The 72,089-nt window shown below is 36.0% G+C and overlaps 3 protein-coding genes, 1 non-coding gene and 1 pseudogene across 5 annotated transcripts; 2 read left to right on the forward strand and 3 right to left on the reverse strand.

Annotated features, from left to right (window-relative positions):
- The first annotated feature begins 18,511 nt into the window (after positions 1 to 18,511).
- Positions 18,512 to 20,458, forward strand: LOC142179003 (xyloglucan O-acetyltransferase 4-like; annotated as a pseudogene).
- Positions 20,459 to 22,402: 1,944 nt separating this feature from the next.
- LOC107813859 (xyloglucan O-acetyltransferase 3-like) lies at positions 22,403 to 26,695 on the forward strand. Its single transcript, XM_016639168.2, has 4 exons — positions 22,403 to 22,822; positions 23,388 to 23,683; positions 25,486 to 25,876; positions 26,073 to 26,695. Exons 1-4 carry the CDS (start codon positions 22,576 to 22,578, stop codon positions 26,447 to 26,449), a joined length of 1,311 nt encoding a protein of 436 aa, XP_016494654.1. The 5' UTR covers positions 22,403 to 22,575; the 3' UTR covers positions 26,450 to 26,695.
- Positions 26,696 to 27,219: 524 nt separating this feature from the next.
- LOC107813858 (alpha-dioxygenase PIOX-like) lies at positions 27,220 to 38,137 on the reverse strand. Of its 2 annotated transcripts, none has more exons than XM_016639167.2 (10): positions 37,886 to 38,137; positions 37,233 to 37,496; positions 31,810 to 31,959; positions 30,719 to 30,852; positions 30,428 to 30,641; positions 29,710 to 29,855; positions 29,385 to 29,612; positions 28,650 to 28,852; positions 28,256 to 28,499; positions 27,220 to 27,707 (listed from the first exon to the last, which is right to left on the reverse strand). In XM_016639167.2, exons 1-10 carry the CDS (start codon positions 38,003 to 38,005, stop codon positions 27,479 to 27,481), a joined length of 1,932 nt encoding a protein of 643 aa, XP_016494653.2. In that variant the 5' UTR covers positions 38,006 to 38,137; the 3' UTR covers positions 27,220 to 27,478. The 2 variants fall into 2 exon arrangements, with proteins under 2 accessions (XP_016494653.2, XP_075106618.1); XM_075250517.1 differs by lacking the exon at positions 27,220 to 27,707 and adding an exon at positions 27,855 to 28,044.
- Positions 38,138 to 63,101: 24,964 nt separating this feature from the next.
- LOC107806116 (alpha-dioxygenase PIOX-like) lies at positions 63,102 to 69,972 on the reverse strand. Its single transcript, XM_016630225.2, has 10 exons — positions 69,714 to 69,972; positions 68,851 to 69,114; positions 67,600 to 67,749; positions 67,067 to 67,200; positions 66,731 to 66,944; positions 65,732 to 65,877; positions 65,420 to 65,647; positions 64,741 to 64,943; positions 64,236 to 64,479; positions 63,102 to 63,495 (listed from the first exon to the last, which is right to left on the reverse strand). Exons 1-10 carry the CDS (start codon positions 69,819 to 69,821, stop codon positions 63,267 to 63,269), a joined length of 1,920 nt encoding a protein of 639 aa, XP_016485711.1. The 5' UTR covers positions 69,822 to 69,972; the 3' UTR covers positions 63,102 to 63,266.
- LOC142179727 (U5 spliceosomal RNA) lies at positions 65,975 to 66,089 on the reverse strand. The gene has a single exon (XR_012708266.1). It is a non-coding gene; the product is annotated as a U5 spliceosomal RNA (small nuclear RNA).
- Positions 69,973 to 72,089: the final 2,117 nt, after the last annotated feature.

Raw genomic sequence — 72,089 nt, forward strand, 5'->3', positions numbered from 1 at the left:
TACCACATTGGCCAGCCACTCGGGATATCGAGTGACCCGAATGACCTTCGATTGCAACTGCTTGATCACTTCTTCTTTGATTTTTACACTCATTTCTGTTTTAAATTTCCTTAGTTTTTGCTTGACCGGAGGGTATGCCGGGTCAGTGGGTAGTTTGTGAACCACTAAATTGGTGCTCAATCCAGGCATATCATCATATGACCATGCAAAAACATCTTTGAATTCCCTGAGAGTTTCGATCAATTCTGCTTTGACATTCGGCTCAATGTGGATGCTAATTTTGGTCTCTTGGATGTTATCAGCGTCTCCTAGGTTCACAGCCTCAGTGTCATTTAGGTTAGGCTTGGGTTTCTCTTCAAATTGGCACAGTTCTCGGTTTATTTCTTCGAAAGCTTCCCCTTCGTCACATTCGGATTCATTATCACAAACGACCTCTTGTATCATTGAGTCAGATTCAGATTGATTTATTAGACTAGGTTGAAGATCCGCTGTGCATGCCATGTCATTAGGACCAGTAAAAAGAGAACTGTTCAGAAAGAAAAAGAACAAAACAAGAAATTAAAATGGGACAAAAGAAAAGAACTTTATTAAATTTGCAGGATAAAAAGGGTTCACACTTTTACAAAACGAAAGTAAAATTGGGATTACACCCTTGAATAATCCGATCAAACAAATAAACAAACAAACAAAACATTAATCAAAGCCTACTACCAAGACTCCCCTCGGACAGGAAGAGGAGTAACCATCCAATTGTTGGTCTTGGCCTCAGGCCCCACAAATTGTATCCCTGCTCTGCTGGAATCCTCTCCAGCTTCCACCATACTGACATCCGCGAATAGTCTCTCAAAACTCTGATTCAGGTCTTCACTTATGCCGATCAAAGGTCCTCGAATCTTTGTGATTGCTGACCCCTTGGCACTAGCTTTAACAAAAGACCTTGAGAGGCGTGGCACTGGTTTAGGCAGAGACCAGACTCTCTTCTTCATTTTTCGCGCTTGCTTCCTGTCTGCTGCGGTTGGTTTGAACCCCAACCCGAAAGTTTCCAGATTCTTAGGAAGGGAGACAGGTTGGACTATCCCTTGAAGTTCAACTCCCAGGCCTTTTCCTGGCACAAACCCATTACCCAGCATTTCTGATACCATCATGACTGTTGCGGCAGTCACCCTAGGGTGCGGGATGATTTCTCCTTCAGAAATTTTGTTGGCCGACCCTGTATCGAGAATCTGGTAGACCCAGGGACCCTTGTCATCAGTGGTCTCTATGAAAGGCACAATGGTTCCGCCCATGGTGCATGTTGTATCCTCGCCGTGCAACACGACCTCTTGTCTTTCCCACTCGAACTTCACTGTCTGATGTAGGGTGGAAGGCACCGCTTTAGCTGCATGAATCCAAGGTCGTCCTAACAGCAAGTTGTAAGATACCGTGGCGTCCAATACCTGGAATTCCATGGTAAACAGGACCGGGCCAATGGTCAGTTCAAGTACAACATCCCCCACAGTGGCTGTTCCATTTCCGTCAAACCCCCGGACACAGATGCTATTCTCCCGGATTCTTCCACGGTCAATCTTTAACTGGTCCAGGGTGGATAATGGACAAATATTGGCGCTTGAGCCGTTATCCACCAATACTCGAGTTACCACCGAGTCTTCACATTTGACAGCTAGGTATAGAGCTTTGTTATGCTCCGTACCTTCCACCGGCAGGTCATCATCTGAGAATGTTACCCTGTTCACCTCGAAAATCTTGCTGGCAATGGTTTCCAGGTGGTTTACAGAAATCTCACTGGGTACATGGGCCTCGTTCAATATCTTTAACAGGGCCCGGCGATGTTCCTCGGAATGGAGGAGTAATGACAATAGTGAGATCTGGGCAGGTGTTTTTCTCAGCTGCTCAACCACAGAATAGTCTTGCACTTTCATCTTCCTCAGGAATTCTTCAGCCTCTTCTTCTGACACTGGCTTCTTGGTTGCCACTGGGTTGGTTTTTCTTAACTCCACCGGAGCAAAACATCGACCTGATCGAGTCAGCCCTTGCGCTTCACAACTGGCTTCTTCCACCTGTTTTCCTTGGTACGTCACCACTGCCTTTTCATATTTCCAAGGCACAGCCCTGCTGTCAATCATCGGCAGTTGGACCACCGGCTTTATGGTCACCCGTTCTCTACATATCCCTTTCAACATGACTGCCGGTGTGGGCAGGCTCCCTGTTATTACCAACTTGCTTGGCTCGGGTTTGCTTGCTATGACGGACGGGCTCTTCCCCAATATTACTACCGGCTTGACGCCTTCTCCCTGCGACTGTACATTTGTTCCTCCACTGGTTAAGACTTCTTTTGGGGCAGCTTGGATCATCATCACTGTTTGTGAGGGTTTTCTTAATTCTCCTCCCTCACACACCAACTCAATCATGTGAGTTTCGTGGTGCGCTGGCAGTGGGTTTTGGTTGATGTTAGGAGCCTCCGGTGTCTGGACCTCGATCTTATTGGTGTCAATAAGATCCTGTATGGCATGCCTTAACTTCCAGCACTTCTCGGTATCGTGCCCGAGCATCCCTGAACAGTATTCACAACTGATTGAACGATCCAAATTCTGAGGCGGGGGATTTGGTTCCCGAGTATGGACAGGACTAACCAAACCCAATTGCCGCAGCTTGTGGAACACAGCGGTGTAGGTTTCTCCCAGTTCGGTGAAGGTTCTTTGCTTCCGCAACCTGTCATTTCTGGCATCTGGATTTCCCCGGAAACCTACCCCTGAAGGATTTCTATATGCCCTTGGTGGAGGGTAAGTGTTTTGTGGTGGTGCATATATGTTCTGGGGAGCCGGTGCGCGCCATTGTGGGCGAACCGGAGGCTGAGTGTATACCTGGGCTTGGTGTACGGAACAATGTGGTTCTCGAGGTGGATAGAAATTTTGTGGTGGGTTGTATGGGTAGTTTGACCTGTGAGGCCTGGGTTGGTTGTAGTGCGGCCTGCCAGCCCTGGACCAACTGCTTGCCTCGATCGTGGCAACCTCTTCTTTCTTTCTTCTTAGCGCACCTCCCGTGCCGCTTTGAATAGCCTGGGTTGTGGCCTTAAGTGCCGAATAGTTTAAGATCTTGTCCGACCTCAAACCTTCTTCTATCATGACCCCTATTTTGACCACCTCGTTGAAAGATTTTCCAACCATTGTCACCAAGTGACCAAAGTAGGTTGGATCCAATGTCTGCAAAAAGTAGTCTACCATCTCTCCCTCTCTCATGGGAGGATCGACCCTAGCTGCTTGTTCTCTCCAGCGGAACCCGAACTCGCGAAAACTTTCCCCGGGTTTCTTCCCAGTTCTCAATAACGTGAGACGGTCAGGGACTATCTCCAGGTTGTACTGGAAATGACCTGCAAAAGCCTGCGCCAGATCATCCCACGTGTACCACCTGCTGAAATCTTGCCTGGTATACCATTCCAGTGCAGATCCACTCAGACTTTGGCCGAAATAAGCTATCAAAAGCTCATCCTTGCCTCCTGCCCCTCTCATTTTGCTACAGAATCCCCGCAAATGTGCCATGGGATCACCGTGCCCTTCATATAAATCAAACTTGGGCATCTTGAACCCAGCCGGGAGTTGGACATCTGGGAAAGGGCACAGATCTTTGTATGCCACGCTGACTTGATTGCCCAGCCCGTGCAAGTTCCTGAAGGATTGCTCCAGGCTTTTGAACTTTCTTAACACTTCATCCTGTTCAGGGGCCTTAACCGGCTTCTCAATCTCTGCCGGTACTTCCAAATGGGGATTGTAAGCCTGTGGTTCGGGTGCATGGAATGTAGGCTCAGGGGGATAGTATTGTGTATCGTGAGCCTGAAACAATGGCTCACTGGTCGTTTGCTGCAAAGGGGCTGATGCAGGTCCCACAAAAATGGGAATATTGGGTGTTGGGAGAGGTTGATGGGGTGGTGGATCTTGGGAATCATGAGGGCTTCTTTCTTGATGATAGAGGGGATTTGGGCGGCTTGTGGAAGGGCCAGAGTGAGGGTACTCCGGCATGTGTCCCAGTGTCTCAGGGCTCTTTTGCGTTTTGGCCAGGGCTAGCTGCATTGCATGCATCTCTAGTCCCATCCTTTCAATCTTTTCCATTGCCTCTTTTAGCAACTGGCTCATCGGCCTTTCTTCCTCATTACTATTCTCTGAAGTAGTCATGCTTGTTGCTACCGGTCCTTTGGATCTGGTTTGGTATGAATGTGTTGCCAGAATTCTTTAACAACTAACTGTCTGGTATCAGACAACAACAAACTTTGTTAGTGTTAGAGCTTAACAGATTTGATCGTAACACATAGAGGATGCAATGCACCTAGGCAGTTAACCGTTTCTACATGCTTTGCTTCAAACCACATGCGTCATCCCGGCTTGTTCATTCGTCTCTTTTAAAGTATTTTGCGAAACTCTGCGTTTTATTTACATTTTATTTTATTTATTTATTAAAAGCGGTCGAATCTTATGGGGATTGCCTACGTATCACGTCCCCGCGTGAATCAGACCAGGCGTAGTTCTGCCTTAAAGTAAAGACACATAGAAATTCTTCCGGAGTCACTTAATTTCATTATCAAAATTTGCTATTACACATTACTTCAAACAAAATAGCAACAGTACAGACTCCAGGGTTTTAAACTTGGTTTGAGGAAAAGAAAACAACATTGGGGAAACAACAAACAAAACAACCAGGACTCGATCAACAACTAATTTTCCAACTTAGGGACCCACGAGGCATCTTTCGGCCCTTTCGCGGCCCTAGGTGTAAGGTCTCTTTGCAAGCCCTTCAACTCGTTCATAATCTGATGGACGCAGCCCATGATGGAAGCAATGAGGTTTTCCCGAGGTGTCTGCTCGCATGCCAAACATTTTAGGTAGATGTAATGCCCGACTTCGTCAATTCTTGCCCGAATGTTGTCCCTTTCTGCGAACAATTGCCTTATCTGTCGGCTCTTTAATCCTAGCGTTTGTGCATTGGCGGCGAGCTGATCCTGGAATATACCCATTTGCCTTTCCATCCTTGTCATTGCATTGTAATAGCGTCTCCGGTCGGCCTGGGCATCTTGTGTTTGCTTGAAGATCCGCTCTTGCAAAGCGGAATTTGTTTCCTTTGCTGCTTTGGCGCTCAGTTCACAATTCCTCATGACTTGCTGTAGGCGCTTTCTCCGGGCCATTGTACCTTCTGCCCATTTGACCCTCATCCTTGCTATGCAAGCCTCTGATAGGTCTAATTCTACCTGGCTCTGGATGACCTGATTTCTCAAACTGGCTATCAATCTTTCGTCGGAGCAACGCCTCTGTCGGTCGATGTTATTCTTACTGGCTTGGCGAAGCCGGGCCCTCAGGGTTTGGTTTTCTTGGGCTAACTTGTCTTTTTCAGCCTGCTCTTGGGCGACTTGTACGTTGTTTTCGAATACCATCCTTTCAATTTGTCGCTTCAGCTTCCTAATTTCAACCAGGTAACCTTCCTCTTTTGCGGGCCAGTCCCATTGTTCTTGCGATGACTCAACAAAATTTCGGAGGTGAGGCCGTTTGGTTGGCCGTTTTACGATGTTCTTCTTGTTCTGCCAAGTGATATAGGCCGGCGAGACTTCACCCCTAGACACATCATTTACTCGGGTATTCGCCGTTAAGTACTGGCATTCACTCCATATGCAACGAACTGTCTTTTCAGGAAATTGGCCGTCACTGCTGACCTCGACTGCATAAGTGCTGAGATCTTCGTCCGGGTGTAGTACTTGACATCTTCCCAACTGCCTCATTACCCTGTAAGGGGCATAAGGTTGAATACCCCTGAGTCCCATCAAGAGGAAGTGAGGACCAGTGGCGGGCATGTATATGATTTCTTCCACAGAAAGCCAACCCAAAGTCCAGTTTATTTGGTCTGCGGTGATGATCCGGAGATAGGATATCCATTCTTCAAACCCTCCCGGTGATCGGAAACCTGAAACCCTTAGGCTATAACCCTCGATGCAGCCCCCATTTGTAGACATGTAGCGCATATACTGAGGGTGGTGACACAAGTGTTCGATCATCCACATCTGTAACAACAAGTTGCACCCTTCGAAGAAGTCTGCTCCAGCCTTACAAGCCGTGAGGGCTCGGTATATTTCTGACATTATCATGGGAGCAAGGATGCTTTTATCGTTGGTAATCAGGATTTTGACGATTCCAGCCACCTTTAGGTCGATATTTCTATCTTTTCGGGGAAACACCACAAGGCCCAAAAATGCCACCATAAAAGCGAACCGCCTATGCTCATTCCATTTTACCAGATTTTCCCTGCTGCAAACACCACTTTCTGGATCATTGAACACGTTGTGGGTCGGATCCCAGAATGTAACCAAAGCCTTTATGATGTCGCACCGAGGCCTGACTTTCAACAAATCAACCAAACCCCCCAGGTGCTATTTGACCTTGTCTTGCTCTGGCTTTTCCAAATCCTCCCACCATAATCGCACTTCCAGGGGGATTTTGCTTCTAACTGTTATCGGCAAACTTGGACTCATGCTCATTCTGCATGTTTATTGGGGTGAATAAGCGAAGATCCAGACTCATTAGACTCAAATACACAAATCGAAACACTATTTTCTAGAAAAACGAAATTTTGGTTGTTTCTGAAAAGTACGATGTTACCTTAAAACTTTCGTTATTTGGTTTGTACCTCTATTTTGAAAGAACAAGTTGAGCCCGATGGGGGTTGCCTACGTATCCCGCACCATGCGAGAATCAAACTGACGTAGTTCGGGCATAAATCGAATTTTGGGGACACCCTATTTTTCTCTTAAAAATGAATCAAAGACTCCTTTTTTCTTTTTTAAAACAAATTAATAAGACACACATTTTTTTTTCAAAATTCTGGCAGAGCTTTGACCATTTTTGTGACTTTTCAAGAATAAATAAGTAACCCCTTAACCGTTACTCCTCTTCCTTTTCCAAACATTCCCGATATTCAGAAACCGGTCAGCATGCAAGCCTTGAAACAAGTAAATGCATAAAGCAAACAGGATGTAGCAGGATGGTCTTTATTCTCAGGTTCCCTGTCCTAGACGGACCCAGCCCCTGTGCTGAGTCCCCTAAGTCAAATGCACATGATGCAAATAAGCGTTCCTACTAGGGATCCGGCATGAAGTTATGTTATGCTAAGCTGTAAAACCTAGGTGTTTGTTCTAGACCTGGCTTACCCAAGCGGACAACTCGAGCCGAGGATGGGAGCTGTGTACCGGTAACCAAAAGGCCATCCGATTTTGCAACTCCTCCGAATCCTCGTTCTATTTTGGCATATAACACTAACAGAAAGAAGCCACGACCAGCGTGCGCTCCTCAAGAGAGAAGAGAAGGGTTTCGGCACAGTTTATATATACAGTCCAAATAATATCAAGGCGGTAAAAGCAACACTTAGCACATTAGGCTCAAAACATGTAATAAAATCAGATAATAAATAAAACCAAATAGTAACAATTATTCTAAGCTCGAATTCTTAACCCTGAACCAGTGGTTCTGGGTTCCAATCCCCAGCAGAGTCGCCAGAGCTGTCACACCTCCTTTTCCGCACCCACGAGGGTACAAGGGAGTTTTTTCCAATTAAAGGACAATCGAAACGGGATTGGTTTATTTATTTCAGAGTCGCCACTTGGGAGATTTAGGGTGTCCCAAGTCACCAATTTTAATCCCGAATCGAGGAAAATAATGACTCTATATTATAGTCTGCGTACCAGAAATCCGGATAAGGAATTCTGTTAGCCCGGGAGAAGGTGTTAGGCATTCCCGAGTTCCGTGGTTCTAGCACGGTCGCTCAATTGTTATATTCGGCTTGATTATCTGACTTTATACAAGTATGAACTTATGTGCCAATTTTATCTTTTAAACCGCTTTTATCATTCACTGTTATTTTTATAGGACTTGCAACGTCGTGAAAACATATCTCGAACCACGTTACATCAATGCACCCGTGATTATTGACATACCTTGACTCGGTTGAGATTTGGATTTGGGTCACATAAATGTGCACCCGAATTAAGAAAAATAAATTATTTAAGACGCGCCTAAAACAACTAACGTATGGTTGTTTTGGGGAAGGCCGTAAAATTTGCTAAACGGCATGTCCCGAATTCTAAGTGTTGTAATGTATATACAGTTAGAGGGCCCCGCAGCTGAGTCTATTTTATTTGACGAGGCTCGTCTCGTTCTACTTTTAAAAGGAATTTGCGACGTCATGGATATGCCTCTCGGATCACATCACAATCAATGTACCCGTGATTAGAAATACATTTCGAATCCGTCGAGATTTGGATTTGGGTCACATAAATGTGCACCCGAGTTTAAGAAGGTAAGGTTTATTAAAGCGTATCCTAAAAAGACTAACGTGCTGTTATTTTAGGAGGGTTGTGAGATTTGCTAAGCAACCCGTCCTGGAAACTAAATGCTTCAATAATATACATTTAACGAGGGCCCCGCACCTGCGCGTTTTGTTTATTTTCATCGAGGCTCGTCTCGTCCTTATTTTAAAAGGATATCCTATAGCAACTACGTTTCTTGTGGTGTTTGTCTCTACTAACTGAAAGCAGTAAATAGCCCTAATCGATTACATGATTGCGAGCTTACTTATAACAGGATTTAAAATGCTTTTACAGAATAATAAAACGTGACTGCGATTATGGACAACTAGTCGAAAATTATGGGCCCAAACCTAGCCCATGCGAGATGGCCAGACTTGGGCCCCTGTTTTTCGATATGGGCCTAACTGATTTGTTTCGATTTGGGCTTGGCCTTCATGAGATTGAGGCCTAGAACTGATTCTTTGTTCTGTGAAATGAGTTTATCAATTTATATGGGACAATCTGGCAAAAGGAGAAAGAACTTTAACTAAAGTGGATAGTTTTCCTATTTGGCCTACATTAGAGAATATATTACACCCTCAGACTAAGTCTAAAAATACAACTTATTACACTGGGAATGTTTTTCACCTAACAGCACACATACATGACTAGCATTCATTAACCTACATTGATACACTAAGCATGTAGGCTACTTCTATTATCCAAACGAAAATGTAACTACTATATACTACATGACATTTAACACAACAATCCACGTGTATATAAAAACAATCTGCAGGTCCTCTCTTTTGCATTCATGTTCAAACTCTCAGTTACATTAGTGGTATCGATTGTGTACCTGGTAAGGAGGACAAAGAAGAAAGGAATGATCAGCTAGGCAATATGCAGTGAATACAGCAGCGGCAGACACACAGCAACAACACAGCAATCAACCAACTAAACCAAGTGTTTTCCACAGTCCACGAACAACCAACAATAGTTCCCATAACCAAAAGAAACCAGCAAATAGTCGAATGCCAAACCAGTAATTCCATACGAAGAGTAATGAACACCAGAAGTAAAAGAAGTTCGATGCAGCAAATAACAACAGTTCAGCAACCAACAAACAGCTCAGTCAGTGCAGATGACAGAACTTGGCCAAGGCAGCTTGACCAATATGAATTCTTATTCAACTTTCAGATGGTGTTTGGTTATAATCTATTTGGAAACTAACTTATGTTTTTCAGCTTTCTTTAAACTCAGTAAACCTTCCTTCAGACTAAAAGTTTCAGCTTTTAAACTAAAAATTCCAGCCTTTTGTTTTATCTTTTTCTGAAGACTAAAAGTCCAGCCCCTTTTAAGTTATCAAATGGCCTATTTATAAGCCAAATGACCAAGGGCAGCTAAGCTGCCTCCCTCCTACTTGCAGACTGCCCATACCCCTTAACTCCCCATGCCTAAAGGCATCTTTCTTGGAATCCTTAATCAGCCCTCATGTCCTGTCTTTATTACTCTAATCAAGGGTTATGGGTTTAGTTAAGTATTCAATTAATTCCCATACTCTTAGGTCTGGTCCCCCATTAGCATTAATTTAATCCTATTTTAATTACCACTTGACACATTCTGAAATTATCACCTAATCAGACCATGTCTTATGCCAAGATTACCCTTATACCTTGCATATTACTATATTACCCTAACTCTTAATAGTTAGTATATAGACCTCTCTAATTTCAGCCAATACCTGACTACTAGCTAATTAAACTCAAACTGCTTTCAGGCTGATTTGTTAGATTTCTAAAGCTAATTGCCAATTCTCTGCCTAAGTTCAGGCAATGATTCAAACTTTAAGCAAACAAGGGTGTCAATTAAAGGGTGCAAGTTGGTCATGCCGATACAAGTAACACCAACAAGAAACAGGCATAGTAATCAATACTGAAATGTAGACTCGTTTAGATGACTACACAAGCTATAACATCTTTCAAGTGAATTCAGTTGACGACACTTATTTAGATGACTATCCAAGCTATAATACACAGCAAACAACCAATAAAACCAACAACCAACTCATTATTAACTTAAAACGTACACACATGGACAGACGAGTCGCGGAACAAGACAAACCAGAACACGAATGACAGATAGATTTTAGGAGGACAAAATAAAAAGAAAAAATACCTCAGAAAAATGAAACTAAGACCGATTCAAGTTCGAACTCGGGCCAGGTGATTTTGGGGTCTAATGGACTTTAACCGGAGCGTTCTCAACTGAGAACACTTCGGTAAAAGTCTGCTAGGCCCTGATCCTGCCACTGATTCGGACAAACCCATAGATCTGAATCCTAGGGCTCTTGAGGTTCGATTTGGGAACCGTTCAATCCCTGTCAGATTCGAACGGAACCAAAGCCACTCCGGGGGTGAGGGAGGTCAGGAGGGGTTGTGGTGTGAGTTTGGGGTCAATTGGTGTAGATCTAGTTTTTGCTCGAATCTTCGTTTGAAGATTCGAGAAGATTCGGAGTGATTCGAGGTGAACGGTTGACAGATTCATGTTCGGGGTGGTTGGGTGCATCGGGGATGTTATTTTGGTGGTCATCGGAACCATGGTTACCGGGCTCACGGGGGAAAAACCTAGGCTGCTAGGGGTTTGAGAGGAAAGGGGTCCTGGGGAAGATGGTGAACAGTGGCTGAAGGGGGGGTGTGGCTTGGGGCGTGGGGTAAGGGGTCAGGTTTATATACGGGGAGGGTGACTGAATCCTGGCCGTTGGATTGATCACAATTGATGGTCAGGATTGGGGAGGCTTATCAATACGGCGCCGTTTTGGTTAAGTAGGGGGTCGGTTAAAATGGGAGTGGGTCGGGTCATGAGGGCTAATAAGGGCCATCGGATCACTGGAAATGAACGACTCAGATTAATCATCCCTGAAACGACGTAGTTTTGGTGTTGAACTACGTCGTTTTGATGGCCTGGGGAATGGGTCGCTTGGGCTGCTGATTTGGGCTGCTTTTGGGCTTAGAATATTCAAAACAAATAGGCCCAAGTCCGGTTAATCTTGCACTCTTTTCTTTTTTTTCCTTTTCCTAATTTTAAAATTAAATAAATAGAAATAATAAAAATGACATTAAAACCATCATTAATTTAAACACAGTTATCACTCGCATATTGAAATATTCAAGTAGGTTTAAATCACCACCTAGATGCATTTCATATTTTTTTGTGGATTTTCTTTTAACGACCGAATTATGATTTTAATTACCCTGACATACATGCTTTGTATTTTGATCGGTAAGACTAAATGCAGAATGGACAGACCCATAAATGACTAACAACACATGTCACGGAAAACTCGAAAAATTGTACCGCGAAATCATTTGTCACTATTTTTATTTTCTTTTGGAGCGATTGCTCGTAAAGCAAAAATCACGTGCTTACATAAGCGATGTTCACATTTTGTAAAAATAATAATAATAAAGCGGTTAAAAGTCAAAATTTGCACATAAGTTCATACTTGTATAAAATCAGATAATCAAGCCAAATATAACAGTTGAGCGACCGTGCTAGAACCACGGAACTCGGGAATGCCTAACACCTTCTCCCGGGTTAACAGAATTCCTTATCTAGATTTCTGGTACGCAGACTGTAATATAGAGTCATTATTTTCCTCGATTCGGGATTAAAATTGGTGACTTGGGACACCCTAAATCTCCCAAGTGGCGACTCTGAAATAAATAAACCAATCCCGTTTCGATTGTCCTTTAATTGGAAAAAACTCCCCCCTGCGTCCCCCGGGCGCGGAAAAAGGAGGTGTGACACTTACCATTGACGAAAAACCTTATGAATAAGGAACTTAGTCAATTTTTGCCAAACTGATTCAATAACGCCATTTTTTACGTTATTTCTTCTATTTTTATTATTAAACAGTTTTAATTAATAATCAGGCTTAAATATATTTCCTAGCAATCTGGTTAAGGCGTTTTTTAATGTCGCTATAATATGTTTAGTTATGCCAAATGACAGTGATTTACAGAATAATAATACATGAATAACCTAAATACAATACAAAAAAAAATTAAACGAAATTAAAAATTTAACACTCCATTCTTCATTTCAGCTTACAAAATGCCAAAATTACAGTTGTGTACCTGATATTGTCAATATAAGAAGAAGAAAGTCAGCAACGTAATACGTAACACAACAACAACGACAATAACCAGCAATAACCAGTCAACGAAAATCCCAGTGACAGATTTGAAAAATTCAAAATAAAATCCAGGAATGCCGAAAATAACGGACAGAAACCATGGGAAATTTCCAGATTTTTGAAAGGCTAGTTAATCTTCAACCCTTAATTTCTACACCTGTCTACCAGAATATTTATCAGGTGTGTACTACTTTCTTTTCTAATTTTCAATTCTTTTTTTTATTTTTCTTTGTATGTTTTTTCTTTTCTTGAGAGTTTCAATGTTTTTTCGGAATAAATGTTCAGCTTTTTTTTTTTTCAAATCTCTCTTTTTTCTCTGTCTGTGTCCCTTCTATCTGATTTCAAGACTTCTCTTTTATAACCCATCCCATAAACCTTTCAATTAATTAAAATCCATACTTTTTCTCTACCCAACCCATTATCTTTCCACTCATCCCCATTACATTAAATAAACATATCACACCACCCCATTTCATTTTGTCCCCCATGCTTCATTTAAAATAATGCAAGATTCCCTTTAAATTAAATCTTGTCCCCCCTTTATATTAAATAATCATATCACAACCCACCCCATTTCATTTTGTCCCCCATGCTTCAAATAAACAATTACAAAATGTACAATTCCTAAACTACCCCTTCCGACCTTACTGAAATTACCAAACTACCCCTGAACGTATTACAAATTTACCAAACTACCCATCAGCTATAACACATCAATTAATCAAACTTAACCAAAATATAGACAATATGATCAATTTCTAACAATGTTCAAACAACAATATGAACACGGATGAACATCATAACAACAATATCGCATGAACACGATTTTAACAACATTTCAACAACAAATCAACATGAACACAAATTGAACAACCAAGAACAACTAAAATTTGATTGAACAATATTTTTAGCAACAACAAACCTATTTTTCGGATTTAAACAACAACAACAATCAAACAAGTATATTTAGATTCTTAAATTCAATAATATTGAACTTAAAATCAACTCTAACAACATTACAACAAACAATTCTTATATTAAACTTTAAACAAGATTATGAGACCAATTCAAGAAATAATCACAAATGGTAAACAAGAAATCAAACTATACACATTTCGGATTCAAAATCAAACAAACATAATATGAACATGAATTAAATCTAAAAATAAAAACGACGGATTCAAATGACTAAAACCAACATACTTCCCTTATTACAACTAAATTCTTTTAGGCAAATGACAAAACAAAAACTAAGAAGAAACAATTATGAATTTAAACTTGAACTTTAACAATATTAACAATTTCCGGAAAATACATCAAATACATGAAACAAATTGAAGAAACAATTAATTAAATTTCAATTTGAATCTAACAAATATTAAACTAACAAATATTCACTTAAACAACAATACAAACATGAAATAAACATGAAAAATAACTAATTAATCCTTCATTTGAAATCTGAAAAATTAATCTAACAAACAACACATGAACATGAACTAAAAATTAATTCAAACGATAAACAAAACAAACATTTGCCGATTTTAGATTCGAAAATATCAAAACAAAAATGCGGACAAAATAAAACTCAAAAATCCACTAACCGGATCGACATGAAATATGTATGGACTGACTCGACGAACCTCGGCCAAAGCTCGACCAAACGGCAACGAACACGAACCTACGAAGCCAACTGAAGCCGCGCCGAAGCAGCAGCAACAGTTGTCGCGGCAGAAGTGCAGGAACAAGGCAGCTGGGGTTCATTTGGTTACGTGAAGGAGATGGAGTGAAGCAGAAGCAGCAGCTCGGAGGAAGATGAAGCGAGGCAGAACAGGAGTAGCCATGAGGTCGACGACGGGGAGCAGCCATGGCGGACAGCAGTAACTCGGAGGTGACGCAAAAACTGTACATGCGTGTGGACTGCCGGACTAGTTTGGGTGGTGTCGAAACAACGACAGCTACCATGTGAGAGCATCGAAGCTCAGCCATGGTTGGACATGGCAAAAGCTCGAACGGGGACGATGAAGTGGATGACGGGGAAGATGTGCTCGTGTGAATGTGTTGACGCAGCTGTGTGTGCGTCGATGAGGAGCTTGGAGGTGGAGGATGATGAAGCTTGGTGAGGGAAGCAGCCATGGACGTTGGGTTTTTTGAGAGTTTGGGGAAGATGAAGATGAAGGGGGCGGGTAGGCTAGTTTAGGTTTTTAGGGTTTTTTTGTTTGTGTTTTGTTGTGTTAGGATAAAAATGAAGAGTGGGTCTTGGGTTAATGGGTTAATGGGGTGGACCAGGTCGACCCGGTCTGAAGTGGACTGGGTCGTGGAGAAGATTGGGCCATTTTTTTGGGCCTGTGGCTTGAAATTGAAGAAGAGGCTCAATTCCGACTTTCTTTATATTTTCGCTTTCTTTTCTTCTTTTATTTTTCTAAAACTAAATTATAAAAATACTTAAACCATTATTAAGAACTAAATTAAGTTATAAAAGTGCAAATTAACTCCCAATAACAATTAACGCACAATTAAGTATTAATTAAGCATAAAATTGTATATTTGGACATTAAATGCTAAAAATGCAAACGATGCCTATTTTTGTAATTTTTTAATTTTTGTAAAACAAATTTAATTACTAACAATTGTAGAATTAAATCCTATATGCAAAATGCGACATATTTTTGTATTTTTTATTAATTTAGCAAATAAACACGCACAGACAAATACAAATACTTATTCAAAATATCACAAAATTGCACACCAAAGAAAAATCATTTTATTTTTTTGGATTTTTTTGGGAGTAATTCTCATTTTGGGCAAAAATCACGTGCTTACATAACTTAGCCGAAAATCTCTCATTTTTCACACTCTTTCAAAACCAAAACACTCTTGGACGATTTTTGAAAGACAACTCTTCTTCCAAATTGATTGTAAGTCAATTTTAACTCATTTCCTTCAATCATTAATATCTTTTCACATGATTTCAACTCAAAATCAATGATTTTCATGGAGGAAATTGGGTGTTTTGGGTAGAACCTAGGTTTTTCAAAAATTGGGGATTTGGACCTCGGTTTGAGGTCCGATTTCAAAACAAATTATATATTTGGGTTCGTGAGGAAATGGGTAATCGGGTTTTGGTTCGAACCTCGGGTTTTGACCATGTGGGCCCGGGGGCGATTTTTGACTTTTTGGGTAAAACTTTGGAAAACTCATTTCCATGCATTAGAATTGATTCATTTAACATTTATTGATGTAATTAAGTAACTTGTGGCTAGATACAAGCAAATTGGTGGTGGAATCAAAAGGTAAAGCGATAGTAGAGGCTTGAATTGTATTCGTGGCATCGAGGTAAGTGTTTGGTCTAACCTTAGCTTGAGGGATTAGGAGTCGAGTCCTATTTGCTATGTGGTATTTGTCGAGTACGATGTATAGGCATGGTGACGAGTATCTATACGTTGGTATCAAGCATGCCCGTGAGTCTTATATTGTGATTATTATGGCTTTATTGTATTATTCACGCTTTGATGATGATTTCTATTGTTGGGCAAAATTTGTGAAAGTAATTGTGACATTTGAACATTGAGGAGCGTTGACTCAAGTTATACATGAAATATGAAAGTATAAGTGGAAATTGAACCTTTTAGAGCATTGGCTCAAAGTTGTGAAGTAAAAGTGAAAAGGAGAGAAGAGAATCATTATATTATCTCCTTTGCCGGGATATTATAGCTTTTAATGTTATCTCCCTAGCCATGATGTTGATGCTTCTTTTGATGTTATTCCCTTGCCGGGACTTGATTGTTGAACTATTATTCCCTTGCCGGGATTCTTAATGTAATTTCATTTATTCCCTTGCCCCATTAATTGTGATTGTTGTTTGGGTGAGGAAGAGTGTTAAAGCACGAAGGGTGATGCCATATATTATTTTGGTGAGAGAGTGTTAAAGCACGAAGGGTGATACTATGTATGATTTGTGAGGAAAGAGTGTAAAGCACGAAGGGTGATGCCGTGCCGCACGATGTACCATTCCGTGCCGATTATATTGATTATATGGTGAGGACGAGAGTAAAAGCACGAAGGGTGATGCCGTGCACATTTTCATTACTTGATTGTTTTGGTGAGGACGAGAGTAAACGCACGACACGAAGGGTGATGTCGTGCACATTTTCATTACTTGATTGTTTTGGTGAGGACGGGAGTAAAAGCACGAAGGGTGATGCCGTGCACTTATTGATTTCTAATTCTTTGTTGATATCTGAGATGTGCTATTTCTTTCAATTACCTGTTGTTGTTTTTTCATTCTAAATTGATAGTTCCCCTGCAGCATGTTACCCCTATCATACTTGATTGTATATTACTGCTCTTCTTTTCCGTTGTATATAGTTAAATTGCACAAATTTATTTGGTAGTCTGGTCCTAGCCTCGTCACTACTTCGCCGAGGTTAGGCTAGACACTTACCAACACATGTGGTCGGTTGTGCTGATACTACACTCTGCACTGTGTGCAGATCCCGGAGCAGCAGCTTTTGGACCGTAGATTGGGTGGCTGCCTTCAGTCCACACGGATATCCAAGGTAGTCCTGCAGGCGTCCGCATGCTCTGACGTCTCCCTCTATCTCTTTACTCCTGTTTCATTTACTTAGTTCAGAAACAGTGTATCTTTAATCTTTCAGACTTTGTATGTAGCATTCTTAGATCGTCTGTGAAACTATGAAGCCAGTTCTGGGTGGTCGAGGCTCAAACAATTGTATTAGACACATATTTCAGATAGTTTACTGTATTTCTTCTGCTTATTATAATTTTCGTTGTCTACACATTATTGCTTTATAATTGTTAAGAATATAAAATTGGTAAAAAAGTAATTTGTTCAAACAATCGGCTTACCTAACTCACATTAGTAGGCGCCATCACGACTCCCGAGGGTGGAAAATCCGGGTCGTGACAGTCATGGCATGATTAATCTCTATGATGCGTTATTCATCTAAATAGTTAGTTACGGGCCTTATCTGGTAGGTTTTGGAAATTGAAAAGCAAGTTGCAGGCGTGGAACGGTTATGAGAAAAAGACTCAATGGAAAATTGGTTAAATTTTAAATTATTCTTAGAAATGAGGCACTGTATTTTACATAGAAATGCTCAAAGCTGCTACTTGATGCCATCTTTAGCACTATGATTAATAATTCTCCGTTCTAACAATGGAATGCTTGATTTGGGTTGAATATTTCAAGTGGCTAAATTTAAATATTATTTTAAATAGAGGATGCTCAAAGCGGAAGAAATTAAAAAATCGTCAGATTTACAAGTGATCATTCAAAAATAGACACAATTTTAAAAGTAATCGAAATTTCGCCACTTCATTTAAAAATAAATGTGAATACTGTTCAAAATCAGGAAAAATACTCCAGTATAATATAATGGAGTTCAAGCATAAGTATACTGGAACTTCAGTATAATATACTGGAGTTCCAGTATAATATACCGGTCCAGCATATTATACTGGAACTTTCCGCGTGTTGGAGTTCCAGCATAATATGCTGGAAGTTCATACACAAAAGCACTAATCTCCAATATATTATGCTGAAACTTTCCGTGTTACAGCAAAATAGTAGCTATTTTTTAATGACTTTGCAAACGCTGGCTATTTTTGAATAAGTAGTCTGAAAACTGGCTAGCCCGCGCTATTTTTACGCTCAAAGCGGCTACCTGGTGTCATCTTTACCACTATGATCAGTAATGCTAACAATAAAGGGGTATTATCACTTTTAGCCCGTACCAGAAACTATTTACATCTCCTAGCTGAAAAAGTGTATAAAACTTGTATAATTTTTGCAAACATACAGAATGTATATATATACAAAAAATATACAAACATTATATATTTTTTCGGCTATTATCTATAAAGTGTCATTTTTCCAACAATAAAATCCTGAGTTGGGCTGAATATTTCAAGTGGCCCACAGGCTTCTTCAACAATCTCTACAATAAGCTCAGTTCTTCACTAGGTGTGTGAAAAACATGCAGGAAGATATTCCAAAGGACATTTACTCGGATGCCGCGGACAAATTCAGAACATGACATGTTTCCTCGTCACAACTTTACTCTCATGGTCCTCCGCACAGAATTCCTTGTCTTTGCCACTGAGAGAGTAATCAATGGTTCATTCACGGGCGGCTTCTTTGACTTGCATTTGGACAAATTAAATGGAAATTGGACCCAATATTTACACAACATAGGTTATGCTATTTTCTCGGGAGAAAATAAAAAATAACCAGATTTATAAGTGGTCATTCAAAAATAGCCATAGTTTTAAAAGTAATCGAAATTTACCCACTTTTCATATAAAGATCAATATGAACGAAAACACTGTTTAAAATCCAGAAAAATACTCCAGTATAATATACTGGAGTTCCAGTATAATATTCCGGTCCAACATAATATACTGGAGATTGGAGCACCGGTGTTCCACTCTCCAATATATTATACTGGAACTTTCCGCGTGTTGGAGTTCATACACATGTGCACCGATCTCCAGTATATTATGCTGGAACTTTCCGTGTTGCAGCAAAATATTGGCTATTTTTCAATAACTTTGCAAACACTGACTATTTTTGATTGTCCAGTCCAAAAACTGGCTAGCCCATGCTATTTTTACTATTTTCTCAGATGTGCAGTGGATCCTTCGGCCCAATCTCCAATGAAAATGGAAAACTTATTGGATGTGTTTACTGTGAGGAAGCAGGGGTTCAAGTCTTCAAGATGTTGGCCCTGGATATGCCATCCGAAGAGCATTTCAAGCTGCCTTCAAGTACATAAATGAATGTGAGGAATGCGCAGGTACATAAGTGTATTCAAATTTTAAACTTTGATAGGTTTAATTTTTAAAATTCTTAGCGGAATATTTTGTCAAAATATTAGTGATTTTTTATGTGTCTTTGTGTTCTGTGTCTAGAATACTTGGCTTAGCTCAGGGGCGTATTTGTGTCGGGGCATGAACCATGTGAACTCATGGTGCTCTCTGTATATCATGTATAATAATGTTATATTTTTTGAAAAATTCCTTAAATATACATGTGCACTCAAGCTCAAAGAATCTCATGGTGCAATGATAATTGTGTGTACCTTTACAAGTGAAGTTAAAGATTCAAATCTCAGTTTCTAAATATGTCTAGTGTTCCATCTTGTGTTTTAATTAAATCCTTTCCATTTTCAATTTGGTTTATTTATTCAAATCCCCAAATCTAACACTTTAAATCCTTGATTTCTCGTTGTCAGTGCGAAATCTTATATAATTAAAACCAATACTAGTGGATGATATAACATGGTTCAATGATTCTAGTATATGGAGTATAGATATATATATTAAAAATTACTCAAATTGCAAGAAATTTTTAAATTTTAACCTATAATTTTCAAATAATTATGGATTCGTGGTAAGAATCTAAAAGTTGAACCCGTTAAATATAAATTTTAGATTCACTTTTTTTAATAATGCACCAGTTTTCTTGAAATTCTGAATCCGCCAATGTCTTGTTGAACTCATGATTACTAAAAGTCTTGCATCCACCTATGATCAGGTATTGTTGTACTTTTGAGGACATTAACCGCGCGTCAATTTGAGCATGAAGCACCGTTTGAAGGAGGTTTCTGCAATAGAACAATGCCATTAACCAGAGAAGAAAATTAAAATTGGTGATCAAAATTGGCAATTCAGAAATATTAAATCAAATGGAAGAAGTTGAAAGAGCAAGGAAATATGGAGAGAAAATAGGGAAAAGTTTTGAAATAATAGAGCTATGCTAAATTGCTAATGATATTATGATTAAAAATCAATAGAGGTCTTCAGTGACTGCACACATTGGTGCTTGCCCAGGGCCCATTGGTACATGGAATGAACTTCTATTAAAAATCCTAAGAAATCCCCAACTTTCCTCTGAATATCCTCAGAGGAATTTAAATAATTAATCTCACTGAGACTTTTTCAACCATTTCGGTTTTTCTTCAGTTTCAATTAAGTTCAGTCAACTTTTCGGTACTGTAGTTTTAAGACGTCAAATAAGAAGACTAATATTACTAGAATTCTCAGTTTGTTACACATGATTATCACACATCAAAATATAACTGTAAAAATTGAAATTCTCTTTTTAAGGAACAATAAATATAGGATGAACAACATTAACTTTAAGAATTAAACAGGCGAAGATATTGTTAGGACCGGAAAAAATTAGGTGTCGTGCGAAAGCTAGCAAAACAAACCTTGAACGACGATAAATCATACAACAAAAGAGAAATATACCAAAAGAGGCACAAACATATAACGTGATTCGGTCAATTGACCTACGTCCAAGGGCGGAAATGAGCAATCCACTATATAAAAGAGAGTACAAAATATCGAGAGAACAACCTCACGAAGAGGCAAACACAAGGTGACACAATAATACTTGTCCCGTAAAGTTCTCCCCTCTAAACACGACTCTGAAACCCCATATGACTACATTGTGGATGCTACTGAATGAGAATGAAGGATCCTCAATTTATAGAAGTCCAAACATTTTCCGACAAGAAGAGGGACTAGCCAAATATGAGAGATTTATAATTTCCTTTTACAAAAAAGAAAACCCAACTATGATAAATATGTTGCACTTTCCTTTAAGAGATAGAAAAATCAAATATGATAAAAATCAGGACTATACCTAATAGATATACAGTATAAAAATATTAATGCAAACATGCAGGTAATATTGTAGGCAAAAGCGAACTTTTACTGCTTTTAATTTTAGGCTAATTCAATTTAGAGTTTCACTAGACTAGGTATATAAGCATCTAATTGAGGTGTCTAATTGAGTTGACCTTAGAGTGACAATGAAAAAACTTGTATCGATAAGAGGAAGTTCCGATGTAGAAAGAGCTGGATATTATTGCACCAAATTAAATTTGGTATGAAAGGGACGAAATAAACTAGGGTTGCTCGTATGGTTATGATCCTACCTACAACTCCATGATCGTGGATTCGAGCTAGGGGTGGGCATATATCGGGTAAAACTGATAATCCGAACCGTTAATTCTTTATTAGGTTATCGGTATTGGGTTATTGGGTTAACGGTTCGGTAAGGGTTAAATTATTTTTTATTGGGTTATCGGTTCGGGCTCGGTTTGCATTTTTGTTATTGGGTAAAAACCGATAACCCAATAAGAATGATGTAATATACTAATTTACCCTTAAGTATATACTAGGGTTATTTATTTTCCTAATTCTCTCTTCACTCTTCAATCTTCAGTCGTTTGTCTCTCAATTCTTATTCTTGTTTCAGTCGCAGCCCCCAAGAGTCAAGACGCAAGACTCACCCACCAGTTCTCCGTCAGATATCAGTAGATAATGCACAGAAGTGGGAGCGTGCTTTTGTTAAGAAACAACAAAAGTTGGCAGTTTACACGTTCTGGCAGTTTGTTTTCTTTGTATTATATATTGCAAATTTTTTTAGTTGTTTTATGTTATCGGTTACCCGATAACAATATATAACCGATTAACCGATAACCAATATCTTATCGGTTTGGTTATCGGGTTATGATATTTGTAAACCGATAACCGATAGGCAAAATTGATAATATTCAAAACCGAACCAAACCGACCGATGTCCACCCCTAATTCGAGTCATCAAATCAAACGAGCAATAGCTCCAACAAAACAAAAGAGAATCAAAAGAAGGAAAAAAAATGTTGGGTCAACTGATCATGTGCTTTAGCGCAGTAGTGCAGTGAGATGCAGTTGGGGATTACCTAATCAGTACTGTACTGAAGAAAAGTGAACCTGCCCCTGGCCCATTCATAAAAAAGTACAGGAAAAATATATTTTAAACCATGTCAAATAGGAGTAGTATATAGAGTCCCAAACTTTTTTGATGCTTTTTTGGCCAGTGCTTTTTCTCTTATTTTCCGTCTGTTTCCATGTTCATCCTAATTAATTAATCTATTTAGTGATCCAATACGTAGCTTGCGTCCTTTGGGTCTTCATGCTTTGTATCTACTTCTTCTCTTTTTGTCTTTGTTACTGATAGCTAGTGTGGGCTACTCTTAAAACAGACATGGAATTGTGTTCTGTACAGACACGAAAGAATGTTCACAACTATCTTTTCAAGGGAGAGAAGTTTTTAAACTTGGGAAACCCAGGTTTCTTGTTGTTCTATTCACTCTTTTTAACCATGATTTTCACCTTCTACATGCTTCATTTTTCCATCAGCCCCATTGTCAATTTCACAACAAACAGCAAAGAAGATGACGCAGCTCGTCCTCGTAATTCCTTATACATGATTCAACCTCAACTACTAATTGGCAAGTTCATAATTCCATTTTTATTACGAATCCTTTTATTCATTTAATATAAACACTCAGTGGCAGATCCAGGATTTTATGTTTGTGAGTGCTTAATTTTTATTGATGTGTAGTAACTACTTAATTTTTTGGTTGGTAGGTGCTTTCTTTTCCTTTTATATGAGATGTCTCAAATTTCTTATATAACTATACCTATGTTGTGTAAAGTTTAATGGGTGCTGAAGCAACTAAATTTAGTATGTAGCTTCGCCCCGGTAAACACTCTTTCTTTTTACTTTTCCCGGAAACAGCCTCTCTACCCTCCGTGTAGGGTTAAGTTCGGCGTACAATATAATTACTTTTTTGGTATTTGAAAACTCTCTCCTTTGACTTTAAACTTTTTATGTACCCTTAATGATATGCTCGATCACACGTTGTAATTGCATCTTAAAGATCATAAGTTGTAATGATAGTTTTTGATGTGTCAAAACACGCGCTAGCTACCATATATAATGAAATGGGAGGAATATTAATCTGAGGACGACATGCACCATTGTCAATTAACCTTTGCTTAATATTTTTGCAGATAATAATACATCAGATTGTGACTTGTTCAATGGCAGCTGGGTTCGAAATCAACAGAAGAGTTCTTTGTATTATACAAACTTCAGCTGTCCAACAATCCCTCATTCGAAAAATTGTTTATTGAACGGAAGGCAAGATGAAGAATTCATGCATTGGAAATGGAAACCAGACAAGTGTACGATCCCTATTTTCAATCCAAAAACATTTTTAGCATTTGTTAAAGGAAAGACGATGGCATTCATAGGCGATTCCCTCGCCCGGAACCATATGGAGTCCCTTCTCTGCCTTTTATCTTCGGTTAGTATTGACAACTTAAATTTCGTCAGAGTTTATGTTTTTCGCATTTATAGTGTAAAAAATATTTCAATAGTCGAGTTATTACAAAGATAATTACTAGGAGTATATCTTAATTATCATCTATTAGTTAATAACTAGGTAAATAAGGCAGAACGTTCAAACAGATTTCGGTGCATATAAGTTAAATCCATAAAACAATAAAAATAATCTTGATGATAAACATTACAACTTCCCTCCAAGAACTTCCCACCTTGCTCTTGGGGAGACTCAAACTCACAACCTCTCGATTGGAAGTGGAGGTTGTTTAACATCAGAGCAACCCCTCTTTTATGATAAACATTATAAACATATTATAGAAATAATAATTATTTTATTATGATAAATTAACTTCATTTAATATCGTATAAAACATAGACAATGTAAATATTTTTTACATGATTAGTATAGTTTACATATTAGCATAAAGACTTGTCTATATAAACTTTATAAATGGCCTAATTATGTACTCCCTTCGTCCCAGCAGAATTTATTTGGAAAAATTCGTAAATCGCGTATCACGCCTCGAGCTGCGTCATTAGGTGCATCAATAATTATTGAAGGGACTTTAAAAGAAGGTTTAAGTTGCATAGAGCTTCGAATTCTTTGCGCATCCTTTTTTGATTATCTGGCATTTTTAAGGTCTTGAAATAAGCTAACTTATAAAAAGTAGTAGTAGGTTTTTGTTGTCAGTTTGACTCCAACACTCCTAGCACAAAGACAAACATTGTCCCCCTAAGTTCCGTTAATTCGGACGCGAATGTACATTTTTGTTTATGTCGATAAAAGTTGGAGTATTTTTTTTTTTTGTTCTCGAAACATTAAACTCAATTTTTTGAACACCTAAAACAATTTATACTATACGAAAATTACAAAAAAAAAGGCCCTCTTTATATAAATCTATTAAAAAAGTTACTCCTATTTAATAATCCTAGATTATCAATCAATATTATTCAATAAAATTAACTAAATATCTTTTTACCTCACATGCTTGTGTAAGTATTTTTACATTAGCAGTACATATATATAAACTCTTTTTATAACTGTCAACGTTATCCTAATATTTTCTTTCGACAAATACTTATCAATCTTATTAACCTTTATCTTAATATTTGTGGCCACTGGCTAGCGAAATTAGGTGAAGTAGTTGAACTATATTTCGGACTTTTTTTGTCTCATTCTCCAACTGCTCTCATGTCTTGCCAATTTCATAGATCTGATACATGCATTCTCAATTTCATCACTATTTATTAATCGTTCTTACAGACTTTAGTGGTCATAGTTAGACTTTACGCATGACTTTACCATTCAATAAGTTCTTTGGTCTTTTACAGCTTATAGTATTACAATTATTGGGTAGGCGCCTAGACGGTGATTAATAATTTATACACCATTTTACACGCAACAAAGGAAGACTTTGAATTAGAAATAATTATCAGATTATGCTTTTCTTAAGTTATTAATGTGCAACTTGATTATGCATTTTCTAGGAGAATTAAGTCGTCATAATTATAACTCACGTTTAACTCAGTTTACTATTAATAGAGTAGAAAGAGAACCTTGGCGTAACTGGTAAAGTTGTTGTCGTTTGACCAGAAGGTAAGAGTTCAAGCCTTGAAAATACTCTCTTTTGCAGAAATGCAGGATAAGACTGCGTACAATATAAACCCTTGTAGTCTGGCTCTTCCACAGACCCCACGCATAGCGAGAGCTTAGTGCACCAAGCTGCACTTTATCACTAATAGTGTGAAAAATATTAATTGCAGGAAGAAACTCCAATGGACATTTACAAAGATGCAGAAGACAAATTCAGAACATGGATATTTCCTCGTTACAACTTCACTCTTATGGTCCTCCGCACAGAATTCCTCGTCTTTGCCACTGAGAGAGTAATCAATGGTTCATTCACCGGCGGCTTTGACTTGCATTTGGACAAATTAAATGGAAATTGGACCCAACATTTACCCAACATAGATTATGTTATTTTCTCAGATGGGCATTGGTTTCTTCGGCCCAATTACCTTTATGAAAATGACAACCTTATTGGATGTATTTATTGTGGGGAAGCAGGAGTTCAACATCTTGGCCCAGGATATGCTATTAGAAGAGCATTTCAAGCTGCTTTCAAGTACATAAATGAGTGTGAGGAATGCTCAGGTATACAAGCGAATTCAGATTTTAAACTCGATTGGTTCAAATATTAAAATTCTTAATGCTAAATTTACTGCACTTATAAAATAATGAAATTAAAATTTTGGTGATTTTACACATAAATTGCTACAATGACAATATCAACCGAAAATCTCAAGTTCGTGCGAACCATGGCTAAAATCCTGCATCCGCCTTTGATTAGGTATTGTTGTACTTTTGAGGACATTTTCGGCGGGTCAATTCGAGAATGGAGCATGGAATGAAGGAGGTTTTTGCAATAGAACAAGACCATTTGCAAGAGAAGAAGTTAAAATTGGTGATCAAGATTGGGAGTTTAGGAATATTCAAACTGAAGAAGTTGAAAGAGCAAGAAAAGATGGAAAGAAAATTGGGAACAATTTCGAGATTATGGATGTGACTAGAGCCATGTTAATGAGAGCAGATGGACATCCAGGAGCCTATTGGGGCAATAAATGGATGAAAGGGTTTAGTGACTGCATCCATTGGTGTTTGCCAGGACCCATTGATACATGGAATGAATTTTTATTAGAGATTATAAGGAGGAAATTTTCAACTTAATTAGATTCCTCATTGAGCTGGATAAGGAGAAAGTTTTATTTTATCATTTTATAATATTGTTGTTCTTTAGGTTGGGATAGGAAAGGATATGTTAGATCCTTCTTACATCATTTTTTTTGCTGTTAATAAACTAGGCTTATGATAGATATGAATAATGACTAATTTACCGGGCCAATGGGGCTAAGTGAGTTACAAGTGTAAATGTTGTCAAATGGACGTATATAGACGCGTAATTATTTGGTTCGATTTGTTTTTGTAGATAATTTACATCATACTGATATTACGATGAAAAAATGATATTATATAGCCGATATAAAAATAATAGTCGAGAAAATATATAAAATATATTTATTTTTTTGTGTATACATACATTCTGTATATTATATACAATAATATAAATTTATACACTTTTTTGACTATCAAATATAAATAGTTTTGGCGCGAGCTAAAAGTGATAATACCCCTATTACGTCGATTAATTTGTTGAATATAATCATCTCGGTTTATTTTTTATCTCGATTCAGTTTGATACATTTTATTTAAGACATCAAATAAGAAGAACAATATTAGTAAAATTATCGTTCATTACATAAACTATTAAAATTCAATACAACGTAAAAAGAATTGCAATCTTCTTTTAAGAAACAATAGATGATCAACATTAACTTCGAAGTTCGAACCAAGACAGTCTTATTACAAATTGAAACAGTTTTACTAGATGGCTCACCAAATAAAACAAGAATTAACCCAAATGGCTGACCACCCAATCGTTTAAAGTAAAAATAACTAGTAAAATGTATAATATATGCATAATTTATGTATTATATGTGTACAATTATGTATAATTAATGTATAATCTATTTGTGTAAAGATTGAAGATTCCAACAAGAAATCTTATTACAAACTTACAGGTAAAATTAAATCAAGCACATTATTTTCATATTTAAATTTAATAAAATATGCAGGAATATAGTGCTGTAGAATTCCAATATATATATGTGGTTGCCTTTAATAAATCGAATGATGGATTTACTGTGGAGGAACGCGAAAGTAGAGTGGAATAGGATTGTGAGGTTCAGGAGTAGAGTCCCAAACAGAGAATGCGCTGCTGGAGTTCATCCATTTCTCAGTTATTTCAGGGTAATGTCGATCTAACACATCTTTCAAGCTTTCTGTTGTATTTACCCATTCCAGTCCTTTCTTTGTATATGTCTCCTCCTTGTAATTGCTGGTGAAAAATCTGTCTGCCTCTAACCTCCTGCAAATTTGCAAATTAACTTTCTATTAGTAATTCTTCAAAAGATTTGAGTTCTACTCACATTAAACAAAAAAGATATTATCAATACATTGATGGCAGGTCAATTTACAATTTTTACTATTCTATTACTTATCATAAAAATGGGTTTTACTTTTATACACTAATAGATCACGTAAAAGATTGTATTCCTAGTAGATAAATAGGGCAGTCCGATGCACTAAGCTCCGGTTATCCGCGGGGTCCGGGAAAGGGCCGGACCACAAAGGTCTCTTGTACGCAGTCTTACCTGCATTTTTGCACGAGACTGTTCTCACGGCTCGAACTCGATCGTGACCTCCTGATTATATGGCAACAACTTTACACGTGAAGGCTCATCTTCTAATAGAAACATTAATAGATCACGTAAAAGATTGTACTAGATAATGCTTAAAAATTAGGATCTGTTACGTGCTACACTAAATTAAAATACACGGGTAGTAAAAATTGTTATCATACTAATATCATTATATAGAATTTAAATAAAACTTATTTGTTTTTTATTTACCAACCTTGATGCCATGATGAGGAATATGAAAAAGGCAGTCTCCGAAATGGCAAAACCCTTAATCTTTTTCTCGGCAGCCATTCCAACCATCAGATCCAATTCTTCTACATCATCACCATATACTTCACGAAGTGTATTAATCACTTCTTCATCGTCCGTCAAATCTTCCCATTTGGAGATGGGAATTTGCAGCATTCCTCTGCGAAATTCATTGTACCTAGCAACACTCCTTTCTCTGTCCCTATAAACTGCCATATATCCAAACATAATCAATTAAATGTGCGAAAATGTAATTTTGTGATTTTATTGTTTATGGTAAGTTAAGTCTAATAACCTTGGGCTGCAAGATCAATTATTGAAATTAAAATTCTTTTTATGCTAATATTAAATGAACTTACTTTCAAGGGCTGCAAGATCAACATGATCTGGCCTATCAGTCCCATCCACATTTTGAGCAACAAGATCCCTCATCCACACTGGATAGTTCCAAAGCTCAAGAGCTCCACAGGCTTGGTGACCCATTGATACCATTTGCTTAGTAAAACCGATTCTTGATAAATTCTCCTCTCCTTTTCCCCCAATTAAATCTTCCATGGGAATTCTACAATTTCAAGGAAATTACATTTGTAAACACAAGTCATTCTGTAGGGGTTCGAAAAATATTTGAGTGAAGTCGGAAAAATATGTACTAGAAATTGAAGTTAAAAAGTCATTTAAAAGCTAAGTTTTATTTATACATGAATTTTAGTTTAAAGAATAAGGATAAAGTCCTTTGGAATAAAAATCATAAACTCCTATTAATTTCATTTGAAAAACAAAAAAAATTCAATATTTCAATTACTATTGGTCATTATATTTATACTTATGAAGGGAAGCCTTGGCGTAACTGGAAATGTTGTTGTTATGTGACCAAGAGATCTCGGGTTCAGCCATGAAAATAGCCTCTTACATAAATAAATAAAACTGCGTAAGATAGATCCTTGTGGTTCGGCCTTTTCCCGAACCTCGCGCATAGCAGGAGTTTAGTGCACCAGGCTGCCGCGTTATACTTTTTATATTAAAATAACTGAATTTTATGTACTATTTTAATTAGTGGACAAAGTTTATAATATATATCCAAAGTGATGCCTTACTCATTAGTCAAAGGGAGAGATTTGTTTGGTCCAGGTTTTGCATCTATATTCCTCAGCTGCAGCTTATCAGGTAAAAGTTGATGCATTCGGTAAACACTCGTAAATTCCTCAGTCAAGGAGTAGGGTACTCCATGATTTTCAGGTTTTTTCATTCCTACAAACCCACCCAAAATTGAACCTCCAATGTGCCCAAATGTGTCCTTAAACTTCTTCCCTAGTAATCCATACCTGTAATGTAATTAAGATTATTAGTCAGACAACAACTAATAAATATAAAAGTACGACAAAAACTAGTACTAGTATATATAAGGGAGGGAGCATTAACCAATTGGTACGCATTGCTGCAAGCATGGTATCCGTTTTGAGAAGCTCAACAGTCCAATCAATTGTGTGAACTTTTGCAATAACAGCAGAAGTGACCAGCCTTGCATGACGATACAAGTCTTCCTCCTCCAATTCTGGATATTCTTTCTGCAACATATATAACAAATCAAGTTAAAGAAAGACGCAAATGTAATAATAATAATAATATCGACGATTTTAAGCAGTACTAGGAGGTAATCTTTTTAAATTTTAGGTTATTGATTTCACTATTATTACGGATTAGGGTTGTAGGAAGGTGTGGAGGTCGAGCATTATGGTTGTAGGTTAAGGGGTAGTCGAGTGTTTTTCCTCTTTGTACCGGCTAGTCTGATAGTGTTTTGTCTAGGACTGCTAGCGATTTATGTTGCGTTTCACACTTTTGCATAGTATTTGTGTTATTGCTTTCCCATTTAGCTGTTATCTCTCACGTTGCCGATATTATTTTTCTGGTTTCTGTTGTTGTTACGGATCTATTATCTCTGAGCCGAGGGTCTCCCGGAAACAGCCTTTCTACCCCTCCGGGGTAGGGGTAAGGTCTGTGTACACTCTACCTTCCCCAGACCCCACTGGTGGGATTCTATTGGGTTGTTGTTGTAATTTTACTATTGTTGGATTGTTACCTGTAATTATATCATATTTTTAGTGTATAATTAAAAGTTAAAATCTAATATGATTAGTACCTTCAAGGCATCACAAACAGAATTGTGCTCTTGAACAAAGAGAGCCTGTAGTGCAGAAAGTCCAGCCCAAGTGTTACGAACATCACCAGATATAATTTTCCCATTTTTGTCTATTTCGAGTAGCCCATCTGCTGATAGTTTCAGCTTTCCATCTTTAAATGTTCTCACTTTCTTTAAAACTTCTGCATTGCTTCCATAAATAGAACTTCCATCCCTTCATGTACAACTACATGTTACTTGATAAGCATAATATTTTATGTAAAAATGTAACATTTTAGTATGTAATCTTACCACCAGGGGGTACGCGTGTTCAAATGACCAGTCTTGATTTCATAAAAGCCAGTAGGAATTTCCTTGGTCTTGAAAAACTTAAAAGACTTTAGTGGGCATTGACTTGCAACTTCTTTAGGTGCCTTAAGCTCAATCTGTGCACAAAATTTACAGTACCAAAAAAGTACATCACTGAATTATTCCCTTCGAATAATATATTAGGTTTACATCATTTGCTCTTACGTCATACGATGGTAGTACTCAAAAGATACTTGTATGTAACTCTATTTAATGCTTAATTGATTAGTATCTAGAATAAAGGGAAAGTAATATGTTATAATCTATTTATTTAAAAGCACGAAGACCTTTAACAAAATATCGTTTGCTTTTTTTATCTTTTAAAAATAAATTTTATAATGGACAAAATAGTCATTTTGATTGTTTTCTTATATTTAGGAACAATCATTAATTATTTCCATAATATTTAGGAATTCGAAATCGACTAAATTATAATAGCATTCTTATAATATAAGACTTCTCTATAACAACATTCTTATATAATAGTCATTCACTGTAAAAGACGAGTTTTTCTCGGAACTGGATATTATATTATGTTATAATATATGTCCTCTATAACAACACTTCACTATAGCAACCGAAAAATTTCGGAACAAACGAAGCTGTTATAGAGAGGTTTGACTGTAGTACATTTTTTAATAAGCTAAATAGTGTCCAACTTTTTGCAATAAAAATATAGAAATACAAAAAGGGACCTAACTTAAACTATTTATATGGAATTTTAGTTTTTGTTGTTTTAGAAAGATAAAAGTAGAAAGAGTTTAAGTTCTATACACTGACGTTGTAAAGGATATTACATAATCAAATTACTCAAAAGGTAATTGTATGTAACTTTATTTAATGCTTCATTGATTAATTAATTAGTACCTAGAATAAAGGGTACGTAACATGCTATAATTGACTAAAAATACGTTAATTATGTAAAAGCTTAATTATAATGTCAGTATATATAACTTAAATTAGTAAAAATAATTTTCCAAATTTAAAATAGGAAGTATATCGTTATTAATTAAAGTCTTTGTCTGAACTCTGACCTGCTTAGTATCTTCCAAATGATCAATCCAATCATGAATCATAAACTGAATCCAAGAAGCAGCAATCATGTTAAATTGTTTTCCTGTGTCCACAAAATTTCTCCTCGCTAGCAGCTTCGTTGCTACCACCATTGGGTCTGGCTTCTTTAACTGCATTTCATTTTTGAGCTACTTTCATTAATAGCACACTATTAAAAATATAATACAAAAGATTAGCATTAATTAATGATTAACAAATATGGCAGTAAAATATTTATACATATAACAGATTTAATTCAATTCAAATCAGCAAGAATCAAGCTGTTTAAAAAAGTAGTCCTAATATTTAATATATTTCCCTATTTTTTTCTCTCCATTCTATACCATGTTTTATATTTTTTTTAGAAACCAATCCATTCCATAACAGATTTTTCCTTTCCATATATGGACCTTTTTATATAATGTAATATAGCAAATTATACATCTTTATATTCTAACAAAATAAAATACATATATTTACGAAAAAATTATAATGTATGTTTGTGGTATATCTACATTATAAATCATATATTTTTTAGGCAAATTCATATATATATATATATATATATATATATATATATATATGCATATGTTGTTTATATATGTCTTTATATTTAATTATATATCATCGACCCATTCCATAATAATTTTTTCCCTTTTTACACATGGACCTTTTTATTCAACTTAATCCTAGCAAAATTATATATTTGTATATTCCAATGGAATAAAATAATATTTCGTGAAAAAAAAATATAATGTATGTTTATGGTATACTATAAATCATGTATTTATTAGGAAAAATTATGTATATATGCATATGTTATTTATACACTTATTTATATTTAAAGAGATATTATAAATATGCCATTTATATTTTGCACTAATATAACATGCATATTTGTACAAATTATCCGTATATAAATAGTATATGTGACATATTTTTTTCTTCTATATACATATTAGTGGCATACTAATATTTTAGATTAAATTTTATGTAAGATATATGCTAGCAATATACTTTGAATAATATCAATATAATAATGTAGTATGATGTATATATAAGTTTTATTTATATATATATATTGATGGAATATTTACATTGTAAATTATCACAAATATAATATACTTGAAATATGTTAAATGTATATTTTTAGTTAAAATAAAATTGTACAGAAAAAAATTTAAAATAAAATTGTACAGAAAAAAGTTTAAAACTCAAAAAAGAAAGAAATACTAAAATTCTCATTGTGTAGAGAGAATTATTTTTGAGATATTCTTCTTTCAGAATCTTTGATATATTTGGGTAAGTGTTATTTATGGAAGAGAAAAAAGAAGTTATAGAAGAGTGAGAGAAAAGGAAATGTAGTAAAAAGTGTATTAATGTAGAGGGATCCTTTAGTTAATGGAGTTATCAAAATGAAAGTGCTTAAAAAGTAAAAAAAGAAAAAAAAAAAGTGCTATTTTTGGAATAAACAAAGTCTACTATCATTTATGATAATAATTTTTAAAAAGGGACCAAGCATGTAAAAATCTCTTCATTATTTTTTGAGAGGAAAAAAGGAAAAACAGCTTAGAGCCCATTATATACTAAAGTAATTCTCTTAATTATATGTATACCTCTACAAATTAGGTTTGTTGATTTTGCCTTAACAAAAATAAATGCCAAACTCTGAATTAATTACTAACTGTACGAATTTGGTGAGCGTTTAGTTTATTGAATAAACACTACAACATAGACATCATTATGCTTTTATATGCATTAACAATGTAAAATGTTTATATAATTATGTATATTGGAGCTATTGGAGTTGGGGTCACCAAAAGTTCGGCCAAGCTATATATTTATTCGTAACTAGGCCAGGTCCACTATTCTTGCATGGGATTTTTACATACTTATACACTATTGAAAACTTTATTACTTTCCTTACTCAAGTTTCAATTTAATTACCTCCTATATATAAATTGATCAATTATATACATTTTAGGAATTAAATAAGTATCACTTTATATTAGGAATCAATTATTTATCATCCTTATTCTCTCTCCCTCATGCGCTCTCTCTCTCTACGTCTCTCTTTATCTCTCAATCCCTAATTTCAATAATGTAGAACAAAAGAAAAAGAGAGCAGCAATTCCATCATTGACAGCCACTAAAAAGCTGTGAAGCTTTGAATTCGAATTTGGATTTTCAAAAAATATTATTTGTTTCAATTGGGTGTTATTGCAAACAATTAGAAATTCTCTCTACGTCTCTCTCTATCTCTCAATCCCTAATTCCAGTAATGTAAAACAAAGGAAAAGAGAGCAGCAATTCCACAATTGATAATCATTAAAAAGTTTTGAAGCTTTGAATTCGAATTGGGTTTTTAAAAAATATTATTTGTTTGGATTGGGTGTTGTTGCAAACAATTGAGAATATGGTTTGGAGTTTATATCTCAATTTTGAGGGTGCTTTGGTGAAGATTAGACTTGATTTTGGCTGAATTTCAGATTGGAACTCGAAGAAGAAAAAGACATGGCATACATTATACTTACGAAATTGTAGTAAAATTGTATTATATTGTTTATATATATTTTTTTAATTTAAATATTGTATGAAAGTTGAACAATATTGTATAAAAATTGTAGTTAAGTTGTATGTTATTGTAGTTGTATATAACTGGGTAGAAATAATATATGAAAATTGTAGATAAGTTGTATAATATATAATTAGTTGTATATATATGTGGATTGTATATATTTTGTAACTAAAACGTGTTTAAGTCGGATAAATATCAAAACATAAATATTTTTCGTAATAAGGTTTCAAATAATGTATAGGTACATAAAAAGCTATTCTTTCATTCTATAGTATACTGGTTAATAGCCCAAGTAGTTAAGTGTTTCTTTTTCTTTTCCAGTTTTGCCCATGTATAGATAGTCGACTGAATATTGTATTGGTCCATTGGACTAGAAGATTCATTCGAGAAAAAAAAGAAGAAGATGGGTTTTCTCTCCTGAAGCTTTTCTCTTTAGTTCATATGAAACCCTAGTAATATTCTTCATCAATTCTTCGTAAATTCTCAACGTTATCATTATTAAGTTATTTATAAGATAATTTATGAGCTAGAAAAGGGGAGCAAACCCAAAAAGAGCTGTCTTATTCAACCTAGCTTGTCGTCTGCTAGTTTAACGTAAACCTGTACTCTGTACTCCTTCCGTCTCATATCATCGATCATGATTCTCTTGTACACGTTGTTTAAGAAAAATTAATTAGGATGAGATTTTGATTACTTTACTCTTAATTCATGTCGTAATATTTAATCTTTCTTCATTAATATTTGAATAAAGTTAGGTGTATGTATAAGTCTTTAAGAATAATTATTACTAAGGGTAAAAAAAGAAAAAGATAATCAATTTTGTCTTGAACTTCTAAAATGACAAATAATTTGAGACAAGTATTTTTAATAATAACGATTGATAATATAAGTTGGAGGAAGTACTAGTTACTAGCATCCTAGTGCTCTGGTAGGTTCTTCGCCCCCCCCCCCCCCCTTTTTTTTTTTTTTTTTGCTTCATCTTAGCTTGTGAGTGCACGGCAAAGGAAGTAGAATTACCAATATCTAGAGTCCCATACCACCATAACAGCTAGTGAACTAGAAATGATCATTAGCAAGGAATTGAAAGAGTAACTTCGTCTCCATACCGTTGCTATAATTAATGCTATCAATATTTACTGCTATATAGCCTTTAAGTTATAAACACTACTATTGTTTAAATTATTTATATAATCAAGCATGATACTATAACCTGGAAAATAGCGTGTAATAAAAAACTGCAATAACATGTTATCGATATTAGATTGATAATGCAAAGTTCATCCACCGTAATGTATATAACTTAAACTCATACATTATATGTTAATTATGTCACCTATAAAAGATTACTAAACCTATACATTCCCCTTCACTGTAGCAGTGGCGGCGTAACGTATATAACTTAAACTCATACATTATATGTTAATTATGTCACCTATAAAAGATTACTAAACCTATACATTCCCCCTCACTGTAGCAGTGGCGGATGTACATGGACATTTATGGGTGCTTGAGCATTCATTATGTTTAACCAGATTTAATAAATTTACATAGACAATTATAAAAATAGTTAGATAAATATAGAGTTAGCACCCACAACTAAATTCCTTTTTTCTCTTCTTTCGAATTTTTTATCGGCGAGTACCGATCACTTTAAAATTCTGAATCCGCCACTACACCATACACCATAGAGGCAATTAATTGCATATAAGCATGGTTTAACTAATAATAAAGTCAGTAGCTATACAAGTAATCTGCTTATTTGACTAGCTTAATTCAGCAATGGGTGGGTGGGGGCTTAAACCTACCAACTTAGCTTGTGTTGCTCTAATTAGTAGTATAGCCTAAGACTACAGAGATATTATGAGCACTGTTGTTTCTATTGAGCAAGTACTGGTCCCCTAAGACGGTTTTAAATCTGAAATTAAGTTTGGCGAATTGGGACCATGCATGCACTAACGTTGTACGTTGCCCACTGTACATTCATTTTTTTTTGTCGGGTACAGAAAATTATAATTAGTACTATTTAGGTAGGTAAAAGTTATTTTTTTGCCTACGTACTATGTATTCATTTCTCTTGACTTAGTTCGAATATTTACTTCTTCTTTTTTAAAATTTGGAATCCAGTTTTTTAATTTTTAACTATAGATATTTTCTCTTGCCATCTCAAAATTTAGTCGCTAGCTAAAATAGTGATTTAAAAAATGCAAGTGTTTACTTTCACCGTTACAGTAAACTTCATCTTCTTAATTTGTATATTTATTTTTTCCAGTATCATGATGTATTCTTTCATTTCTTTTTTTCATCTAACTTGTTGGAATATATACATATATGATGTATTTATATTTAGAAAGTAAATACATATAATAATCATACAGATCTATTAGTAAGTTTGAACAAAGAAAAGAAGATTCGATTAACAAAATAACAAAACTAAGAACGGAAAAAATTAAAGTTGCTTTCTAATAAAATAATTGTATAAATGACAATCATAACTCAAAATCTGCCAACGAAATTAAAATAAAAGAGAGGGCAAACCAAATTATAGGTAAAACTCTTAACATTAAAAAAAAATGGTGTCGGAAAAGAAATTAAAGAACAAGTCAAGTTAACCAATAGTGTGAAAAGGAAAAACTCAAAAAAATGATATAAATGAATTTTATAGATCGAATAGGAGGTGGATAATTTAGAAGTCAAATACACATTGCATTTCTAAGATTATAATTATTGGATAATTGCTAAATTTTAAGACATGAGGGAAATTAAAGTGGGAAACCATATCTATAATAACCTCAAAAAATAAAAAGGGCAAGAGCCTAACTAATATACCTGGTTATGCTGATGAACAGGTAGCATATTCCTCCCAAAAAATGAAAGTTCACTGCCTGCACCTTCATTAAAGGGGTCGTTGTATTTACCGTCGGCAGTTCGATAAGGGTGATCGGCCGGATTTGATCTGACGCCGACCGGTGTTTTGCCGACGTTGATCAAATTGTATTCCTGATGCAGATGCCGCCGCGCTCCAAGATAAAGCAGCCCCAAGAACACTGGTAGCCGGTGCCAAAGATTCAGCTTATCCACGAAATGAACAATCTGCATGCATGTCACAATAATTAAAACGTACATTACCCAAAATATTTTAAAAAAAAATAATGAAGCAGAGGAAGAGGTGTGGCATGCAAGAAGAACAAACTAAAATACAATTCCAAACTAGAGGTAAGAGATTATTTTAGTATTAAGTTTGTACTTTAACGTGTAAAGTATAACAAAAATTAGAGGATAGTCCTTCTTTTTTCAACTTTGATCTTTGTACTTTTTTAAAAAATAATAATACTAGCAAAAAGGACCAAAAGCAGCGCAAATTTATCGTAGGAGGCATTCTTCCCATTAGTTCAAAAGGTAAAATCTAGATTTTTCTGATGAAGTAAAACATTACGGCAATCAAGAATTAGGGCAGAATAATTAACTAAGTGAAAATTTACCAGAAAAAAAAGCTTGTCCAAGAGAGTCATTCTCTCAAAGATATCATGGAAATCTTTGTGGATGAAACCACGAAGAGGGGAGAGCAAAAGATTCTTAAGGGATGCCATAACCAAAGACATTGTTTTTTCTAGTTTATAATACGAGAAATATCACTTTGGAGTAAATAAGGAGGCAGCATCCTTTCTATTTATAGAAATAAGTAACAGAAGAATAAGGCAAGTTCCTAGCAAAAATATAACAGACCATGTTGTATGCATGCCTTTGACAATTCTACAATTGTAGCCAAACGGATCAGTTCCACTTGAAATTTGAGAGGTAGGAATTAATACCGTACACGGGAAAAGGACCGCGAAGAGAAAAATATCAGACGGAATAAAAAGAAAAGGTTGAAAATTATTTTCATGTGACGATATATACACTCCCCCTCTGCTCCTCGGGGTAGGGGTAAGATCTGCGTACATATTACCCCCAGACCTCACTTGTGAGATTATACTGGGCCGTTATTATTGTTGTTGATATATACACTCCCTCCATTCAATTTTTGTATACAGTTTCCTTATTAGAAAGAATTACATATTTTTATGTTTGAAAATAATTTAATTTTAAAATTTATTTTACCCTTAATGAGAAACTTTTAGAGACACATAAATGTTATCGTCTTACCCTTTTAATTTTTTAAGACCATAAGTTTTAAAACTGTTAAATATTTTTTTTTTCTCTTAATTAAACTCCATAGTGACTAAAGGTACGTATAGTTTACCAACTAGTACAAATGACAACTTCAATTACGCATAAAAAATAAGTACATTAAACGTGTTGTTTCTTTATGATGTAGTGTAATCGAAACTCACGTTGTCTTGCTACAAAAATAATTCGCAATATACAATTTAGATAGTTCTTTTAGTTTTTTTTTCACTTACAAGTTACAGGATCTAATCCAACACCTATAGTTAGCGTATATTATTCATCCCACCAGAAGCGGACCGACGTAATGGCTTGAGGGGTCACATGAACCTGTTAGCCTCGACAAAAATACAATATATATGTGTTATATATATATATATATATATGGAACCCCTTAAATATTTAAGGTGTGCCCCTAGACACAAAAAGCGGATGGAAAAGTGGTTGCATTTGGCATTTAAGTTTGCATCCTTTGCTGGATGGACGTGGGTTCGAACGTTTCTTCAGCCTTTTATCCTTTTTGTTTTGGTTCTCGGAATACAACAGTTTTTATACTTAATACTTAGCAACTTGCTTTATTTTCAACTTTTATCTTCTTTTTGGAATTCAACTATAGCTTGGTACTAATACATAATAGTCAACGTAATTAGTTTTATTTTTTTAAAATACCTACCTTAAAATTAAAAGCCTCAAATTACAACTTATCGCTTCACAAATAAAAAAAAAATACAAATCTTTCTACCACAACCTTCTTCAACCATGACTCCGACTCGGCAACGGCAACTACGAGTTTGAAACTCTTCTTCAGTTCTTTGACTATTAACATATCCATAATCTTGATTTCTTTAGTAAATTTTGATAATTTAAAGTTTGAACGACCCTTTTGATTACTCGCCCTTTTTTATTATTAAAATACTAGAAATTTAAAGTGTGAAACATGATTAATCAAACACCTTCCCTTTCCATAGCATCCATTTCGCGAAAAAATCTCTTTTTGTTCAGTGCTTCCTTTTTCTTTAGAACTTCTTTTTGTTTATACTTGAATGATAAGTCATCACAATATTAAGTTTTCAAAGAGTTGTACGCTGAATTTTATCGCTAATGATTAGCATACAATGATGTCTCCATCACGCTCAAATCTTGGGTCCGGCTCTGCATCCCACCATAACCCTTTGATGGTAAGTTTGAGATGATTGGTTGCATATATATGTGACTGAAAGCTTTTGTACAAATAATCGCATAGTTGAGGACTTAATTAGCTAAAGTCTAAGTGGACGTTTGGAAATCAGAATTGTGAATTCCAATAAAAGCGAAAAAAAATTCAAGTTAAAAATGGTATTTAGATATTGGAGTTGTGTTTGGACATGAATACAAATTAGAATTGTTTTTAAATTTTTGTGAGCGGTTTGGAATGAAAATTGTGAAAATAACTTTTTTGAGTTTTACGAATTCCGAAAAATTCCGGAATTCAACTTTAAGTTGGATTTGAAATTTTCATGGCCAAATACTAATTTCGAAAAAAGTGAAAGAAAAAAAAAACGAAGAAAAAGTTACATTTTTTTATGGGCAAACGGGGCTAAAACCATTTTTGCATTAATATTTTAATGTGAGCTGATCCGCTTTTTCATTTAAAATCGGACACTGTCAATTGTTTATGACGATTGAAAGTACGACGTAGACGAAAAAATTAGACTTCATATACTCCCAGTTTAAAATTGTTTAACTTGGAGAGAAGAAAGAACAATAAAATGTAGAAATGATATCATGTCGTCTGAATCTCTGTCACCACCCAATCTAGACTTTTCCATGAAGAAGTTTTAACTAGGGGTATTCACGTTTTGACGGAAAATCGATCCAAACCGAAAATCGAACCAAATCGATATTTTTTTTGATTTGAATTGATTTTGGTTTTAAATTTTAAAACCTAATAATATTTGGTTTGGTATTGGTTCTATTTTAAAAAAACCAAAAAATAAATCGAACCAAACCGACTAATTATATACAAAATTTAATAATTATGTATATACAATATAATATCTTTTTGTAAATAATTTTAAATATTTTATGCATTTTAATTGTTATTTTGAATTTTGGTTTATCCTTTTATATCTTAAAAGATTGCCTAAACCCAAAACAATAGGACTCGACCAATTTTCTTTTCATTAAGAGACTCTAATTCTCTAACCCTCCGCACATACTTTTGCCTAACAGAATAGTTAAATAAAAAAAAACCACCACAAGAGTAAAGAAAATAAATTCAAATTGCAAGACAACAATGGCTAAAGCTTGAGAAAGCAAACTTTTAGTTTGATTTTTGTTCATTCTTTTCATATAAATAGGTAAATAAACTTTTAGTTCTGAAAGAAATATATATATATATATAAAAATATAAATTTAGCAAATTATTTTCAGATTGTTGTCTAGCGTTGTTTTACTATTATCGACTTATCATTAGCTTACTAAGAATCGAAAAACCAAACCAATAACAATCAAACCGATGGTTTGTATTTAATTTGGTTTTGTTTTAAAATTTTAAAAACCGATTAAATTGGTTTGGTTTTGGTTTTAATCAAAAACCGACCAAACCGAACCGTGAACACCCCTAGTTTTAACCACGCAATTAGGGGTGTACAAGGGAAACCGACAAACTGCACCATACCGATAATCCGAATCAAACCGAGAAAAAAACCCGACTATGGTTTGGTTTGGTGTTGTAAAAAAAAACCCGACCATAATTGGTTTGGTTTGGTTTTAACTAAAGAAAGTCAAACCGAAACTAAACCAACCCGACATTATATATATAGAAATTATATATATATTTAATATATAAATATATTTATTGTGATGTAATTTATAAATATTTCTTAAAAATTTTCATAATTTTATCTTTTAAGATATTATTTTAAGGTTGGACTTAGGAACTTTTGACTGTTCCAATAAGTTTTATAACCATTATTATTAGTAAATTAAATAATGCTAACAAAAGCCCAAACCAAAATCAAATCAATACTAATGCTAACAAAAGACATGCAATTCAATAGTCAATACTACGAACGGGAATGTATCGAATATCTATTTTTTGTTTTACAATAATTTAGATAAAAATGCATAACCTATTTTTATATTTTCTTTAGCGTTTAGTCATGTAATTAATACGCCATTATTAGTCTACTTACTTTAGCATGACTTAGTACTTTTAGATTATGTTTATTTTTATTATAATTTTTTAATTAGCAATATTTATATTACATAATTTTATTGTCTTTATTGTTGAATATTTTAGGATAATGCCATGACACATCTCATATTTTGTATTATTTTCTTGGAAAATACTTTATATAGTTGTATCTTACTAGGATTAAAGAAATATTTTGAGCACAAGTTATATGTTTTGTCTTACGAAGATTTTACCGGAAAAAAATTCGAAAAATCCGAAAACCCGAGAAAACCCGAGAAAAATCGAGATTAAAAAATCCGAGTTTTATTGGTTTGGTTTGGTCTTTAGATTTAATAACCCGACACAATTGGTTTGGTTGGATAATCGTAAAATCCGAACCAACCCGACCTATGTACACTCCTATACGTAATGTAATAACAGAGTACAGAATTTGGTTCTTGGTATGAAACATTTGATTTCTGATATTAAATTCTGCAATACTATTTTGTACCGGATAAAATGTGAAAGAATGAATACTTAAATAAAAATATCTAAAGAAAAGTTGCATTTGAATTAATTAAATAGTATTGAAGAGAGACGTAACACGTGACTATCACGTGAGTCAGTGGGTTAGTTAGGAAATTAGTTATAACTAATTATGGGATTGGTTGTTAGTGAATTAGCAGAAGTAGTAAGACTGATTAGGCTAGCTGTTAGTCGTAGTGTATATACATTAGACACATATCACTGTATTTAGTTAGATTAGAGAGAATACTTTTTCAGCTCATTTGCTCTCCAATGGAGCCTTTGTTCTAGAACCTTCTGGTTCATTTCTCTTCTCTCTTTTCAATCGAGCTAATATTTGATCTTCATCATGGTATCAGAGCACGGTAGCTAGATACATGCTCGTTGTGATCGATCTCCTCCGTTTTTTTGTAGAGATGCTTTGTTGCTGATTGTTCGAGCTTTTCTTGATCGATTAACCTAGGTTTTGTTTTTCTTTTTGATTTGCAACTAGTGAGTCTGTAAGTCATTGAAGCGAAGAGTTAATTCAATTGAATATGTCAACTATGGCAATTGGAGAAGAAACTTCATGTGGAACAAGCACAGGAATGATCGTAGATCATTACCATCCTTTGTATCCACAGCCTTGCGACTCCAGGCAGTTCCTTGATTTCTATTCAACTTTAGGAAAGTTTTCCCAGGCTGTAGACATAGAAGATAGAACATCATTATTCACCAACAAAAGAATGAACTCAGGAAATAACTAAACTATAAGCCCATAAGAGGGAATCTGTTCTGTGATTACTGCAACTATAAAGGGCACACAAGAGATACCTGCTTCAAACTACATGGATACCCAGATGACTTCAAAATGAGGAAGAAAGCAACATGCTTTCCTCAAGCTACAGGTTTTCCTCAAAGACCTATGGCTAATGCAACTACACAAGAGGGACAACAGTCAATGACAAAGCAAATGGCCAATGTAGCTTCACAAGTAGGACAACAGATGATGAACACACCTATTGCCAATCTAGCACAAAGAATGTCAATCATGTTCACTCAGAAGCAATACGATTAGATCTTAAAGTTGATCGATAAGGACACAGGTAAAAACACAAAAGACTCTGCAGGTACAACAAAGACTTTTGTCACAAATGAATCAGTTAAAAATGAGAATTGGATAGTAGACTCTGGTGCAACCAATCATATGGTTCACACTAGAGAGCTACTTGACAAGATAAACACAGGTAGTTTAGGCAATGCACCAAAGATATACTTACTTGATGGGACCTCACTTGATGTTGAATGTACAAGAGAGAGTATAATTGGTGAAAATATTGTTGTTATGTTCTGTATATTCCAAACTTTAAATTTAACATGCTATCTGTGTCCAAGCTTACAAGGGACTTAAGATGTTTTATATCCTTTTATCCTGATTTTTGAATAATGCATGAATTTCACATTAGGAAGGTGAAGGGGGTTGGTAAGGAGCTGGAGGGTTTGTACAACTTGCAGCATCAGAAATTTGAAGCCAGGGCTGCAGTTGTACACCTTCAGGATCATTCCATACAAGAGAAGGATTTGAAAGTATGGCATGGAAGGCTTGGGCATGCTCGAGATAGAGTGGTAAAATAGATTCCAAACATGAAGTTCAAAGCTAGTAGTGATGGAATAAAGGAATGCATAATCTGTCTTTTGGCTAGACAAGGCAGATTGCCTTTTCCAAAGAGTATAAACAGATCAAGTAAACCTTTTTAGTTGATTTATGTAGATGTATGGGGTCCATATAGAGTACAAACTCATACTGGAGATAGATTTTTCCTTCTGTAGTTGTTGACTATAGTAGAATGATATGGATTTACTTGTTGAGGCTTAAGAGTCATGCGGTTGTATGTTTGAGATAATTTCTAGCCTTAATAAAAACTCAATTTGATGTGACTGTGAAAATTTTGAGGAGTGATAATGGATCTGAATTTTTTAATTCTGAATGCAATGGTTTGTTTCATTCTTATGGAATGATCCACCAAAGTTCTTGCGTCTACACCCCACAGCAAAATAGAGTATTGAAAAGAAAGCAAAGGCACATATTGGAAGTGGCTAGGGCCATTAGATTGCAAGGCTTTTTGCCTCTCAAACTTTGGGGGGAATATGTACAGGCAGTTGTTTATATGATAAATAGACTGCCTCTATCAGGAAAGTCATCCTTTGAGGTGTTGTATGGGAGAACACCATCTCTGCAGTATATGAGAATCATAGGGTGTTTTTGTTTTTCTAAGATAGTAGGAGAAGGAGACAAGTTTGCAACTAGATCAATTGGAGCTGTGTTGATGGAATACTCTTCATCCTAAAAGGGTTACAGGCTGTATAATATTTTAACTAACTCTTTCTTTGTCAGCGGGGATGTCAAGTTTATGGAACATATCTTCCCATTACAATTACTTAAGGAAGAAAATTTACAGCTCTTTCCTAATGGTGTGCTAGACTCTCCAGCCATTACGGATGCAATGCCACATCACAGTGCAGATATCACAGAACCAGCAGGATCACCAGATGATGACACACCCTTTTCAGCAACACCACCTATTGTAGATAACAATGCTGCTGATACAAAACGTCATCACCATATTCCCTGCCCCTTGAAGACACACAAACTCAGCAACTACTTCCTTCCGAACAAGACACATTTGTTCCTGTAGAAAATCAGCTCAGAAAATCAGCTAGGACTTCTAAGGAACCTGTGTGGATGCATAATTATGTCTACAAACAACATCAGCTAGCAAATAGCTTTGCAAGTATCCAATGTAAAACTATTTAAGCCATGTAGGAGTATCAACTAAATACCAGTCTTATTTGTCCAACATTACCAGCGTTAAGGAGCCTGTGAACTATGAGGAAGCTGCATCAGACCCCAAATGGATTGATGCTATGACTCAAGAGCTGAATGCACTTAAGGAAAATGGGACTTGGACCTTGGTAGACTTACCAACAGGGAAGACTCCTATTGGATGTAAATGGATGTTCAAGATAAAGTATAAGGCCAATGGGGAGATTGAAAGATACAAGGCACGGCTAGTAGCCAAAGGATACAATCAAATAGAAGGGCTAGATTACCAAGGAACATTCTCTCCTGTAGTCAAGATGGTGACAATAAGAGTGGTTCTAGCTTTGGCAGCAGCAAACAATTGAAATCTACATCAAATGGATGTTTATAATGCATTTCTACAAGAAGACCTCATTAAAGAGGTCTATATATGTTTACCTCAGGGATTTCCTAGTCAGGTGGAGAAAGTATGCAGGCTGCATAAATTTCTGTATGGTCTAATACAAACTTCAAGACAATAGAACCTAAAATTAACTGAGACACTACTCAATTCAGGTTTTGTGCAGAGTCACTTTGATTACTCTTTGTTCACAAAGAAGCAAGGGACAAAACTAGTAATCATCTTAGTGTATGTAGATGATCTTCTCATAACTGAAAATGATGAAGGAGAGATCTCTGAAGGTAAAAGCCATACTACAGAGTAATTTCAAAATCAAAAACTTGTGGGAATTAAAGTTCTTCCTTGGGATTTAGATAGCAAGGTCCAAAGAAGGAATACTGATGAATCAAAGGAAGTTTGTAATGGAGTTAATTGCTGAACTTGGATTAGCATGGTCAAAACCAGTGGCCACACCAATGGAATACAACCAGAGATTCACCACTGTGGAGTATGATCATCATATGAACTATAAAGAAGATGAGAAACTGGCAGACTCAGGACCATATCAGAGATTAGTTGGGAAACTATTGTATCTTACCATGACTAGACCAGATATATATGCTATGCAGTTCATGTACTAAGTTAGTTCACACTGTCCAAAGAAATCACACATGGAAGCTGCAGTCAGGGTTGTTAGATATATTAAAGGTGCTCTACGACTGTGGTTGCTAATGAGCTATAAATAGTCCACAAAGCTCACAACCTTTTGTGATGCTGATTGGGCATCATGCCCAGTTTTTAGGAGATCAGTAACATGATATGTAATGAAATTGGGAGATTCATTACTGTTATGGAAATCGAAAGAAACAATGCACAATCACGAGAAGCTCGACAGAGGAAGAATACATGAGCATGGCAGCAGGAGTTGCAGAAATCTTATGGTTGACAGGACTTTGTAAAAAATTGGGTGCAAAAGTTGAACTGCCAGTGGAGCTGCACGGTGGCGACAAAGCAGCAATTCAAATTGTTGCAAATCCCATATTTCATGAGCGTACAAAGGATAGACCTACACTTCATCAGAGAAAGGATTCAACAAGGGATAGTCAGAACCAAATATGTGATGTCTAAGGATCAAGAAGCAGATCTGTTCACAAAGGCACTGGGGAGATCACAACACGAGTACTTGATGAGCAAGCTAGGAGTGCTCAATCTATTTGTACCACCTAGCTTGAGGGGGAGTATTGAAGAGAGAAGCAGCACGTGACTATCACGTGAGTCAGTGAGTTAGTTAATAAATTAGTTAGGATGTTAATTATAACTAATTATGGGATTGGTTGTTAGTGAAGTAGCAGAAGTATTAAGATTGATTATGCTAGCTCTTAGTCGTAGTGTATATATATTAGACACGTGTCATTGTATTCAGTTAGCAGATTAGAGAGAATAATTTTTCAGCTCATTTGCTCTCCAATGGAGCCTTTGTTCCAGAATCTTCTAGTTCATTTTTCTTCTCTCTTCTCAATCGAGCTAATTCTAGTTCATTTTTCAGCTCATTTGCTCTCCAATTTTTCAGCTCATCAAATAGGTCTTAACCGCATCACAATGCATATATATATATATATATATCATGAAATTCATAACAAATGACAGTATAACAATTATCTTTTTTTTTTTACAGATAAATCACACTGTTTTTTTTTTACAGATAAATCACACTTATTTATTAGGTCTGAGCCCACGTACATACCCGTCACTTTCGCTTTCATGCAGAAATAGCAGTTGATTCAGAAAAAATTTAAATGACTATTGTTACGTGCTCAGACTATTCTTAAGGGGTGCGTTTTAAAATATGCAGTAGTACTTTTCATTTCCATTTTCTGATCAAGTTTTTCAACATAAGCCATCTCCACTTATTTTAAAGTTGAATTGCCTAACACGATACATAAAAGTAATAAAACAATGAATAATTTGATCTCATAACAATTTAACCAAGTAGAAAAACTTGCTCCAATCTAATTGTTTTTTAAGAAAAAACATTTTCCTACTCTAATAAAAATCTACAGTATAAATTTCAATTTTCACTATTACAACTAACATCGATCGACTTTGCAAATATAAACAGATAAGTTGAAGAAGACAGATAGCGAGTTCCAGAAGAGAGTCCATACTTGGGTTGTTAAATAAGAAAAACAAAAGACAAAAATATATAAAAACTTAAATGCCAAAATACCGTCAATATCTTTATCCTACTTTGCAGCCAAGCTTTTATTTCTTTAAAAACGTCTAATCATTCATGAATTATATTCTTTTAATTTACATATGGATATATACCTGCTCAATTTAGACTTTTCTAAGATAACTAAACAAAGCCAACGAATACTTTGGCCTGATAGTAATGTCATCAAGAGATTTGTGTAGCTAATTATTTTGTTAGTGTTCTCATATTAACGTATGTTTAAAGGTATTGATTATATTGGTTTAAAAAAGACAGAAAAATAATCTCGATAGGTTGCTAAAACGACTGTAATGAAATATGATAGAAACACAATCACAGAGAAAATATCAGTCGTCTAGACTAGTATCATTGGAGCAAATGCCAATGGATATAATTTTTTCAAGGTATCCAGATCAACTAGAATATATTCTATTTTATAGAATACAATGACTTTGGTCAATATTTTGAAATATTAATATTCTAAAATTCGAGGCCAACAAGTAGTCATCAATTTCCCTTCTTCACAAATTTTTTCATTCAAAGTCGTGTACGACGCCATTTGGATGGTGGCTCAATATGAATTTTGCGCTTACAACTTTAATTTACACGGATGAATTTTGAACTTTCGTGTTATCAAACTCATCCATTGAAAAGTTAATATACTAGTTGTAATTATTTTATTTTTCTTGAAGGAAAAAAAATACCTTGGCACATTGCACCAATCGTCAATTTTGAGGATTAGTATTTGACCAAGAAAATTATTTGAAATGCATAGGAATCCAAAAGAATGCCAACTGTATATTAAAATGTCAATAATTCCACTAAACAAAAAAACAAAAAACAAAAAACAAAAGAGGGTCTATTTGTGTTGTGGTGGATAAGCTTCCTGACATATAACATGTGTTTTTTTTAATATTAAAGAAACTCGTTTTACGTTTTTATAATTTGACAACAAGAGTACATAAATAGGGAATGCATTTGTTTGTAGAGATTTCTTAAAATTTTAATGTTTTGACTTTTGATATGTATATATTAGGGCAAAAATCACTTTTACCCCACGAGCGAAACTATTTACATCGGGTAGTTGCGAAAGTATATAAAATTTGTATATATTTTGTATATAACATACAAAAATATATATATATATACAAAAAAATATACAATTGTACGACTATTGTTTTGGAGCGGCTATACAATATCATTTTCCTGTATATTAAGGTGATTGAAGTACAGAAGGAATTGTTACCTTTTTAATTATCCCTAATTAAGTCATCTTACCTTTTAAAGCATATTTAAATATATATTATAAACATAGAAATTGTTTGCATATAGACGTTCATCGTAATTTATGTAAATAAAAATTATATAGTTAGTTATTGTGTACTTTGGTTATTAAAGTTTGAATGGATAATGAAAATAATTTTTACTTGATTAGGAACTGTGCGAAGGGTGATAATGTTTACCCAATCATTTTAGCTGGTCGGTTTTGGGAAATAAATCAACACTTTTTTAGAATTCTTGTAACTTTCAATCAATCACAAATAAGAATTTTAGTTTATTGTACAAGCATATTAGTACGACGTACAACGTAATCACATTTTATCCAAAAAAAAAAAAACGCACATTTTTTTCAAGATATCTGAATACGACTTTAAATATTAAGATATGCTCTATAAATAAATATTGTCGTCAATTCTGGAAATTCTTGTGGAGTTGCCTTAATTGAGAAAAGCGCTCGTACAGAGAATTTTTGTTACCATGCCAAGACCAAGAGTTTAAGTTTTTCAACTTAAGATTTTTTTTTTTTTTTCGATAACATTCACTAAAGTAATTGATCACTTTTTCAACCAACGATATATTCGGCAAAAATCACTAAACTAATTTTTGTCATTCAAAATCACTAATCTTGTAATGGATAGTTAAAAAAATAAATTTGTTCAGGAAGATTCTGTTCAATTGTGATTAGCAAAGCCTTACCTGTTTATAATTAGTGATTTAGAGATGTATGAGCTGTTCTAGCTAAAAACTAAATGGGCCTATATATCTAAGGTAGGGGGTATGCTGCTTCTTTTCCTTTGAAGAATTAACACAAATGCCCACCCAATCACTTAAAAGGGAGTTTTTCCTATATATACTATGATAAGAACTTATTAATTTATTTTCTTTAGATTTTGTAGTTTTTAAAAAGTATCTAGGTTTTTCTTACAAATTGTATACATTTCTCCCTTAAAAATCTTTCATCCCATTATTAATGCCTTTAATTAAGGGATTCAATTTTGGTGTTAGCTAAATTATTGTTATTTTGCTTCGCAATAGTTAAACCTTTCAACTAGGATACTAGTTACCACTTGTTTCCTTCTAGTTTGATTTGTATACGTTGTGCACTAGCGAGTCTTCTCTAGATTGTTGTAGGTGTAGTGGTTGCATTCTGGGATGATAGAATAAGGGCATGTCCTCGGATGGGGCAGAGTGTGGGGCTGAGGTCAGGGGGTGGGTCGGGTAGCAGGGGAGGTAGAGGGGGCAAGGGAGCCTATAGGTTGAGAATCGGGTCATGGAACATAGGTTCACTAACGAGTAAATCCATAGAGTTGGCGAAAATCATGCAGAAGAGGAAGATTAATGTAGCGTATGTCCAGGAGACTAGGTGGGTCGGATCGAGGGCGAAAAACGTGGATGGGTATAAGTTGTGGTACTCTGGTGTCCTGAGGGGTAAGAATGGAGTGGGTATCCTGGTAGATAGCCATCTTAGAGAGTCCGTGGTAGAGGTCAGGCGGGTGAATGATAGACTAATGACTATTAAGTTGGTGGTGGGTGAGGGTACTTTAAATGTCATTAGCGCGTACGCACCGTAAGCAGACTTGGATGAGGATATTAAGAGGCGCTTTTGGGAGGGGTTGGATGAGATTGTTCGTAGTATACCGCCTTCTGAGAGGTTATTTATAGGAGGAGATTTCAATGGTCATATTGGGTCATCTGCAGGTGGGTACACTGAGGTGCATGGCGGCTTTGGTTTCGGAGAGCGGAACGGAGGGGGCATTACGCTGTTGGATTTTGCCAAGGCTTTCGATCTAGTCATTGCGAACTCGAGTTTTACGAAGCGGGATGAACATTTGGTTACTTACCAAAGTTCGGTGGCGAAGACTCAGATTGACTATCTCCTCCTCAGGAGATGCGACAGAAGGTTGTGCGAGGACTGCAAGGTTATCCCAGGTGAGACCCTCTCAACGCAGCATAGGCTTTTGGTGATGGACATTTGTATTAGGATAAGGAGGAAGAAGAGGTCAGTACAAGGACGCCCCAGGATTAGGTGGGGCGCCTTAACTAAGGATAAAGCTAAGGAGTTGGAAGGAAGGTTATCGGCAATGGGAGCTTGGAGAAGTAGTGGGGACGCAAACACAATGTGGTCGACGACGGCGGACTGTATAAGAAAGGCGGCGAGAGAGGTGTTAGGAATATCTACGGGCCACAATGGTGGCCACAAAGGAGATTGGTGGTGGAATGCAGTTTTCCAAGGTAAAGTGGAAGCAAAGAAGGCGGCTTAACTGCGGTTAGTAGGGAGCGCTAACGAGGAGGAGAAGAGAGAGAACGGTCAAAGGTATAAGGTAGCTAGGAAGGAGGCGAAGATGGCAGTGATGGAGGCTAAGATGACAGCTTTTGCTCGTCTGTATGAGGAACTAAGGAACAAAGGTGGGGAGAAGAAGTTATTCCGACTCGCTAAGGCGAAAGAGAGAGGACAACTCGGGATCTAGACCAAGTGAGGTGCATAAAAGATGATGACGACAAAGTTTTGATGGGAGATGACCAGATTAAGAGGCGGTGGCAGACCTATTTTCATAAACTTCTAAGTGAAGAAGGGGATCAGGATATTATACTTGGGGAATCGAGGAATGCCGACAGTCACCATGAATTAAGTAATTGTAGGGACATTGAGATCGATGAAGTCATGGAGGCAATGCGTAAGATGAGAAGGGGCAGAGCTACCGGGCCAGACGAAATTCCGGTTGAACTGTGGAGGTGTGTGGGTAGAGCAGGCTTGGAATGGCTTACTGCATTGTTTAGTGTTATATTCAAGACTAATAGGATGCCTGAAGAGTGGAGGTGGAGTACAATGGTCCCGTTGTATAAGAACAAAGGTGATGTCCAGAGCTGTAACAACTATAGGGGCATCAAATTACTAAGTCATACTATGAAAGTTTGGGAGAGAGTGGTAGAAATGAGAGTGCGAAGGACGGTGTCTATTTTAGACAACCAGTTCGGGTTCATGCCGGGACGATCTACCACGGAAGCTATCCACATTATTAGGAGGATGTTGGAACAGTACAGGGATAGGAAGAAGGATCTCCACATGGTGTTTATTGATCTGGAAAAAGCGAACGATAGGGTTCCTAGGGAGGTCTTATGGAGCTGCTTAGAGGATAAAAGGGTCCCGATTGACTATATTAGGGTGATTAAAGACATGTATGATGGATCTAAGACTCGGGTTAGGATAGTAAGAGGCGACTCTGAACACTTTCCAGTTATTACGGGGTTGCACCAAGGGTCTGCGCTCAGCCCATTCCTATTTGCCCTGGTGATAGATGCACTGACTCATATTCAAGGGGAGGTGCCATGGTGCATGATATTTGCTGATGACATTATTCTAATTGACGAGACACGAGGCGGCGTCAACGAGAGGCTAGAGATTTGGAGACATGCTCTTGAGTCTAAAGGTTTCAAGTTGAGCAGGACGAAGACAGAATACCTCGAGTGCAAATTTGGAGTTGAGCCGACGGAAGCGGGAGTTGAAGTGAGGCTTGACTCTCAAGTCATTCCCAAGAGGGGTAGTTTCAAGTGCCTTGGATCGGTTATTCAGGGGATCGGGGAGATTGACGAGGATGTCACACACCGTATAGGGGTGGGGTGGATGAAGTGGCGGTTAGCGTCGGGAGTCTTGTGTGACAAGAAAGTGCCACCGTTACTAAAAGGTAAGTTTTATAGAGTAGTGGTTAGACCTGCCATGTTATATAGAACTGAATGTTGGCCGGTAAAGAACTCACACATCCAGAAGATGAAAGTAGCAGAGATGAGGATGTTGAGGTGGATGTGCGGGCATACAAGAATGGATAAGATTAGGAATGAAGATATTTGAGAGAAGGTGGGCGTGACCCCATGGAGGACAAAATGTGGGAAGTAAGACTCAGATGGTTCGGGCACATTCAGATGAGGAGCACTGATGCACCGGTGAGGAGGTGTGAGCGACTGGCTGTAGTGGGCATGCGGAGAGGTAGATGACGACCTAAGAAGTATTGGGGAGAGGTGATCAGACATGACATGGCGCGACTTAGGATTACTGAGGACATGGCCTTTGACAGGGAATTATGGAGGTCGTGCATTAAGGTTGTAGGTTAGGGGAGAGTTATGAATATTTCTACAGCACAATAGAGTGAAACTAGCCAGTTAGGAGTTAGACTAAGAATGTCATTGGTCGTCTATTGATGCTGGGCTTTACCTGCTAGTTTTACTATACCAGTCATCTATTTCGTATTTCGTATTCTGTATTTCATATCTCTTATTATGCTGTTATTTTATTATGCATTTTTATGGTACTAATATATCGGCTCCTGTTGCTTTTTTTGAGCCGAGGGTCTCCTGGAAACAGCCTCTCTACCCTTCGGGGTAGGGGTAAGGTCTGCGTACATACTACCCTCCCCAGACCCCACTTGTGGGATTTATACTGGGTTGTTGTTGTTGTTGTTGTTGTTGTTGTTGTTGTTGTTGTTGTTGTTGTAATTAAGGGATTCAATTATATCCTTTCCTTTTTTTCACATTTCTCCTCATTTCATGCTTCCTAATTCTTTCAATATACATATCTCCTCTTATCTCTCTCTTCAATTGTCACGATCCCAAATACCCGGTCGTGATGGCGCCTACCACATTAATAGGCAAGCCAACCCAAATCATTAACCACAATAAGTTCCTTTTATAAAACCATTTTCTAACACAGGTTTAGATACCAAATTTTCATAATAAGTGTTTAAAACACAATTACATACGCGGAATGTCAAATAAACATGAAAACTACACAGCCCTGAATATCTGGTGTCACGAGTCTAGAGCCCTTACGACATAACTGACTGTCTGATACAACATAAGTCTAGAAAATATGGAAAAGAACAAGATAAGAAGGAGAAAACAGGGTTGCGGATGCCATGCAACTACCTTGAAATCTCCGGCAACCTCTGGATCAGTTGAGGACCCTCACTCTGCCACTCGGGCACCTGGAGCTACACACAAGGTGCAGGGAGTAATGTGAGTACGCCAACTCAGTAAGTAACTAAAGTAAATAAGGTCTGAAAGCAGTGACGAGCAGTTAAAATCATATAACTGAAGAAACAACAGGATAACAGGTCAATTTCACAGTTTAAAACAAGTTTCGTCGTAAAATCATCAAATTTCAGTTTAAACACTTGAAATCATATACATAGAAATTTTTCCAATAGAGGCTTAATTTAAAAAAAAAGTGAAATCAGTAAAAATATCATAACTGGGCCCCTCCAGCAAGGTATCACTCAGAATATAGCCTCTCGGGCAGTGTGATGACCTTGTTTTTAAATTGAATTCTGCGTTCTGAGGCCTTAAAAACCTCTTTTAGCATTACCTCAATTTGTATGCGCAGTCCGGACACGTAGCCGAAAAGCTTATATGTCAAAATCTGTGAAAAATGATAAATTTTAACTATAAAATAAATTAATTTGACTTCGGTCAATGTTTTAGGTAAACGGACCCGGACCCGTGATTTTATGGTCCCTGAGGGTCCGTAGAAAAATATGGGACTTGGGTGTATGCTTGGAATCGAATTCCGAGGTCCCAAGTCCGAGAAAAGAATTTTTAAAGAAAATTATTTTATGAAATTATTTAAAGGATTTAAAAATGAATTTTGATTAGAACATATTGTTATCGGGCCCGTATTTTGGTTTCGATGTCCGGTACAGGTCTTATATGTGATTTAAGATAATTTTGTGAAGTTTCGTAAGAAAGGTAATCTGTCTGACGTGATTCGGACCTTAAATGCAAAATTTGATGTTTTAAGAAGTTTTGAAATATTTCATTGATTTTGAGGTTTAATTCGTTGTTTAAGGGGTTAATTTGGCGATTTGATCGCACGGATAAGTTTATATGATATTTTTGAGTAAGTACATATGTTTGGTTTGGAGCCCCGAGGGCTCGGGTGTGTTTCGGATGTGTTTCGAAAGGTTTTTGAACTCATAAAAGTTGCAGGTTTTTTTGATGTTCAATGCCCAGGGATTTTTCTTTTCGCGTTCGCGTGGGCACACTCGCGAACGCGTAAGGCAAATCTCCCAGGTGCCAAATTTCTTCTTCGCGAACGCGAAGCTGGTGACGTGAACGCGAGGCTAAGGGGGGATACCCTTCGCGAACACGACCCAGCATACGCGAACGCGATGGCTTATGAGCCTGGGCAGAGGGTATTATACCTACGCGAACGCGAACGCGAAGACTCGAGGAGTTAGTTCTTCGCGAACGCGAGCCCATTTCCGTGAACGCGAAGGTCTCTTAGGCCTAGCTCATCGCGAACGCATAGGGCAAATTTGTCCAGTTATTCTAAGTTCCTAAAACATAATGTATTACGGGAATTCCACCATTTTTCATAAATTTCATCTTCTCCACACCTCTTGGGCAATTTATGAAGAGGAACATCACCATAGCTTCATAGATATGTAATCCTAAGCTCGTTTTCTTCCATTTTTATCAACACCCACTAGATTTCTAAGCCTAAAACATGAGATTAAGGGTAGAAAATTAGGGATTTGGGTAGAGTTAGGGCTTTTTGATTATTTGGGAATTTGACCTGGTTTTGGGGTCGGATTTCAAAACAAAATATATATTCGGGCTCGTGGGTGAATGGGTGATCGGATTTTGGTCCGAACCTAGTATTTTGACCAAGCGGGCCCGGGTCAATTTTTGACTTTTTGGAAAAAATAATGGGAAAGCTATAATTAAACATTGGAATTGGATTATTTAGTGTTTATTGATGTTATTAAGTCGATTATGTCTAGATACAATTGATTTGGAGTCAAAATCAAAAGGAAAGGCGGTATTTGAAGCTTGAGTTGGCCGTGAAAGTTCGAGGTAAGTGTTCGGTCTAACCTTAGCTTGAGGGACTAGGAGTTGTGTCCTATTTGCTATTTGCTTCTTATTGAGTACGACGTATAGGCATGATGACAATTATCTATACGTTGGTGTCGAGCATGACCGTGAGTCTTAAATTGCAATTTATTTTGTGTTCTTAAATAGTACTACGGATGCTTTAATTGATGATTCTCGATATTGAGCAAGGATTAAGTTTGTTTTCGTGGAACTTACTTATGATTGAGTATTGGTGTTAGCTGAGATGAGTAGAAGTTGGGTTAAGATTGGTTATAGGTGTTTCTCCCTTGCCGGGACGTATTTACTTTTATTGTCGAATCCCTTGCCGGGATAGTGTAGCTTATTATTGATCCCTTACCGAGACTCTTGGTATGGTTGTTGCTAAAGGTATATAAATGTTATGTTGGATCGAGTTGCACGCCGCAATATTACTATATATGGAACGGGTTGCACGCCGCAAAATTGTTATGTTGGATCGGGTTGCACGCCGCAACAATACTATATATGGAACGGGTTGCACCCCGCAACAATGTTATGTTGGATTGGGTTGCACGCCGCAACGATGTTATTTTGGATCGGGTTGCACGTCGCAACAATGATATAAATGGATCGGGTTGCACGCCGCAACAGTGTTAAATGATAGGGATCGGGTTGTGTGCCGCAATAGAGTTATTATGGTTTTGTTGTAAATCTTAAATTGTTCTCTCATATTTCTCTTAAGTTTCTGATGGATTCGATATTTTCCCCGTAGCATGTACCCCTCCTATGTTAATTGTTTATTCAGTTCTATTTTCCGTTGTATATTATATAACTGCACAGGTTTATCCGGAGTCTGGTCCTAGCCTCGTCACTACCTCGCAGGGGTTAGGCCAGACACTTATCAGCACATGGGGTTGGTTATGCTGATGCTACACTCTGCACTATGTGCAGATTCCGGAGCAGATTTTGGACAGTAGCACTTGGGGAGCCTGCCTTCAGTCCAGCCAGAGATCCCGAGGTAGTCCTGCAGGCGTCCGCGCGCCCGGCGTTCTCTTCTACTTTATTATGTATTTTGTTTTCATTAGATTTCGAGACAGATTGTATTTCTTTTAGACATTTGTTGTAATAATCTTAGTCCGTCCGTGATATTTTGATATCGAATTCCGGGTAGAGATGTGTGTTGTCACTATCGTACTGGTCTTGGTTATTATATTAGATTAAGTCTTCCGCTTGATCTTGATTTCATTTATCGTTAATATCTAAATGTTGGATATCTGTTAATTCAGATTGTTAAAAAAGGTTAAAAATGAAAGAGTTAGAAATTTTCTATGTTTAGTGGCTTGCCTAGCTTCTACGGCCGGCGCGCAGCCCGATCCAATATATATATATATATATATATATATATATATATATATATATATATATATATATATATATATATATATATATATATATATATCGCTGCGGCGTGCAGCCCGATCCAATATATATATCGTTGTGGCGTGCAACCCGATCCATATAAGTATATAATATCTTCACTATTAGGTTCTTAACCTCTCTCAGTCATTAACCTCACAGCCTCTCAAGCACAATAATAGAAATTAAGGAACTCAACCCAAAAAGACCTCATAATTAGAAGTGGAGTGATAAAACCAGTTTTAAACATTTAAACAGGTAAAATATGACTGAGGATATGCTTTCGACAAGTAGAGTGAGGAAAAACAGTAAAAATGCCCCTAAGGGTCTCAACAGGTCGGCACAAAGCCCCAGACATGGCATACATCCCATAATATAGTATAAATAGCTAAAGTGCGGAATATCATAAGGTTCCAAATCAAACACGCGGCTTAATAGTCGCTACGGGATGGACCAAGTCACAATCTCTACGGGTGCACGCCCACACGCTCGTCACCTAGCATGTGTGTCACCGTATTTATCAAAACAAGTAAAATACCGGGGTTTGTACCCTCAGTTCCAGATTTATAATGGTACCTCAAACCGGTGAAAATAATACTCTGTGACGCCTTTTCCCCTTGAATCAGCCTCCACTCGAGTCGAGTCTATCCAAAATCAGTATCACGACATCAAAATATGCTAAGAGAACGAAGCCCAAGCGAAAATAATCAAATAATACCAAAAATTCCGAAATTACCAAAACCCGACCTCTGGGCCCATGTCTCAGAATTCGATAATTTTTACATTAATATATTCCTCATCTCTTCACGAGTTCATATATATCTAAAGTTCTGAAATCCGACCTCAAATGATCCTTCAAATCCTCAAGCAAATGTCTAAGTTTCAAAGCCCTAGTTTCCCCAATTTTTGCCCTTAAATTCCATTAATCATCGCACTAATCTATGAAATAATAGCATAGGAACGAGTTTTAGGTCCAAATTCCTTACCTCAACGAAGTTCCTTAGAAATTCCTCTTTCAAATCGCCCAAAAAGCTCCAATGCCAAGATAGAAATGGTGAAAATAGCTCAAAATCGCGAAGGCCACAATTTATACCTTCTGCCCAGGTATTTTCGCATCTGCGGCCCTATTCACCGCTTCTGCGGTACCACATATGCGGCCAATTAACCGCTTCTGCAGTTCTTCACTTAACGGCCAAAACCGCTCCTGTGATCAACATTTCGCACTTGCGCCTTCGCAGGTGCGGTCCATCAACCGCATATGTGGTCCCTGCCTTCCCATGCATTTCCGCTTCTGCGACCTTCCTTATCGCACCTGCGGCATCGCACCTACGGTCCCCAATCCGCAGGTGCAAAAATACCAGAAGCAACAAATTTAGCAGCTGCAACAAAGTTTCAAACTCCCCGTCAACCAGCCGAAATAACCTCGAGGCCCGCGGGATCTCAACCAAAGGCACCAAAATATCCCAAAACCTTATTCAAACTTGTACCAATCTTCAAAACACCTCAAATAACATCAAATCGACCAAAACACATCGGATTCAAGACTAATTTTCCAAAAACTTCTAAATTCTGCTTTTGATCAAAAACCCGACCAAACCACGTTCGAATGACCTAAAATTTTGCACACGTCCCAAATGATACCACAAAACTATTGCAACTCTTGGAATTCCATTCCGACTCCTACATCAAAATCTCACATATCAACCGGAAATTGCCAAAAATTCGATTTCGCCAATTTAAGCCTAAATTACTCCGAACCTCCAAAACTCATTCCGATCACGCTCCTAAGTCCCAAATCACCTCCCGAAGCTGACCAAACAATTGAAACTCACATCCGAGCCCTCTAACACACAAGCCAACATCCGATTGACTTTTCCAACTTAAACTCACTCTAAAGAGACTAAGTGCCTCAAACCTTACCAAATCCTTTTCGAAATCGATCCGTCAACCTCGATATCACATAACACGGATAAACAAAGCATAAAGAAGTAGAAATAGGAAAAACGGAGCTGTAACTCATGAGACGACTGGCCGGGTCGTCACATCCTTCCCAACTTAAACAAACGTTCGTCCTCGAACGAGTCAAGAAACATACCTGAAGCCTCAAACAGGTGAGGATATCTGCTCCACATCTCCCGCTCGGTCTCCTAGGTAGCCTCCTCCACTGGCCGACCTCACCACTGCACTTTCACCGAAGCTATATCCTTTGACCTCAACTTTCGAACCTGACGACCCAAAATAGCTATTGGATCCACATCATAAGTCAAATCATCATCCAACTGAACTGTGCTGAAATCCAAAACATGAGACGGATCCCCAATATACTTCCGGAGCATAGAAACATAAAATACCGGATGCACACTCGATAAGCTGGGTGGCAGAGCAAGCTCATAAGCCACCTCCCCAATCCTCCAAAGCACCTAAAAAGGCCCTATGAACCGAGGACTCAATTTCCCTTTCTTCCCAAATCTCATAACACCTTTCATGGGTGAAACCTTCAACAGAACCTTCTCGCCAACCATGTTGGACACATCCCGGACCTTCCTATCAGCATAGCTCTTCTGTTTTGACTGCGCTGTGTGAAGCCTCTCCTGAATCACCTTTACCTTTTCTAAAGCATCTTGCACAAGGTCTGTCCCCAATAGCCTAGCCTCATCGGGCTCGAACCAATTAACTGGAGATCTACACCGCCTCCCATACAAAGCCTCATATGGAGCCATCTGAATACTCGACTGGTAGTTGTTGTTATAAGCAAAATCTGCAAGCGGTAGAAACTGATCTCATGACCCTCCGAAATCAATGACACAAGCACGCAACATGTCCTCCAATATCTGAATAGTGCGCTAGGATTGTCCGTCCGTCTGAGGGTGAAAGCTATGCTCAACTCAACCTGAGTACCTAACTCTCGCTGCACAGACCTCCAAAACTGCGAAGTAAACTAAGTGCCCCTATCAGATATGATAGAAACTGGGACACCATGCAAACGAACAATCTCCCCGATATAGATCTCTGCCAACCGCCCTGAAGAATAGAATTTCACTTTTCCTTATATTACAACACAACAATTTTAGTCTAAGTTACCTAATTTTTAAGCCAGATTAATAGGAACTACCAAGATCATGTTTTAGCACAACATTTCTAATATTTATATATGGTGTCTGTTGCATAACATATCCATTCAGAATAAGGAGTTTTACACCAATTACCAACCTTTCTTGCATCAGATTGTCATTGGTAGTCAGATTAAGGAGAGGCGGATCATGATATTTTGACTGACTAAACATCAACATCATTGGATTGAGCTAAAAGAAAGAGGATATCCCAAAGGCATCGAATTGCATTAATTGGTTGATTAGTTGTTGTTTTCTGATTAGAGAAGCTTGGAAGAATAAAAGCAACCAACATATATGGTTTTGGAGAAGTTGACAGATAGTTGCATGGTGTGTGATTCTTGTTAGCTTATAGTTTTTGCTATTATGTGATTAATAACTGTTGTCTTTAGATTTAGCGCAGGTTCCATTCATTGCAGCAATCATATAAGACTAAATCATCTAATTTGTGACTTAATACTAATAGTCTAATATAGTAGTGAAATTTGGAACTATACTATTTCTGTTAAGATACAATTTCAAAATAACTTATATTCGAACGATGATGCAATTTATATTTGTAAAAAGAAAAGTAATTATATAATTATGTCCCTTCGTCATTTTAAGAGTGTTTCTACCTTTTGTGGTTCTTTAATTTATGAACGCTATTTCCAAAATAGACACTTAGGACAAATTGTACCTTATAGCTGTTTGGGATTGAAAAAAAGGTGATACATTTTAAAATGTAAAATCAAATCTTGAAAGTACTTATAATTTTTTCAAGTTTTCAAGAGAAGATGGTCAACTTGTTTGAAATCTGCATCAATTTCACAAAAGAAAGTGCTATTGGCTTTTAAAGGAAGCAAAGAACAAGAAATTTAACGTACACTCACATGTTAATCTTTTCCTTTGTAATTCAAATACAAAGTCTTTTATTAATGGACAAAGTTAAGAAAGTTGATTGTATGGTGCTGAAGGAGGTTATAATTACAGTCTATAGTATGAGGATTTGACGTTGATTTCCCCCCAATATTTGATCAAAGAAGGAATCATGAGGACCACGAAAATGCTCCAAAAATAAAATCAGCGACCCAAACATCTACTTCTCCTTTTCTTTTCTGGAAGAACTGATTGGTTCTTCCATGAATTGAGATAACGCATATAGGCGCGAAAAATAGATTAAAGGTATGACTTTGTAAAATTTAATAAGAAATATGAGGTTCAAAGTTGAGCTTAGAATTCATACGTCACACTCAACCAATATGGACAAAAGCAACATACAATGGGATATCGTCTATGGAAAAGAGCCAAAACTACCCTCAAGCTGCAGGCTTAGGATCAAATATATCTTCTTTTTACCTATTAGGCTAAAATTGCCCTGACGTTTTCTTTTCCTCTCAAATCTACTCTTGTGACTAACGGCCATTTATCTAATAATAATGTGGCAGTTTGTCATTTGTCGAATTCAAAACACTTGTTCACATAAAAAAAAACTACCCATATGTATCCATTTTCGGACTAACCCGCCCCGGACCAAAAATCTAACTGAAAAAAGGACCCCTCACCCCCCACCCCCCACCCCCACCCCCACACACATACTCTTTTTTTTTTCTAAGTGCCTCTTCTTCAAATTAGGGTTCTTCAAAGAAAGAAGAGTCGTGTTAATGGCTGCAATGAAACTTTTAGTTTTTTTTTTCACAAGAAAATTAGTTCAAATTAGTAGAGAACTATAAATTTAGACATACATAAACATTCACAAATCATTAAATACTCTCTAAAATTTTAGATCTGAAAATTTTGACAAGCTTCGAAGCTTAGCTTCGATGGCGGTCAACTTTGTTCCTTGCATTTTCGAGCAACCAAGACAATAGATAAACTTGACTTTTGCCTCCAATAATAACAATCAGCAGGTTCCAAACAACAATTTTGACTTTCAATACCAAACTCTCCCAACAATTTTGACAATTTTAAGCCACGAATTTGACCCATCAAAGATCCCAATCAGTAGAATAATTAAGAAAAGTTTTAAGCACTAAAACTCTTCAATTCAGCAACGGATGATCAATTCTCAATTCTACCAATCAACCCAGTTTTTTTTAAATACTTATACCAATGAAATTCGAAAACTCAGAAACAAAGAATGAACGCAAGTGCATTTGATCAAACAATGATACTATTTTTTAATTTTCTGATTTCTTTTTTTTGTTTTTGATTTGGTAATAAAAAATTAGGCACTTCAGATCGGGTTAGTACAATTTAGGGAGGGTTAGTCCAAAAATGAGTACATATATGTCGGTCTTTTTAATGGGAACATGTATTTTAAATTCTTCCGATGAGAAGCTATCATGTCATTATTAAATAAAATATATTATTTGGTGGAAATGACTGTTACTCATAAGGGTAAACTTGAGCCGAAATAAAAACGTTAGGGGCAATTTTACCTCAACAGGTGAACAAATGATATATTTAGCCCTAAGTCTATAGTTCATGGGCAATTTTGACTTTTTTCTGTATTGTCTATAAAGAAGTGTTAAGTGAGATGTGCTTCATTTTAATTTTTTACCTCAAAAAATTGAAAAATTTAAAAATAAAAATTGCATATATCTAATTAAACTTTGATTGTTCATCTTCATATGCTAGGAGAATATTCAATCATTTTGACCTCGACAAATAATTTATTATATTATAATTCACGTGCAACGCACGTGCCGAGAGACTAATATATATATATAGTAAGAAAAAATTCAATTAATAAAATCCACAGCCGCAAGTATAATATTTAAAAAAATCAATTCTCTAGTTAAGAAGCAATAGATGAGATGAACAACATTAATTTTAAACTAGGATAGTCATATTACAAATTAAACCGAAATAGTTCGTGCCTCAGCGAATAGAACATGTCAAAATAAAATAGGAATCTAATATATTATATATGTATGTGTACATTGTAAATCGCAATATGTGATTGACTCGATAAGTATATGGATGAGGAATCTAATGTTGAGGAATACGAAAGTAGAGTGGAATAGGATTATGAGGTTCAGGAGTAGAGTCCCAAACAGAGAATGCGCTGCTGGAGTTCATCCATTTCTCAGTTATTTCAGGGTAATGTCGATCTAACACATCTTTCAAGCTTTCTGTTGTATTCACCCATTCCAGTCCTTTCTTTGTATATGTCTCCTCCTTGTAGTTGCTGGTGAAAAATCTGTCTGCCTTTAGCCTCCTGCATATTTGCAAATCAAACTTTCTCTTAGTATAAAAGAATTTAAGTCATATACATGGATAGTAATATTTTTTTATGCTATTAATGTAGTTTAATATATATGTAATATTAGGTTAGTAATTATTTTTACTAGGTTTTTTTTAGGTTATCGTAAACATTAATGTTAAGTTACACTAACAATGTTAAAAATATTTAGACTATGAGGTTACCTAAAAAATAACTATAGGTAACCATCCAAACGTATATTGGTGATCTCGAAAATAAGATATATTCCCTATTACAACAAGTATAATACTCTAATTGTGTAAAAGTTCTTAGTGGGCGTTTGGACATAAGAATTATAAAATTTCGAAAAAAGTGATTTTTTTTTCAAATGAAAATATTATTGAAAATTAGAGTTGTGTTTGGACATGAAATATAATTTTGGGTTATTTTTTGAATTTTGGTGAGTTATCTGCGTAAAAATTTGAAAAATAACTTATTGGAGTTTTTCAAATTTTTGAAAAATTCCAAAATTCATCTTCAAGTGAAAATTGGAAATTTTATGGCCAAACATTGATTTTGGAAAAAAGTGAAAAAATTCTTATGGCCAAACGGGCTCTAATGTATTTAACTTTAAAAAATTAATCTGTAATTACCTTATAAATGTTATGATTATGTAAATACATTTTAGTAAAACTTAAAGCTATTTTTTACTATCTTTATAGTATGCATGAAAATTTTCTTTTTCATTTACAAACCTTGCCGCCATGAGAAGAAATATGATAAAGGCAGTCTCTGAGATGGCAAAACCCTTTATCTTTTTCTCCGCCATGAGTCCTACCAACAAGTCTAATTCTTCTACATCATCTCCATATACTTCATGAAATATTTTAATGGCTTCTACATCATCCGTCAAATCTTCCCATTTGGAAATTGGAATTTGCAACATCCTCCTGCGAAATTCATTGTACCTAGGAACACTTCTTTCTCTGTCTCTATAAACTGCCATCCAAATATAATAATCAGTGAACCGTGTGGATTATTAAAAGAAAAAAATCATTGACCATACCCCTTATTTTATTTCGGTTTTAGTAGAAAATATATACAACCTTGTTTTTAGTTTTATGATTCTACCTCTTTTTTTACACGTAAGAGATCTGTCTTTTACACATAAAAGATTTAAAAAGGTCATTTTCTTAAATTCAAAATTGTAAAATGACATAATATACAAATAACACAATATATATATATATATATACTTACTTTCAAGGGCAGCAAGGTCAATATGATCTGGCCTATCGTTTCCATCAACGTCTTGGGCAACAAGATCCCTCATCCACACTGGATAATTCCAAAGTTCAAGAGCTCCACAAGCTTGGTGACCCATTGATACCATTTGCTTAGTAAAACCAATTCTTGATAAATTCTCCTTTCCTTTACCCCCAATTAAATCTTCCATGGGAATCCTACAATAATAGTAGCATTTTGATTGTTAATTTTACATATAATTATTGAACTATATCCATTACAATAATGAATTCATAATATAATTTTTATCACATTAATATAATCGAACTTTAATCAATAACACTATGATAAATGGACATTGGGCTCCCCTCTCACGCCCAAGCCTGCAAACTGGAGCGTGGACAATATAAATGGGAATCTAATATTGGTAATAATAATTGGAATGGATCTGGCTTTAATACCATAATAAATCAATCTTGGGCCTAACTCAACTCCAACCGCTAGTTTATAAGGTGAGGATTGCCCAAAACCATATAAGGAGACCAATGACCTCAAATCTAACAGACGTGGACGTGGGACAACTCAACACACTAAAGTCACAAAACTATTCTTTTTATATTAAAATAACTGAATTTTATGTACTATTTTAATTAGTGGACAAAGTTTATAATATATATCCAAAGTGATGCCTTACTCATTAGTCAAAGGGAGAGATTTGTTTGGTCCAGGTTTTGCATCTATATTCCTCAGCTGAAGCTTGTCCGGTAGAAGTTGATGCATCCGATACACACACACAAATTCCTCAGTGAGGGAGTAAGGCACTCCATAATTCTCAGGTTTCTTCATTCCCACAAAACCACTCAAAATAGAACCTCCAACATGCCCAAATGTATCCTTGAATTTCTTTCCTAGCAATCCATACCTGCGATTAATTTTTTTTTAGTCACACAACAACTGGTTAATGAGTATGACAAAACAGAAATAACAAGTGTAAGAGAGTGTTGACCAATTGGCACGCATTCCTGCAAGCATGGTGTCGGTTTTGAGAAGCTCAACAGTCCAATCTATGGTGTGAACTTTTGCAATTACAGCAGAAGTTACTAGCCGTGCATGACGGTACAAGTCCTCATCCTTCAATTCTGGATATTCTTTCTGTAACGTAGCAAATAAAGTTAAAGAAAGATTCAAATGTCCATTATCTCCAATATGATAGGTTTAGCATATATATTTTTTTTATTTAAAATTAGGGGGCAATCAAAAAAGAGAACCCCTCCAGAAACAGGTGTATGCCACTAAATGCAGCGCACACAGTATTCTTTAGTAGAAGGCGAAAGAATAGTTCGCTTTGTGCTCACTGCGTGGCTGCATAGTTTTAGCATATATATATAAACTAGTCCTTGGGCACGCGTTGCGCGTCTATTCCATATAATTAGTAAGATTATATCGTCTTGTACATTGTATTTATAAGAAAAAGATTGCGCTTAGAAATCATTTCTAATAACAAACTAAATATTTATGCTAAGAAAAATAAAAGGAGAAGATAAAATGTTAGCTCAAAAAATTATTTGATTTTTTAAGAATTGTAAATGTTAGCTCAAAAAAATTATTATACGCTGAAGTTAAAAAGCTTAACTTTGTAAAGCGAAGAATTTAGATACATGGACCTTACTAAATTTTTTCGGTAATCCCCCAGTCAAATTTAATATTAGAAAACTAACTTTTGTTATTAATATTGAAGGTATTATTAAAATAACTTTTAAGGGCATAAAAGTCCAATAATAGTATAGGGTTATTTTGGTCTTTCATATTCAAGTTTTGATCTTCATACCTATAATATGATATAATATGATATATACTCTATCAATGCATTTTAGCTTGTACGTAGTAAACAATTGACTTACTTTTTATATTAGCAATTTGACTTTTTTTTTTTTGTCAATTGTAATTATGTTATGCGGTCGATGGTCGATGTATATAAATTAAACTCTAACATGATTATTAGTACCTTCAAGGAATCACAAACAGCGTTGTGCTCTTGAACAAAGAGCGCCTGCAATGTCAAAAGTCCTGCCCAAGTATTACGAACATCACCAGAGATGATATTCCCATTTTCATCTTGTTGGATAAGTTCATTTTCTGATATCTTCAGTTTCCCATCTTTAAATGTTCTAACTTTCTTTAAAACCTCTGCATTGCTCCCATATATAACGCTTCCATCCCTTCATGCACAACATGCATGTACGTACGCGAACAATAAATAAAGACAAAAAAATACGCTTTTTCTGACTTGATAAGTAAAAAAAAATAATAATTTTTGTCATCAAATCTTTTGAGCACTTACCACCATGGGGTACGCCTGTTCAAGTGACCAGTTTTGATTTCATAAAAGTTCGTTGAAGTTTCCTTGGTTTTGTTAAACTTGAAGGACTTGAGAGGACACTGACTTGCAACTTCTTTAGGTGCATGAAGCTCAATCTGTGCACAAAATTGACATGCAATACCAAAATAAACATTAATCCCATAGTCCACTTATATTATTCACAAAATATATTAAATAAAGTTATTGTAAATTTTATTTTTTACTTCCCTATTACAATACTATATATCTCTAAAGTTCTTTTTTTTTTTTTTATTGTGTGTGGAGTTTACACCATTTGCTCTTATAACTAAAAAAACACGAATTAGGGAAGAATAAATTATGTAGCTAAACAAAATAATTCACCGCCAATCATATTTAGCAACATTAGCAATGGATTAGCGATAGATTATCAAAAAATTATTATATTTGCTATGAGCGATTTACCGGTAGATTTACGACGAAGTTCCTAGCTAATTACAATTTGATTACGTATTGTAGACTTGTTATAGTCTGACCTGTTGAGTATCTTCCAAATGATCGATCCAGTCATGAACCATAAACTGTATCCAAGAAGCAGCGATCATGTTAAATTGTTTTCCTGTGTCCACGAAATTTTTCCTAGCTAGAAGTTTTGTTGCTACCACCATTGGATCTGGCTTCTTCAACTGCATTACATTTTTTGAGAAAAAGAAAAAAGAGAAGAAGGTGAACAACATTCATTAAAAATAGTTCACTTGATTATGCCTCTACATATTAGTTCTCTTGATTTCCGCTAAGGTGTTCAAAAAGGAAAACGTTGAAAAAGATTCTAGCTAGTGTGAATAGAACCTATGACCTTACAAAAATTTTTAAACCCTTGACCACTAAGCTATGCTTTTGAATTGTGTTAAGGGGATTCAAAACTTAATATATATATAGAGGTAAAAAACAGATTTTGCCGTATATATTAATTTTTTGGCGAAATACCTCGAACTAAAGCCCTTGCGCCCTCAAACTCTGCCCCTGGACTGTGGTGAGCATTGAGCTTGTTGAAAATGTGCTAAGCTACAAGATTAACGTGTCCATCCGACATGGCATGTGTAAGAAAATTTCAGAGCTGTGTACAATTTAAACTATATACCTCTATTCATTATCTGTTTATTCAGCAGTATATATTGACTTTGTGTGGGAAAAAATATGTTGATTTGTCAATCTTCCCAGTTGCCTATAAGGTAAATTAAAGTCAATTATGTCATCTTACAAAAAGATTACCAGACATATGAATATTGGCCATCCCTACCATCTATACCTGAAAGATAGATGAGAAGAAAACTAAAATTTTCACTACCCCTCACCCCTCCAAAGATTAAAAAGGGTGAAAACCATTTCTCCGTTCCAATTTTGTTTTGAAAATCAATCTTCAATTTTTTATCCCATCTCAAAATCCTGTCATTAAAATAGTGATTTTTAAAATGCAGTGCTTACTTTGCCCTTTATATTATCACCTTCCTGCTCCTCTTAATTTCTTGATTTTATTTTTCTTAATATTATGTTATATCTGTTCTGTTTTTTTTTCTCACTTCTAACAAACTTATTGGACTTCCTATATAGAAAATCAATTATGATTTATGGATTCAGGAAGTAGATAATATTATGATTTATTGGTAAACCACTTAACATTAAAAAAAAAAAAAATGGGCCGGGGAAGAAAGAACATAAGTCAAGTTAACCAATATTTTTAAGATCAAAGATAATTGTCTATATATATGCAAATATATATATTATACCTTGTTGTGGTGATCAACAGGTAGCATATTCCTTCCAAAAAAGGAAAATTCACTGCCTGCACCTTCATTAAACGGGTCGTTGTATTTTCCGTCAGCAGTTCGATAAGGGTAATCGGCCGGATTTGATCGAACGCCGGTAGGTGTTCTACCGACGTTGATCAAATTGTATTCCTGGTGAAGACGCCGCCGCGCTCCAAGATAAAGTAGCCCAAAAAACACCGGTAGTCGGTGCCACAGATTCAGTTTATCAATGAAATGAACAATCTGCATGCATGTCACACTAATTATTAAATCAGACTTTTAATCAAAAATAAGAAAAGGAAACCGCAAAAATATTATCTTACGAAGTTGTCTTCCCGTCAGTTCAAAAGGTAGAATTTTGTTTTTCTGAAGCAGTATGGTATTAGGAAATCATTTTCCAAAAATATTTCCAAGAAATTGCCTCATTCCCTGGAAAATATTTTCCGGAGTTTGTTTGAAAGTGAAAAATAATTCCAGGAAAAGAATCTATTAAAGATTGTTAATAATATAAGCAAATTAATCAGGTTGTACTTCGATGAAATATTTGAGCATTAGAGGTTGATATTAATATCTAGTTGTTGGGTAAAAACAGTGATATAAAGTTAAGAGTTGAAATAATTATAAAGGAAAATGACTTCGAAGAACACTGATTTTTCTCCATTAATTAGTGGAAATTATTCATGGAAATACAAATTTTAGCAATCAAAGAACAAAAAATGACGTATTTTCTGAAAAACATTGTCATAAAAATACTTTCCGTTGCACCACCAAAACACACACTCTAGAGTCTAGAGCAATCATCAATTAGGGTAGATAATAAATTAAGTAAAGAATATAATTACCAGAAACAAAAATTTATCCACGAGAGCCATTCTATCTACGGCCTCGTGAAAATCTTTGTGGATGAATCTACGGAGAGGGGAGAGCAAGAGATTCTTGAGGGTATCCATAACCTAAGATATGTTTCCTAGTTTATACGAAATATTAAATATCACTTGTAATATGGTGTTCTATGCTTAATTTGGCATATATATGGAGACAAAATCCTCTATACATATAGAGATAAGAAACAGAGGCAGAAGGCAAGATATATCCTTTAATTTGGAAAAAATAATAGCATGTTGGATGGCTTTGACGTTTCTAACGTAGCCAAATGAAGCAGTTCCACTTGAATTTGAAAGGGAGAAAAATATATGTATCGTACACGTTGAGAAGAAACTACAAAGAGAGATGAATAATCATTTTTCATGTGACGAATATATGTTAGGTTACCACTTACCAACTACTAGTAGATGACTATTTCAGTTATAAAGAAACAAATTACGGTTGACGCGTCCTCTATGAGGTAGAATAATCAACCAATTTAACATATATCAGAATGTGAATACATCAGGGTCCAACGTGCCACACTGCTAATCGAAGATGATGAATGGTCTCAAGTTTGAAGTTAACACCACTTTAAAATTGTACTCTAATAAAGAGGAGGTCAATATTATCCCTTTGAAAAATTAATACTAGTAGAAATAAAAATTTCTTGGAAAAACTAAGGTGATACATTACACCTCTAGCTATTTGGTTGACGAATATTTTCTTAAATGCATTAGTAATCAAATGAACAAATTTCCTAATACAAACTAAGCATTTGTTATCCGCAGGGTTTGCTTGAATTTGTGAATTGGAAAACCACGTACCATGCATGTAGCTTTTTTTCTACTTCCTTTTATGGGTACTAAATATTTGTTAATCACTTTGAAATACATTCTTAATGCTGCCGAATTTTCGTTTAGTTTGATGATAATAAGACTTCACGAATTCCAAAACATTTTGGTCTCAAACCAGTGGCGATGCCACTTACTAATTAAGGGATTCAATTATTAAAATGTCTGCTTCAACAATTCCACCACAGATAAAAGTAGGCTATTTGTGATGGCTACGGCTTCCAGATGTTTTTCTTAAGTATCGGTTTGGTCAAACACGTCTCTTTCTATCTTTTTCTTTTTATTATTATCAATCAATATCTTTTATATTTCATAATTTGGCAACAACGCCAGATAAATGCAGAATATATTAGAATTATTTTTAATCTAATAAAAAGACTGTTACATCATAATTGTATAAATAGTTTTAGATGGATATGGAACTTGTTCAAGATGGTGACAAATAATATTATTATGAAAAATAATAGAAGGGGGCTATCTTCAGAAATGTTTAATAGACGAAACAATAAACAAGATAGAAGTTTGAGCACCTCTTTTTCTACTTCTGGAAATTAAATGGCATCCATTAATGTAAGCATTGATTTCTCTTGAAATTTTCTGATTAACTCTGTTGAACTAAAGTGGAGCAATAGTAATTGGATTAGGACCTCAAAGTCCCTAAAAAATTACTCCCTCCGGTTCACAATAAGTGACCAATTTGTTTTTTTATTTTGGTCCAAAATAAGTGTACATTTATATAACCAAGAAACAATTCAATTTGTTTTTTCAAAATTACCTTCATGTACGTATCCCTAAAAAGTCTTTTACTCTTCGCATTAACTATGGTGCAATATTTAATGAAGAGTTAGTTTAGCCGCACTAACTATTTTAGTTAGAATTTAGTATTTCCTTAATGGGTGTGCCCAAAGCAAATTGATCACTTATTGTGGACTGGAGGGAGTAGTTGAGAACGAAATTAGGTGGCAAATAGGTGGAATGGATCAATCTTCAATGAGTCAAAACATGTCAAATTTATAAACGGGTCATGAATATATCATTCTTTCAAAAAACGCATACCTTAGAAAAAAAAATCTCTCTCTTCTTTCTTTACAACTGAACCCCAACGGCTATATTATAAATATTTGTATCTCTCACGCGCCATCCGATGGACCCGCCGGATGGCGCCGCTCCGGCGCACCTGGTGGTCAATAGACTCCTACTAACATGGCGAACCAACCATCAGATCCAATTGACATAAAATTAACCTATGCTACAAAGGTCATTTCTTCATCGATTGCTCCGACCCCTTCAAATTGCCATGGTCGGGAGTCTGTCATTGCGACTCACACAATGCACAATGGCATCCCGGCGGTTCTATTTAAAGACACAGATTACAATGGTGTTATAGAGGAGGAGTGCAAACTCACAATCGTTGGGACATTCCTCAAACCAAGGCCCCAAATTGACAAAATTAGGTCAAAATTCAAGGAATTAATATCGATTAAGCGCTCTAGGAGTGGG

Source organism: Nicotiana tabacum, chromosome 3 (assembly GCF_000715075.1).
Source record: "Nicotiana tabacum cultivar K326 chromosome 3, ASM71507v2, whole genome shotgun sequence".
In the NCBI taxonomy this organism is placed as follows: domain Eukaryota; kingdom Viridiplantae; phylum Streptophyta; class Magnoliopsida; order Solanales; family Solanaceae; genus Nicotiana; species Nicotiana tabacum.

Bases quoted from the DNA above. Each gene is read 5' to 3' on its own strand.
- LOC107813859 (XM_016639168.2), top strand. From the start codon at position 22,576: ATGGAATTGTGTTCTGTACAGACACGAAAGAATGTTCACAACTATCTT. The intron at 22,823-23,387 runs GCAAGTTCATAA...ATATTTTTGCAG, and splicing joins TCAACCTCAACTACTAATTG to ATAATAATACATCAGATTGT. The intron at 23,684-25,485 runs GTTAGTATTGAC...TATTAATTGCAG, and splicing joins TTCTCTGCCTTTTATCTTCG to GAAGAAACTCCAATGGACAT.
- LOC107813858 (XM_016639167.2), bottom strand. From the start codon at position 38,005: ATGTCTTTGGTTATGGCATCCCTTAAGAATCTTTTGCTCTCCCCTCTT. The intron at 31,960-37,232 runs GTATATTAGTTA...AATGAAATGCAG, and splicing joins CTGTTCATCAGCATAACCAG to TTAAAGAAGCCAGACCCAAT. The intron at 30,853-31,809 runs GTCAGAGTTCAG...TTTTGTGCACAG, and splicing joins ATTTGGAAGATACTAAGCAG to ATTGAGCTTAAGGCACCTAA.
- LOC107806116 (XM_016630225.2), bottom strand. From the start codon at position 69,821: ATGGATACCCTCAAGAATCTCTTGCTCTCCCCTCTCCGTAGATTCATC. The intron at 67,201-67,599 runs GTCAGACTATAA...TTTTGTGCACAG, and splicing joins ATTTGGAAGATACTCAACAG to ATTGAGCTTCATGCACCTAA. The intron at 66,945-67,066 runs GTAAGTGCTCAA...TTGTGCATGAAG, and splicing joins AACAGGCGTACCCCATGGTG to GGATGGAAGCGTTATATATG.